General features: G+C 40.5%; 2 protein-coding genes across 3 annotated transcripts; one reads left to right on the top strand and one right to left on the bottom strand.

The window, feature by feature from the left end:
• Window positions 1–35,038: 35,038 nt before the first annotated feature.
• Window positions 35,039–42,555, bottom strand: LOC103974412 (cullin-1). Of its 2 annotated transcripts, none has more exons than XM_009389234.3 (20): window positions 42,302–42,555; window positions 41,969–42,212; window positions 41,771–41,870; window positions 40,781–40,966; window positions 40,590–40,637; window positions 40,307–40,510; window positions 40,148–40,225; window positions 39,832–39,921; window positions 39,662–39,742; window positions 39,512–39,574; window positions 38,745–38,780; window positions 38,547–38,633; window positions 38,324–38,473; window positions 38,113–38,168; window positions 37,877–37,997; window positions 37,648–37,809; window positions 36,561–36,704; window positions 36,262–36,480; window positions 35,979–36,146; window positions 35,039–35,585 (listed from the first exon to the last, which is right to left on the bottom strand). In XM_009389234.3, the coding sequence occupies exons 2-20, from the start codon at window positions 42,106–42,108 to the stop codon at window positions 35,484–35,486; spliced, it is 2,235 nt and encodes a 744-aa protein (XP_009387509.1). In that variant the 5' UTR covers window positions 42,109–42,212; window positions 42,302–42,555; the 3' UTR covers window positions 35,039–35,483. The 2 variants fall into 2 exon arrangements, with proteins under 2 accessions (XP_009387509.1, XP_009387510.1); XM_009389235.3 differs by having other exon boundaries at window positions 41,969–42,178.
• Window positions 42,556–43,239: 684 nt separating this feature from the next.
• LOC103974411 (uncharacterized) lies at window positions 43,240–61,634 on the top strand. The gene is made up of 3 exons (XM_009389233.3): window positions 43,240–43,524; window positions 59,625–59,752; window positions 60,889–61,634. Exons 1-3 carry the CDS (start codon window positions 43,362–43,364, stop codon window positions 61,165–61,167), a joined length of 570 nt encoding a protein of 189 aa, XP_009387508.1. The 5' UTR covers window positions 43,240–43,361; the 3' UTR covers window positions 61,168–61,634.
• The last annotated feature ends 10,455 nt before the right edge of the window (window positions 61,635–72,089 follow it).

The raw sequence follows: 72,089 nt of genomic DNA, 5'->3' as shown, positions 1-72,089 counted from the left end.
CTAATTCACCCCTCTTAGTGCTCTTGATCCTAACACGTCGGAGGTTTGTGGAGATCACCGAGAAGGCTCGGCTACTCGCTGAACTCGCCACAAGATCGGGAGCCTGCTGGGAGTCCGCCGAAAGAAATCCGAGGGTGTATCGGAAGTCCGCTGGAAGATCACCGGAAAGCTCGCCGGAAGGAGACTCGACATTTGCCGGTTGAAAACTTGCTTAGGACTATGTTTTCAGTTACGTAGTTTGTATGTAATTAGGGTTAGGATTAAGGAATAATCCTATATCCTAGTTAGTGGTCAACTGGGCCCGATATTACCTAGTTTGGGCCAGATTTGAAGCCCATCTAGTGACCCGTAGGACCAGGCGGTGGAACTACCGGACTGGGCTGTGGCACCGCCTAGAACCCGAGGATCAGGCAGTGGTACCGCCAGACTGGGCGGTGGCACTGCCCTGCACCCAAGAGGTTCGACGGTGGCACCGCCAGTACACTGTCAGTGTCAGACACTAACAGGTGGTGGCACCGCCACTGACAAGCGGTGGCACCGCCAACATCGGGAATCCAAGAGAATTCAAAATTTGGAGCCCAAATTTGAATCCTCTTGGGGTCTATAAATGCCCCTCAATTCTCAGTAGAGAACACAACCTTTGAGAAGTTAGAGATTGAGAAAAAGCCTTAGCAAAGTATTTAGCAAGTCTTGTTTTCAATAGCTTAAGTGTTCACCTCCCTCTTTTTCTTTGAAAAATCTATAAGAGTGTGAACCACTTGCAAAAGGTTGTAATAGGGGTATTTGTCCTTCCCCTTCAAAGTGATTTGCTAGTGGAAGTTGGGAGCCTCATCGAAGAAGGCTTCGCAAGTGGATGTAGGTCATTTGACTGAACCACTTTAAATTGGTGTGTTCCTTGAATGTGTGAGTGTTTACCTTTCTGAAACCTTTATTTACATAGCAGCAACCTTTTGGTTTTCATCTCCTTACTTTACTTGAGCTACTTTTACTAAGTCATTCTTTATCGAATCAAAATCTCTATGCATTTACAAAATCGTTTTCAAACTTACGAGTTTTAATCCGCTGTACTAATTCACCCCCCCCTCTTAGTGCCGCTCTGATCCTAACAATTGGTATCAGAGCCACAGTTTTCTACTTTGGTTTAACACTCAAATAGAAATGACTCTTTTTGGCCTTCAAAAGGGTTACTCTCTCATTCGTCCTCTCTTTTTCAATGGGATAGACTACACTTATTGGAAAGCTTGAATGAGAGTTTTCTTACTTTCTTTGGATTTGAATTTATGGCACATAGTCAAAAATGGATTTGAAATGTCTTCTCTTCCGATGAACCATTGGAATGATTTGGAGAAGAATTTGTTTTCTCTAAATGCAAAGGCTATGAATGCCTTATATTGTGCACTTGACAAAAATGAATTTAATCGCATTTCGAATTGTGATATTCGGCTTTTGATATTTGGAGAACTCTTGAGGTCACTCATGAAGGTACTAGCCGAGTGAAAGAGTCCAAAATCAATATTCTTGTGCATTCTTACGAACTTTTTCGGATGAAACCAAGTGAGTCCATCGGAGGCATGTACACCCGTTTCAAGAATGTCATCAATGGACTTAAAGCTCTTGGTAAAGATTTTTCTAACTTTGAACTAGTAACTAAAATTTTATGATCCCTTTCAAAGAGTTGGGATCCAAAAGTTATGACCATTCAAGAGGCCAAGGACCTTAAATTATTTCCACTCAAAGAACTAATTGGATCTTTAATGACCTACGAAATGAACAATGTGACAAAAAGGAAACTCGAGAACAACCTTCCTAAGGACAGGAAGGATTTGGGACATAGAACACATGAAGATCACTTGAGCATAAGCTCAAGTGATGGTGAAATTGAACTCCTCACTAATAAATTTAAAAAGTTAATGAAACAAAATTTTAAGAACAAAAAGAACAGAACTACTTGCTTTGAATGCAAGAAAAGGAACAAGAATTGGGATGAATCGAACTCCTCCGAAGACGAGAAGAAAATCAAGAAAGGCGAGGTGGCAAATTATGCCTTAACCACTTTCAATGATGAAGTAATCAAAATCCCCCTAATTTACTTCGAAATTACATAAAGCTTTTCATAATGCACCTTTTTTTGTAATTTAGTTTTGAATCATTTTTTTAAATTAAATGTTTAAAAAATAAAAATGCAAAAATATGTTCATGCTCATAATTTTGAAAATGACAATGAAAATTACATGTTTTATGTTAATGTAATAAAATATTAGATATAAATCTAATGATTGTACACCTAGTAAGATTAATCTTATGTATGTGCTTGAGAAGCAATAATGTGTATTTTGATGATTTCCATATTGATTTTCAATGATGATGCATGGCTTTTGAATGGAAGGCTTGATGATTTTTTTATGAACCTTGTCTTTGGTTTTCAAACATGATGTATGGTTTTGACATATGAACAAAATTTGAGAATGCTAAGATAAAGTCAATTATATAAATTAAAACTAAGAAGTTTTAGTTATCTATAAGAATTATTCAAAATTATGTTCAATGAAACCAATGCAAAATGATGGAATGAAAATATTAAATGTTTTGATACCATTTTATGCATGAGATTTTAAAAGTTATACATGATGATCTTGATGGTTTTTATGAAGAAATTTATTTTTCGATCCTAAATGATTGATGATATATATATATATTTTGGCACAAAAAGGACAAAGGCATGCTTATATGAAACAACTAAATAGATAAAAGTATTTTTCTTGAAAATTCTTGGTTTGATGAATCTATTTTATCATCTTTTTATGAATCTCTTGAAAATGATTTTGATTTGATGATTTGAATTTGAATGAGCTTTATTTTGATTTTTTGAGATTTATAACTTGAGATTTACTCTATAAAAATTAAAATATTTTATCCTCAATATTCCTTTTTAGCATCTACTATCCAAATGAATTATGATTGGTATCATTGCTATATTTCTTCTTGTCGTGCACTAAAGAGAAAATTTTCCTAAATGAATCATGATTTTTCGGAACCACAATTCTTTTTATGATTCATAATGAATTGAGAAATTTTATATGCTTGAATTAATATCTTGTTCTCCTACAAGATTGAATGAATTTTATCTATATCATGATCTCCTAAGATTTTCCTTTGATTATTTAAGAGGAGATTTTTCAAAAGAAAACGTGTCTTTTGGTATTATCTTTTCATGATATGATTTTTATGTAATTCCTTGTACTCATGAAATATTTATCTTATCACCCAATAACTCTTCTTGATATTCCTTATGTGATGAAATGAAATAATGCATGAAATACAAATACGAAGTTAATGATCATGCATGATAGGATGTAATGAATTTTGACATTTAGATACCATCATTTGAATAGCTATGATCATGTTGCCAAAATGATATATCATAAATGCTTGAATATCATATATAATATGCCCATAGTGATGATTGAGTTATTTGTATCATGCATGAAAAATGAAAGGTATAGTTTTGTTCGAATTTAAAAATATGATTATGCATAATGATGAAATCGTGTAATGAAAATAATAAACATTTTGAAACCATATTTTAGTGTCATGCATAATGATCATACTTAATAAATTTCGAAATTATGCATGATGAATTTTATGATTTACGGATTATTGATTTTTATTATAATGGAAGTGCCTTGTTGATCTTTGTTGTAATAAATCTTACACTTTCGGTTTTAAATATGATACATGTTTTTATTTGGCATAAATGAAATAAAATCATATGAATTGAAACAACTAAAAAGAGGAAAATATTTTTTCCTTGAAAAATTATTTTTCTCTATCTTATTAATCTTGATGATTATTATGATAAATCTATGTATACCATTTTGAATCTCTTGAAAGTAATGTTGAGATTTTGATGAATTTGATGATTTGAATTTGAATGAGTTTGTATTCAAATTATGATCTTGATTTCTTGGATTTACTACTTGAGATTCTTTTTTAATCATAATCTCTTCTTTGTACACCTACAATTTTTGTTATTTATAAAAAAAAGAGATTTGATAAAATGAATCATGTCTTTTGGTATTCAAATGGTCTTATCTTTGATGATATGATTTCTTTGTATCTATGATATAAATGCCTTAAAATGATTGAAATATTTTACACTTTTATGCTCTTCCCTACTTCTTTCTTATTTTCAATGATAAAATGGGGAGAAGTTTTGATCATGCATGGTAGGATATAATTTGACAAAATTGATATCATCATGATATGAAACATTTATGATTTGCAACGATGCATACAATACTTGTGCTTTTTAATTATGATGTGAATCATGATTTAAAATGCTATGAGTTGTTGCTAAAATGATGCATTATAAATTTTGATTTAATGTTTTGTATCATGAATGCTCTAAATGATAAATGTTTGGTATCATGATCAAAATATTAATAAATAGTTAAAAATTTTAGTATTATGCTCATAATGTTGATTGATTTATTCAATATTGTGCATGAATGAAATATGAGATTTTTGAAAAGGTGCATGTTTTAATTTGAAAATATAATAATGCATGAATAAGATTGATACTTACCTTTGTCATAATTGATGTAAAGGGTCTTCCCTTCTTTTTGACAATGACAAAGGGGGAGATAGCTAGCTTGCACAAGACAAGAGAAGCAAAAAACTGCAAATGTACATATCACAAAAAGGGGCAAAACTTATTAGTTTGCTCAACTCAAAAGCAAAAAATGCTATCTTATAATCTCTACCAAATGTGCAATCTTGCCTATCTCAAGAAGCAAAACATGCTAACTTGCACATCTAGCAAACTTGTGTATTTCAAGAAGCAAGGGATGCTTTCTTGAACATCTCAAAACTGCTAGCTTGCATGTTCTAAAAGTGTTGTAAAATTTGCTAGCTTGTATGTTGTAGTAATTGCTATCATACTACCTTGCATATCGATGATAATAGCAAAATTGCATGATGATAAATCTAGGAGATTATATTTTTTCATGCAATGTATTGAACTTTATATCTCAAACACATAGAAAGTGACACTTCTCCTTTTTATTGATGACAAAGGGGGAGAAGTATGATCATGTTATGCATGATGACGTGTTGTAAATATTAATGATGAATTTTTGCAATGACTTGAATTTGGCTTGAATTCAAGATTCTATCAATATGACATATTGATAGGGGGAGCTTGTTTAAACTCCGGGAGTTAAGGTTAACTCCGTCATCAAATGGTTATCATCATAAAAAAGGGGGAGATTGTTGAATCTCGTATTTTGATGATGAAACCACTTGATATGTGTTTATGATTTAATCTACATTTTGAGTGACACAGGATGCTTCGATCAGGATGAGACAATTAAAGTAGGAAAATCATGTTGTCAGAAGATTGGACATCAGGCCGGTGGATCGATCGACGTATCGACAGAAGGCTTCGGGCCATGGATTCGTGTATCGGACCAAGAAAAGCAGGTATTGTGCAAGGATATCAGAGTTGCAGAGTCAACTGGCTGATTGGGCAATAGGCTGCAAGAGAAGACGATGTGCCGAACAATCAGATGAAGCGTCGAGGGACCAATGACATGTCGGATAACTTGATTAATTGCTTAGGAGTAATTGTCTAGATCGAACTTTTGTTTTACATATGTAGGATTAACTATGATAGCTTGAAGATATAAAGCAAGTCTACCGGATTCAAGTTTGATGGGTGTTCGAGAGTCTGAAGATTCGTTCGAGATACTGCCATAACCAACCGAGAAGAAATCGAGGACTTGTCGGAGTTTTCGGAAGTCCGCCGAAGAGATCGTCGGAGGTTCGCAGAGATCATCGAGAAGGCTCGGCTACTCGTTGAACTTGCCACAAGATCGGGAGCCTGCTGGGAGTCCACCGAAAGAAATTCGAGGGTGTATCAGAAGTCCGCCGGAAGATCGCCGAAAAGCTCGTTGGAAGGAGACTCGACGTTTGCCAATTGAAAACTTGCTTAGGACTATGTTTCCAGTTGCATAGTTTACATGTAAATAGGGTTAGGATTAAGGGATAATCCTATATCCTGGTTAGGGGCCAACTAGGCCCGATATTACCTAGTTTGAGCCAGATTTGAAGCCCATCTAGTGACCCGTAGGACCGGGCGGTGGCACCGCCCAGAACCTGAGGATCGGGCGGTGGTACCATCGGACTGGGCGGTGGCACCGCCCAGCACCCGAGAGGTTCGACGGTGGCACCGCCGGACTGGGTGGTGGCACCGCCGATACACAGTTTGTCAGACACTAACAAGCGGTGGAACCATCGCTAACAAGCGATGGCACCGCCAGCATCGAGAATCCAAGAGAATTCAAAATTTGGAGCCCAAATTTGAATCCTCTTAGGGTCTATAAATACCCCTCAATTCTTAGTAGAGAACACAACCTTTGAGAAGTTAGAGATTGAGAAAAAGCCTTTGCAAAGTATTTAGCAAGTCTTGTTTTCAATAGCTTCAGTGTTCACCCCCCTCTTTCTCTTTGAAAAATCTGTAAGAGTGTGAACCACTTGTAAAAGATTGTAAGAGGGGTATTTGTCATTCCCCTTCAAAGTGATTTGCTAGTGGAAGTTGGGGGCCTCATCAAAGAAGGCTTTGCAAGTAGATGTAGGTCATTTGACCAAACCACTTTAAATTAGTGTGTTCCTTAAATGTGTGAGTGTTTACCTTTCTGAAACCTTTATTTACATAGTAGCAAGCTTTTGGTTTTCATCTCCTTACTTTACTCAAGCTACTTTTACCAAGTCATTCTTTGTCGAATCGAAATCTCTATGCATTTACAAAATTGTTTTTAAACTTACGAGTTTCAATCCGTTGCACTAATTCATCCCCCCCTCTTAGTGCCACTCCGATCCTAACAATATCAACTAACATAGCATCTTTAAACAAAAGTTTCGATTTGTTAATAAGAATTTTAATTCCAATGATCTTCCTTTTATTATTGTTTATTATAGTATTTTCCTTCTTTAGTGAATCTAACTCATTGTATTTAGTGCAAGGAGTCAACATACAATTGTCATGTTCATTTTTTATTTTTTAAAATTACTAGAAAGAAAAGCATGATTTTTTTTATATTCCTTACTAACTAATTTAAAAGCAACTTATGAAATGTATCAAGGAATTTCATAGTAAGGTAAAGGAGTTTTGGTTGAGTCACTTACCTCATTGTCGAAAGCCACCAAGGCATAATTCGTCACTTTGTCTTTGTTGGTTTGCTCCTCGACTTTGAATATACTCGATTCGTCCCAAGTTATTTTGAGTGTTTTTTTCATCTTAGGCAACTTCTTCTTCAATTTTGTACCCTCATCTTTGAAGTGCCTCCGCTTTTTACATTCATAGCAAGTAGTTGTATCATCTTTTAGTTTATTTTTATTTTTTGATTCTTATTTTATGAACCTTTTAAATTTTATTATCAAAAGTTCTATGTCATCATCACTTAAGCTTTCACTCATGTGGTCTTCTTTTGTTCTAAGTCAAATCCTTCCTGTTCTTCGGAAGGTTGTTCTCATGTTCATCTTGTGTAATACAACTTATTTCATAGGTCATTAAAGACCCAATAAGTTCTTCAAGCAGAAAATTATTTAGGTCCTTTGCTTCTTGAATGGTAGTTACTTTTGGATCCCAATTTTTAGGAAGAGAACGTAAATTTTATTAACAAGTTCAAGATTCGAAAAACTTTTACCAATTGCTTTTATACCATTGATGACATCCATAAAACCGGTGTACATGTCTCCAATGATTTTCCTTGGTTTCATACGAAATAATTCAAAATCATGCATCAAGAGAATAACTTTAGAATCTTTAACTCTACTTGTGCCTTCATATGTGACTTTAAAAGTATATCAAATGTCATGTGCAGTTTACAAGTCGAAATACGATTAAACTCGTTTTTATTCAAAGTGCAAAATAAAGCATTCATAACTTTTACATTTAATGAAAATAATTTTTTCTTAAAGTCATTTCATTCATTCATAGGCTTAGAAGGGGTTTGAAAACCAAGTACAACAATATTCCATAAATCAAAGTTCAAAGAAAGCAAGAAAACTCTCATCCGAGTTTTCTAATAAGTGTAGTCTATCCCATTAAACATAGGAGGATGAGTGATAGAAAGTACCTCTTGATTGCCAACAAAAGCCATCTCTCTTGAGTTTAAACCAAATAGAGAGTAACCTTGCTCTGATACCAACTATTAGGACCAAGTCAGCACTAAGAGGAGGAGGGTGAATTAGTGTTTTCTATAAAATCACGTCGGTTTGAAAATTCTCGTTCGATGAAAATTGATTGGAAAGATGTTAACTTCAAAACACATTCGTAAGCATAGTAAAAGTAATAAGCAAGTAAATCAGTTTGTAATATAAATGAAAAGCATGAAAGAAATGCAAATTGAGTTTTATAGTGGTTCGGTCATCGTGACTTACATCCACTCTCAATTCCCCTTCACTCGAGACTACCGGTTTCTACTACCGATCTTCTTTGAACGAGCAAGAATCAACCACCCTAACAACTCTTTCTTCTTTTCACATGTTCAGGAGAGAACCTTTATACTTCTCTCTTTTACACTTAGACCTCACTTTTCCCTTTATAAGAACTTCTAAATATTACAAAGATGTGACTCTATACTAAGAGAGATTTACAACTTTTTTTATAAGGATTCTTCGCCCCTTTTTCAACTCAATTTCCTGTTTTTCCATTAAGGAATAGCTAGGGTATTTATAGACCTCAAATGACTTCAAAAATAGAGTCAAAAAAGGTCTCATCCCGGGTTTCCTAGATCCTGGTGGTACCATCGTCGGCAGCACTGATATTGGACGGTACCACCGCTTGCAACACTAACACTAAACGGTACCACTACCTAGTCTGATGGTACTACCACCTGATAGAGCCTCGGAGACTAGGCTCTAGTGGTACCATCGCCTAGCAGCATTAACTACCGGTGGTACCACCACCTAGTCTAGGCGGTAACACCGCCCAGACCTCCTGAGAGGCTAAGCCTCAAGCGATTCCACTGCCCACCCTAGGCGGTGCCTGTTGGGAAATCATTGGGGGCGACATCACATGCGCAGCGGAAGAACAAGAAAACAAAATCACCGATTCCCAAAAAGATGTTCGTCGTCATGCGAAGATTGGTGCGTAAAAATCCACAAAACACAAAACTGCGTATAGAGATTGTGTTACCTAGGGAGATCGTATATCCCTGTTTCCTTGCAGATCCTTAGGAGAGGGTGAAGGAGGTCAAGCGTCCTCCTCTCTAGCGGTGATCCACACAGCAGGGTTGCGACGACGCTCCTCAAAACTCCAGGCCTACTCTGAGGTGGAGAGGGAGAGGAGAATAGAAAAGGCAAGCAAAGACTCTAGCCTATGAGGCTGTGAATCCCTCCTATTTATAGAGATCCCGTGTCAAACCCTAATGGGTCCTTCCCTAGTGGGTATTGGATCTGCATCCAATAAGACAAGGGCTCCGTCGGATATCTCATATCCGAACCTCTACTCATCGTAATGCCTACCATATGTGTGTGACCCTCTAGGCCCAATATCGAGCTGGCCGTGAGTCATACCTGTCAGAACTCCTTCTAACTCAGTGAATTATTATCTCTGTAATAATTCACTCGACTCATCGACTACGGACGTACTAGGCCACTATGCCGTAGTCCCCAAACGATACAGGGGAATCCAATCCATTGGACCTGTCTGTCCTTAGTTACCATGTACCTATAGTCCCTCATCCATCTAATATCCCAGAGACCGTATATCGAGCATGGTGCTGTCAGACCCATACGGTTTCTACTCGAGTCTCGCTCTAATCGGATTCTCCCGGAGAACTCTTTCTCTCTCAACCCGAACGACCCTGGCCAGGGATTTGTCTGAGCAAGAACACATAGGATATTTCTCTCATGACGCCGAGAGTGGATGATCCTCTATTGACACTCAATAGCCCTCGTAAGGTCGACTAACACTCCCAATGACCAGTTGTACTAGATCTGGGGACAGCCAAACCTATAAGTCTGGTATCAAAGAGTGGAGCACTCATACAGGACATCCTTGGTGTCTCAAGTCTAAGGACCAGATACACCACTAGGACTACGGAATCGCTGTCCGACAATAAGGCATCATCAACCATCCAGCATTTCGTAAGCGGATCAATCAGTGAACTCATTCTCCAATGAGCACCTGTACTGTATCCCTAGTGTCCCTACACGAGCAGCTATCAGACCAGCTGCATCCATCATATGGACGGGTATACAGCACACCAGTCTATCCGGTTATCACGATGTCCCTCTCGAGTAACCTATGACCGGGATTATTTAGGATATGTGTTTAAAGGTGAATCGATCTCATTATCGTGATCTCATCACGATCCGATTCCCATTGCACAAATCCAAGGACATCACAATATATATATGCATTTATGCAATAGTTATAAAGTGATATACGCCAAAATATAATAAGCAAAAAGATTCTGTATCAAGTCACACGTGCGTGATTGACTTGCTGGGCACATATGACTAGCAATCTCCCACTTGACCTAAAGCCAATCACCTATGTGTCTGATCCACATCAGACTCCTGTGACGCTCAAAGACAATCTGAGACAACGGCTTTGTCAGTGGATCTGCAATGTTATCTTCGGATGGAACTCTTTCCACTACTACATCTCCTCGGGTTACGATCTCTCTTATAAGCTGGAACCTCCTCAGAACACTTCTGATGAGACCCATGTTCCCTTATTTGAGTAATCACCCCATAGTTGTCGCAAAATAAGGAAGTCGACTTGTCGCTATCTGTATCGACTCCCAAATCTGTGATGAACTTCTTCACCCAGACTCCCTCCTTTGCTGCATCCGATGCAGCAATGTACTCCGCCTCTATGGTCGAGTCAGCAGTTGTATCTTGCTTGGAACTCTTCCAGCACACTGCTCCTCCATTCAAGGTGTACACATACCCTGAATTCGACTTGCTATCATCGACATCAGACTGAAAACTTGAGTCAGTGAAGCCTTCAACCTTAAGGCTATTACCTCCATATACTAGTAAAAGATCCTTAGTCCTTCTCAAGTACTTAAGGATACACTTTACTGCTTTCCAGTGCTCCAAGCCTGGATCTGCCTGATACCCGCTCGTGACACTCAGAGCATGCGCTATATCAGGCCTAGTACATAGCATGGCATACATGATAGACCCTATTGCTGAGGCATAAGGTATCATATTCATGTTTGCCCTTTCTTCTGGTAGTTTTCCATGTCAAACCTTTTGACAATGGTTTCTATGTACCTGGACTGGGACAAGCCAAGCATCCTCTTAGATCTATCTCTATAGATTCTAATCCCCAAGATATAGGATGCTTCCCCTAAGTCCTTTATGGAGAAGTGTCTAGATAACCAAGTCTTTACAGTGGATAGCATTCCTACGTCATTTCCAATGATGAGGATATCATCCACATATAACACCAAAAAGGTGATAACGCTCCCACTTACCTTCATGTACACACAAGGCTCATCTTCGTTCTTAACGAAGTCATAAGAACTGTTTGCCTCATCAAATCTTATGTTCCAACTTTGGGAAGCTTGCTTTAGTCCATAAATGGATCTAAGCAACCTACACACCTTATCTGGGCAGTTCTTGGACACGAATCCCTCAGGTTGCATCATATACACCTCCTCATCGAGGTTCCCGTTGAGGAATGCGGTTTTCACATCCATCTGCCAGATCTCATAATCATAGTGTGATGCAATAGCCAATAGAATTCTGATGGATTTTAGCATTGCTACGGGTGAGAAAGTTTCGTCGTAGTCAACACCTTGCCTTTGACGATACCCCTTAGCCACTTGCCTTGCTTTATAGGTCTCTACCTTTCCATCTACTCCGATCTTTTTCTTAAAGATCCACTTGCAACCGATGGGTACAATACCTTCGGGCGCATCAACTAGGTTCCAAACCTTATTGGAGTACATAGAATCCATCTCAGAATTCATGGCTTCTTGCCACTTCCCAGAGTCTATACTCATAATAGCCTCCTCGTAGGTCTGAGGATCAATATCCTCTACATCCTCTGCTCTAATATGTCCCACATATCTCTCAGGAGGATGGGATACTCTATCAGACCTGCGTAAAGTCGATACTTGTGTATTAGGTACCTGAACAGACTCGGGCTGTAGAGTGGTGCTTGAGCTTGGTTCTCCAACCTCGCTCAATTTTATCATTCTCCCACTGTCTCCGCCAAGAATGTGTTCCTTCTTAAGGAACACTGCTCTCTTAGCTACAAAGACCTTTTGGTCCTCGAGATGATAGAAGTAATACCCACAAGTTTCCTTGGGGTATCCCACAAATATGCATCGCTCTGTCCTTGATTCTAACTTATCGGGGTTGTGTCTTTTAACGTGGGCTGGGCAGCCCCAAATCTTAACAACCTTAAGATCAGGCTTCTTCCCTTTCCATATCTCATATGGTGTAGACACTACCGACTTAGTTGGAACTCTGTTCAGAAGGTAAGCTGCGGTTTCTAAGGCATATCCCCAGAATGAGATGGGTAGGTCAGCGAAACTTATCATGGACCGTACCATATCTAATAAAGTACGATTTCTCCTTTCAGAGACACCATTGAGCTGAGGTGTATAAGGAGGTGTCCATTGGGATAATATCGCATGGTCCTTGAGGAACTGAGTAAACTCTGTACTTAAGTACTCACCTCCTCGATCTGATCGAAGAGTTTTGATACTCTTTCCAGTCTGGTTCTCCACCTCATTCTTATACTCTCCGAATTTCTCAAAGGCCTTGGACTTGTACTTCATTAAGTACACATATCCATACCTTGATAAATCATCAGTAAATGTAATGAAGTAGGAGTAACCTCCAATGGCATGAGTTGACATGGGTCCACATACATCACTATGTATGAGTTCCAACAACTCAGTGGTTCTCTCTCCAGTTCTACTAAATGGAGAGTTCAGTTTTCCACGAAGGCAAGGTTCGCAAGTTACATATGACATATAGTCGAATGGATCTAGATATCCATTATTTAACAACTTTTGAATCATTCTTTCATGGATGTTACCTAGCCTACAATGCCATAGGTATGCACTATTCACCTCATCTCGTTTCTTCTTAGACACTTACATTCATGATATGTGGAGTAGTGTCTTGCATAAACAAACTTTTATGCAATAGTCCTCTCGTCAATCTCCCCTCGGCTTTGCTAGAATTTACAATAAATTGTAGATGTGATAAGCAATATTGGTATCCAATACCAATGCATTATCATAAAAATCTGCCAATTGGAGATTGATCATGAATATACCTGAAGCTTCTCCAAGCTTCTATTTCGCCCTTTCTACAAGGTACTCTTTGTAGTTCCTCTTCCAGTGCCCATCTTCACCATAGTGGAAGCATTGGCCTTTGTCCTTTACTGGGTCTTTCTTAGCAACCTTTGCTTTACCTGGTTTGCCCTTGCCCTTTCCCTTCTTAAGGGACCTTTCTGCTTTCCTTTTCTTTTTGGTCTCACCAGTGTAGAGAACTGGCTTCTCTTTCTTAATAGTACTCTCTGCCTCCCTCAACATATTGAGGAGCTCTAGGAGAGTCACCTCAAGCTTGTTCATATTAAAATTCATTATGAACTGTGAAAAGGAATCTGGTAGGGATTGAAGCACAATGTCCACACACAAGTTATCCTCTAGGACCATTCCTAAACCTGTGAGTTTCTCTATCCACTCAATCATCTTTAGGACATGGTTCTGAACCGGTGTCCCCTCAGTCATCCTAGCGCGGAAAAGGCTCTTGGATATCTCATATCGTTGAGTCCTTCCCTGTTCCTCAAACAATTTGCAGACATGTAGGAGAATGGATCTGACATCCATCTTTTCATGTTCTCTGTAACTCTGGAGTCATAGAGCCCAACATATAGCACCGAGCAAGAGTGGAGTCATCAATGTACTTCACATAGCGAGCGATCTCATCCTCGCTTGCCCCTTCTTCGGGCGTAGGCATCACTATATCAAGGACGTACACGATTTTCTCCGCTGTGAGAACAATTCTCAAGTTACGGAGCCAATCCGTATAATTTGGACCAGTGAGGCGGTTGACATCAAGTATACCACGTAAGGGATTTGAAAACGACATTTTCTGAAAATAAAGATTTAGCAAAAATGTATAACATGCAGATTTTGCAAGAAATAAACTATCAAGATATGGACTTCTATCTTAATATGCTCCCACTATTTTACTAATGAGTCACGCGACACCCTCAGCACATGAAACGGAAGTCTCCGGCAGACTTCTAGTGGGGATCAGGATCCAATTAGCGTCTTAGTGTAACCTCGAGGGACTCGACCAATCACACTAAGCCTAAAAGGTAGGCAACTCTTGCCGATCATAACTCCTTGTGATTCCCGTCCTGTTCGGCCTCCGAATCACCATGGCCTCGAGGGACTCGACCAACCATGATGCTCGGTTAAGTCAACACCTTCGTTACAAGATGAGTCTGATTTGATGATATACCCTCGAGGGACTCGACCAAGTATACCATGCCCTCAGGTCACCGGTGACATCTCTATGTCGTAAGCAAGATAGCGAATCGTGATATAGGTGAGTCTCGAGGGACTCGACCAACTCAACCTACACCGGGAATCGGTTCCTACTCATAACGATGGAAGGCCACGTGGGTCAATCTAATTGCCTCACGTTTACCGACTTAATATTATCGAGAGATGTTTCTATGATTTGGTCTCCTAATATGACATGTCACACATATACTTATTTAATATATATTTACATCGCATGCAAATATATATACATATCTAGTATGTGTATAAGCAATCACACCAGATGATCATGGACCACAACCTAATATGATTAGGCCCGAGCCAGTAGGCCTAATCACTCACATCAAGATCTATGTGCAACGGTGCATCTCCATGCCCTGTGATCGTCCATCTCGTCCTCGTCGGTTCCGTCGACATCTTGATGCATCTCCATGCATCACGATCGTCCATCTCGTGGGTCCCGCTATCGCATCCACGCTCCCGCTGCGTCTCCTCGTGTGATTACAACTTAATCATAGGCATGCAGGCCCGACAATAAACGAGAAATATAATGGAGGTTCGCAGACCTCAATAATAATAATCACAAGTACACACATCACACGGTCCATGATCATCCGTCCACACATCATACATCACATGTATAAATAATCATCATCATGTAGGACTACTAGATAATAATAAAAATAATAATCAACTAAACCTTTTAATTAATTAATATTTTTCTGAAATCAGGGACATGTAGGGAATTTCTCAATTCCTAAGGGTATTTTCGTAATTTGGACAAAAGACAGAAACTGGAATTTCTCCAAATCAGAGGGGCAAAACTGTCTTTTTTCCAGAAAACCCTAATGCCCTTTCCCCCTTTAGCTGCTGCCGCCGCCGCCACCCTGCCGGCGGCAGCCTGTGCGGCGGGGCGAGGGCACTGCCCTCGCCTGCAGGCGGCACGCCCGCTGGCGGCGATGCCGCTGCTGGTGGGCGCCCCCTTCGGGCGCCGCTGCCTCCGCAGGCGGTGCTGTCCCGCCGGGCGGCCGCCCCTGTGGGGGGGTTTCGCCCGCGGGGCGCCTCACCCCGCGGGAGAAGCGGCCGCAGGCGCCTCTGCCCGCGGGCTGCCTGCCCCGCCGGACGCAAGCTCGCTGCAAGCAGGCCGCCGGCCGGCTGCTGCAGGCACAGCGCTTGCGCATGCGCCGGCGCTGTGCTGCCTGTCTTCGGCTGTGCTGCACGCACGCAGATCGAGGGCAGTAACTGTTGCTGCCCTTCCTTGTTTTTGCGTCAACGATTTTGACGTCAAAATTCTTCCTAAACACAACACACGCAGTTCAAAACCAATCATTCGCACGAACAACCTGGCTCTGATACCACTGTTGGGAAATCATTGGGGGCGACATCACATGCGCAGCGGAAGAACAAGAAAACAAAATCCCCGATTCCCAAAAAGATGTTCGTCGTCGTGCGAAGATTGGTGCGCAAAAATCCGCAAAACACAAAACTGCGTATAGAGATTGTGTTACCTAGGGAGATCGTATATCCCTGTTTCCTTGCAGATCCTTAGGAGAGGGTGAAGGAGGTCAAGCGTCCTCTTCTCTAGCAGTGATCCACACAGCAGGGTTGCGACGACGCTCCTCAAAACTCCAGGCCTACTCTGAGGTGGAGAGGGAGAGGAGAATAGGAAAGGCAAGCAAAGACTCTGGCCTATGAGGCTGTGAATCCCTCCTATTTATAGAGATCCCGTGTCAAACCCTAATGGGTCCTTCCCTAGTGGGTATTGGATCTGCATCCAATAAGACAAGGGCTCCGTCGGATATCTCATATCCGAACCTCTACTCATCGTAATGCCTACCATATGTGTGTGACCCTCTAGGCCCAATATCGAGCTGGCCGTGAGTCATACCTGTCAGAACTCCTTCTAACTCAGTGAATTATTATCTCTGTAATAATTCACTCGACTCATCGACTACGGACGTACTAGGCCACTATGCCGTAGTCCCTAGACGATACAGGGGAATCCAATCCATTGGACCTGTCTGTCCTCAGTTACCATGTACCTATAGTCCCTCATCCATCTAATATCCCAGAGACCGTATATCGAGCATTGTACTGTCAGACCCATACGGTTTCTACTCGAGTCTCGCTCTAATCGGATTCTCCCGAAGAACTCTTTCTCTCTCAACCCGAATGACCCTGGCTAGGGATTTGTCTGAGCAAGAACATATAGGATATTCCTCTCATGACGCCGAGAGTGGATGATCCTCTATTGACACTCAATAGCCCTCGTAAGGTCGACTACCACTCCCAATGACCAGCTGTACTAGATCTGGGGACAGCCAAACCTATAAGTCTGGTATCAAAGAGTGGAGCACTCATACAGGACATCCTTGGTGTCTCAAGTCTAAGGACCAGATACACCACTAGGACTACGGAATCGCTGTCTGACAATAAGGCATCATCAACCATCCAGCATTTCGTAAGCGGATCAATCAGTGAACTCATTCTCCAATGAGCACCTGTACTGTATACCTAGTGTCCCTACACGAGCAGCTATGAGACCAGCTGCATCAATCATATGGACGGGTATACAGCACACCAGTCTATCCGGTTATCACGATGTCCCTCTCGAGTAACCTATGACCGGGATTATTTAGAATATGTGTTTAAAGGTGAATCGATCTCATTATCGTGATCTCATCACGATCCGATTCCCATTGCACAAATCCAAGGACATCACAATATATATATGCATTTATGCAATAGTTATAAAGTGATATACGCCAAAATATAATAAGCAAAAAGATTTTGTATCAAGTCACACGTGCCATCACTCACGTGATTAGCTTGCTGGGCACATATGACTAGCAGTGCCACCACTTGGCATGGCTCCAAGTGGTCGAGTGGGCCATCCATTTGGCCCAACTCAGCCCTAACTTAGGTCTAATGGCCCCCTAATTGAGTTGGCCTGATTTCAACCTAATTAAACTTAAAACTACTTAGATTTAGACAATTATTATAAAGCATTAATCATATGTTGTCCAGTATGTCATTACTTCATCGACGCTTCGTCTAATCCTTCAGCGCATCATCCTCTTTTGTGGTCTTTTACCCAATCGGTATGTTGACCTCCGTAACTCTGATCTCCTTGGCGCAATGTCCACTCTTCTATGCCTGATGCTCGAATTCATGACACGTAGCCTTCTGCCGACACGTCGACCGATCCTCTGGCTAGATATCCAATCTTCTAACATGTTCCACTCCGACTCAACATTGATTCTTTCTGCTTTAATTATCTCTTCATGATCGAAGCTAGTCCTGTGTCACTCAAAACTTAGATTAGGTCATAAACTCTATCAATTGATTTCATCATCAAAATTCGAGATTCAATACAAATTTAAATCCTTGAGATTTTAGGGTACTAACGGTACCATCACTAGTAATAGGCAGTACCACTACTAGTACTCTTTGACACTAGGTGGTACCATCGCCCAGTCTAGCAATACCACCACTTACCATAGTCTCAAAGATGGTGTCTTGGAGATTGAGCCACTGGTGGTTCCACCGCTTGGACCGGCGGTGCCACTACCTGACCTAACTTTTGGGTCACTGAATGGGCCTTCCACTTGGCCTAAAACAGCTCCAATTCGGACCCAGTTGGCCCCTAATTGAGTTAGTCTAATTATATTCTAAACTAACATAATTAGAACTAAAACTACTTCGATCTAGACAATTATTACAAAGCATTAATCACATGTCCGACATGTCATTGGTTCATCCGGCGTTTCGTCCGACCCTTCGACGCATTGTCCTCTCCTTTGGCATCTCACCCAATCAGCATATTGTCTTTTTGAAACATCTGATCTCCTTAGCGCAATGTCCGATCTTCTTGGCCCGATGCCCGAACTCATGACATGAAGCATTTTGTTGACACGTCAACCGATCCTTCGGCTCGACATCCAATCTTCTAACATGTTCCACTTCGGCCCAACATTGATTCTTCCTGCTTTGATCAAATTGTCTCTCCATGATCGAAGCTAGTCCTGCGTCACTCAAAACGCATTACAAACTTATCAATTGATTTCATCATCAAAATCCGAGATTCAACAAAAGAATCTCATAGTCCTTAAGGAACCGGGTGAACTCTGTACTCAAGTACTCACCTCCTCGATCTGATCGAAGAGTCTTGATACTCTTTCTAGTTTGGTTCTCCAATTCATTCTTATATTTTCTGAGTTTTTCAAAGGCCTCGAATTTGTACTTCATCAAGTACACATGTCCAAACTTTGAGAAATCATTAGTAAAAGTAATAAAGTAGGAGTAACTACCTATGGCATGAGTTGACATGAGTTGACATGGGTCCACCTATAGTGGTTGACATCAAGTATGCTACGTAAGGGATTTGAAAGTAATATTTTTTGAAAATAAAGATGCAATAAAAATAAATAACATGCATATTTTATAAAAAAATAAACAATCAAGATATGGACTTCTATCTTATTCTTTTCCAACTATTTTTCTAGCGAGTCATGCGACACCCTCAGCACGTAAAATAAAAGTCTCCAACAGACTTCTAGTGGGGATCGAGATCCAATCAGCGTCTTAACGTAACCTTGAGGGACTCGATCAATCACACTAAGCCTAAAAGGTAGGCAACTCTTTCTAATCATAACTCCTTATGACTCCCATCCTATTCGGTCTCCAAACCACTATGGTCTCGAGGGACTCGACCAACCATGATGTTCGGTTAAGTCAATACCATCATTACAAGATGAGTCTAATTCAATGATATACCCTCAAGGGACTTGACCAAGCATACTTTGTCCTCAAGTCACCGGTGATAACTCTATGTCATAGGCAAGATAGTAAATCGTAATATAGGTGAGCCTCGAGGGACTAGACAAACTCAACTTAGGTTGAGAATCAGTCCCTACCGATAATGATGGAAGGCTACATGGGTCAATCTAATTGCCTCACGTTTACTGACTTAATATTATCGAGAGAGGGAATTTTGATTTGATCTCCTAATATGATATGTCATACATATACATATTTAACATATATCTATATCGCATGCAAATATATTTATATATCTAGTAGGTGTATAAATAATCACATATCACATTAGATAAACATGGACCCTAGCCTAATGTGATCAAGCCCGAGCCAGTGGGCCTAATCACTCACATCAAGATATATGTGTGTAGCGGTGCATCTTCATGCCATGTGATCATCTATCTCGTCCTCGTTAGTTCCATTGATTCCGTCAGTATCTCGATATATCTCTATGCATCACGATCATCCATCTCGGCCTTGTGGGTCCTGCTATAGCTTCCACACTCTCGATGCGCCTCCTTGTGTGATTATAACTTAATTATAGGCATATAGGCCCGACAATGAATGAAAAAAATAGAGGCTCACAAGCCCCAATAATAATAATGATCATCCGTCCAAATTATACATCACATGTACATATCACTATATAGGACTATTAGATAAATAATAATAATAATTAATTAAATCTTTTAATTAACTAAATTTTTTTTGAAATTGAGGACATGCAAGGAATTTTTTGAATTTTGTGGGGTATTTAGGTAATTTAGACAGAAAGGACAAACTATAAAATTTCTAAAATTCATAGGGGCAAAACAAAATTTTTCCTAAAAAACCCCTAATCCCCTTTCCCTGCCTTTCTTATGTTACAGCCGTCGCCACTCCACGGGCGACAGTCACTATGCTAGGTGGTGTCACCTCTACTAGTGGGCGGTTTTGCCTTCGGGTTGCACTACCCCCGCGAGCAAAACTGCTACCCCCCGGGCGGTTTTGCTCGTAGGTAGTGCTACCCCCGCGGGTGGGCGCCCTTGGGGCAATTTTGCCCATGGGCGCACCACTCATAAGCGGCACTACAATCGCCCTTAGGCGGTGCTGCCCACGCGAGCGTGCGCCCCTACGGGCACTGCTGTGGGTGCCGCCCGCAAGTACCACTCGTGTGGCTGCAAGCGCAGTGCCTGCACGTAGACAGCTCTGCCTACAGTTGCAACTGGGTGTAGGAACAATTGTAGGCATGGGCACCATGCTAACTACTTGCGGGCGCCACGGCTGTAGGCAGCTGCATGCACGCAGATGGTAGCAAGGCTGCCATTTGCAAGGATAACAATAGTTGCTGCCCTTTCTCGCTTTTGTGTCAATGATTTTGACATCAAAGTCTTTCTAAAATACAACACACATAGTTTAAAATCAATCTTTCACATGAACAACCTGAATCTGATACCACTGTAGGGAAATCTAGGGGCGACATCACATGTGCAACAGAAGAACAGAAAATAAAAATCCTCAAATTTTCTAAAAAAATGTGTTCGTCATCGTGTAAAGATTAGTGCACAAAATCCCATGAAACTTAAAACCACGTGTGAAATAGTTATGTTAGCTAGGGAGATGATATATGCTTGAATCCTATAGATCTGTAGCAGAGGATGAAGGATGTCAAGCGTCCTCCTCTCTAGCGGTGATCCACACAGCAGAGCTACGATTACGCTCCTCAAATCATTGCCTAAATCTCCACGCCTACTATTTGAGGAGGAGAATGGGAGAGGAGAATATGCGGTGGCAACCAAAAGGCCTCTGGCCTATAGGTCTTTGGTTCCCTCTTATTTATAGAGGCCCCTTATCAACTTTACTAGTCATAGGTGCCCAGCAAGCCAATCACGTGAGTGATGGCACGTGTGACTTGATACATAATCTTTTTGCTTATTATATTTTGGCGTATATCACTTTATAACTATTGCATAAATGCATACATATATTGTGATGTCCTTGGATTTGTGCAATGGGAATCGGATAATGATGAGATCACGATAATGAGATCGATTCACCTTTAAACACATATCCTAAATAATCCCGGTCATAGGTTACTCGAGAGGGACATCGTGATAACCGGATAGACTAGTGTGCTGTATACCCGTCCATATGATGGATGCAGCTGGTCTCATAGCTGCTCGTGTAGGGACACTAGGGATACAGTACAAGTGCTCATTGGAGAATGAGTTCACTGATTGATCCGCTTACGGAATGCTGGATGGTTGATGATGCCTTATTGTCAGACAGCGATTCCGTAGTCCTAGTGGTGTATCTGGTCCTTAGACTTGAGACACCAAGGATGTCCTGTATGAGTGCTCCACTCTTTGATACCAGACTTATAGGTTTGGCTGTCCCCAGATCTAGTACAGCTGGTCATTGGGAGTGGTAGTCGACCTTACGAGGGCTATTGAGTGTCAATAGAGGATCATCCACTCTCGGCGTCATGAGAGGAATATCCTATGTGTTCTTGCTCAGACAAATCCCTGGCCAGGGTCATTCGGGTTGAGAGAGAAAGAGTTCTCCGGGAGAATCCGATTAGAGCGAGACTCGAGTAGAAACCGTATGGGTCTGACAGCACCATGCTCGATATACGGTCTCTGGGATATTAGATGGATGAGGGACTATAGGTACATGGTAACTGAGGACAGACAGATCCAATGGATTGGATTCCCCTGTATCGTTTGGGGACTACAGCGTAGTGGCCTAGTACGTCCGTAGTCGATGAGTCAAGTGAATTATTACAGAGATAATAATTCACTGAGTTAGAAGGAGTTCTGACAGGTATGACTCACGGCCAGCTCGATATTGGGCCTAGAGGGTCACACACATATGGTAGGCATTGCGATGAGTAGAGGTTCGGATATGAGATATCCGATGGACCCCTTGTCTTATTGGATGCAGATCCAATACCCACTAGGGAAGGACCCATTAGGGTTTGACACGGGATCTCTATAAATAGGAGGGATTCACAGCCTCATAGGCTAGAGTCTTTGCTTGTCTTTCCTATTCTCCTCTCCCTCTCCACCTCAGAGTAGGCCTGGAGTTTTGAGGAGCGTCGTCGCAACCCTGCTGTGTGGATCACCGCTAGAGAGGAGGACGCTTGACCTCCTTCACCCTCTCCTAAGGATCTGCAAGGAAACAGGGATATACGATCTCCCTAGGTAACACAATCTCTATACGCAGTTTTGTGTTTTGCGGATTTTTGCGCACCAATCTTCGCACGACGACGAACATCTTTTTGGGAATCGGGGATTTTTGTTTTATTGTTCTTCCGCTGCGCATATGATGTCGCCCCCCAATGATTTCCCAACAGTGGTATCAGAGCCAGGTTGTTCGTGCGAATGATTGGTTTTGAACTGCGTGTGTTGTGTTTAGGAAGAATATTGACGTCAAAATCGTTGACGCAAAAGCGAGGAAGGGCAGCAACAGTTGCTGCCCTCGATCTGCATGCCTGCAACCACCTGCAGCGGCAGCCGTAGCCAGGCAGCACAGCGCCGGCGCATGCGCAAGCGCTGTGCTTGCAGCAGCCGGCCGGCGGTCTGCTTGCAGCAGGCTTGCTGCTGGCGGGGCTGGCAGCCCACGGGCAGAGGCGCCGCAGGGCAGCGGCGCCTGCCGCCGCTGCTCCCGCGGGCGAAAACCCCCCCACAGGGGTGGCCGCCCGGCGGGACAACACCGCCTGCGAAGGCAGCGACGCCCGAAAGGGGAGCCCACCTGCAGCGGCAGCGCCGCCAGCGAGCGTGCCGCTTGTAGGCGAGGGCAGTGCCCTCGCCCCGCCACACAGGCTGCCGCCGGCAGGGTGGCGGCGGCGGCAGTAGCGAAAAGGGGAAAGGGTATTATGGTTTTCTGGGCAAAAGACAGTTTTGCCCCTCGGAATTTGAGAAATTCCAGTTTCTGTCTTTTGTCCAAATTATGAAAATACCCTTAGGAATTGAGAAAATCCCTACATGTCCCTGATTTCAGAAAAATATTAATTAATTAAAAGGTTTAGTTGATTATTATTTTTATTATTATCTAGTAGTCGTACATGATGATGATTATTTATACATGTGATGTATGATGTGTGGACGGATGATCATGGACCGTGTGATGTGTGTACTTGTGATTATTATTATTGAGGTCTGCGAACCTCCATCATATTTCTCGTTTATTGTCGGCCTGCGTGCCTATGATTAAGTTGTAATCACATGAGGAGGCGCAGTGGGAGCGTGTATGCGATAGCGGGACCCACGAGACGGACGATCGTGATGCATGGAGATGCATCAAGATGTCGACGAAACCGACGAGGACGAGATGGACGATCACAGGGCATAGAGATGCACCGTTGCACACATAGATCTTGATGTGAGTGATTAGGCCTACTGACTCGGGCCTAATCATATTAGGTTGTGGTCCATGATCATCTGGTGTGATTGCTTATACACATACTAGATATGTATATATATTTGCATGCGATGTAGATATATATTAAATATGTATATGTGTGACAGGTCATATTAGGAGACCAAATTATAGAAACATCTCTCGATAATATTAAGTCGGTAAACGTGAGGCAATTAGATTGACCCACGTGGCCTTCCATCGTTATGAGTAGGAACCGATTCCCGGTGTAGGTTGAGTTGGTCGAGTCCCTCGAGACTCACTTATATCGCGATTCGTTATCTTGCTTACGACATAGAGATGTCACCGGTGACCTGAGGACATGGTATGCTTGGTCGAGTCCCTCGAGGGTATATCATCAAATCAGACTCATCTTGTAACGAAGGTGTTGACTTAACCGAGCATCATGGAGGCCGAACAGGACGGGAATCACAAGGAGTTGTGATCGGCAAGAGTTGCCTACCTTTTAGGCTTAGTGTGATTGGTCGAGTCCCTCGAGGTTACACTAAGACGCTGATTGGATCCTGATCCCCACTAGAAGTCTGCCGGAGACTTCCGTTTCACGTGCTGAGGGTGTCGCGTGACTCGTTAGTAAAATAGTGGGAGCATATTAAGATAGAAGTCTATATCTTGATAGTTTATTTCTTGCAAAATCTGCATGTTATTCATTTCTGCTATATCTTTATTTTCAGAAAATGTCGTTTTCAAATCCCTTACGTGGCATACTTGATGTCAACCGCCTCACTGGTCCAAATTATACGGATTGGCTCCGTAACTTGAGAATTGTTCTCACAGTGGAGAAAATCGTGTACGTCCTTGATATAGTGATGCCTACGCCCGAAGAAGGGGCAAGCGAGGATGAGATCGCTCGCTACGTGAAGTACATTGATGACTCCACTCTTGCTCAGTGCTATATGTTGGGCTCTATGACTCCAGAGTTACAGAGACAACATGAAAAGATGGATGTCAGATCCATTCTCCTACATGTCTGCAAATTGTTTGAGGAACAGGGAAGGACTCAACGATATGAGATATCCAAGAGCCTTTTCCGCGCTAGGATGACTGAGGGGACACCGGTTCAGAACCATGTCCTAAAGATGATTGAGTGGATAGAGAAACTCACAGGTTTAGGAATGGTCCTAGAGGATAACTTGTGTGTGGACATTGTGCTTCAATCCCTACCAGATTCATTTTCACAGTTCATAATGAATTTTAATATGAACAAGCTTGAGGTGACTCTCCCAGAGCTCCTCAATATGTTGAGGGAGGCAGAGAGTACTATTAAGAAAAAGAAGCCAGTTCTCTACACTGGTGAGACCAGAAAGAAAAGGAAAGCAGAAAGGTCCCTTAAGAAGGGAAAGGGCAAGGGCAAATAAGGTAAAGCAAAGGTTGCTAAGAAAGACCCAACAAAGGACAAAGGCCAATGCTTCCATTGTGGTAAAGATGGGCACTGGAAGAGAAACTGCAAAGAGTACCTTGCAGAAAGGGCGAAACAAAAGCTTGATGAAGCTTCAGGTACATTCATGATCAGTCTCTATTTGTCAGACTCTTATGATAACACATGGGTATTGGATACCGGTAGTGCTTATCATATATGCAATTCGTTGCAGGTTCTGGCAAGGCCTAGGAGACTAGAGAGAGGCGAGATGGACATCAAGATGGGTAATGGAGCAAAAGTTACTGTATTAGCTGTTGGCGAGGTCGCCTTACATCTGCCTAGTGGAGCTTTTATTGCATTAAATGCATGTTATTTTGTTCCTTCTATTATCAAAAACATTATCTCCATTTCATGTTTAACAGTTAGTGGATATAAATTTGTTTTTGAGAACAATGGTTGTTCGATATTATTAGATGATAAGATCATCACGAAAGGAACATTGCATAATGGTTTATTTATGTTAGACACCACTCCACATATCATGAATGTAAATGTGTCCAAAAGGAAACGAGATGAGTTGAACAGTGCATACCTGTGGCATTGTAGGCTAGGTCACATCCATGAAAGAAGGATTCAAAAGTTGCTAAATGATGGATATCTAGATCCATTCGACTATATGTCTTATGCAACTTGTGAGCCTTGCATTCATGGAAAATTGACCAACTCTCCATTTAGTGGAATTAGAGAGAGAGCCACTGAGTTGTTGGAACTCATACATAGTGATGTATGTGGACCCATGTCAACTCATGCCATTGGAGGTTACTCCTACTTCATTACATTTACTAATGATTTCTCAAGGTATGGATATGTGTACTTAATGAAGTACAAGTCCGAGGCCTTTGAGAAATTCAGAGAGTATAAGAATGAGGTGGAGAACCAGACTGGAAAGAGTATCAAAACTCTTCGATCAGATCGAGGAGGTGAGTACTTAAGTACAGAGTTTACTCAGTTCCTCAAGGACCATGGGATATTATCCCAATGGACACCTCCTTACACACCTCAGCTCAATGGTGTCTCTGAAAGGAGAAATCGTACGTTATTAGATATGGTACGGTCCATGATGAGTTTCGCTGACCTACCCATCTCATTCTAGGGATATGCCCTAGAGACCACAGCTTACCTTTTGAACAGAGTTCCAACTAAGTCGGTAGTGTCTACACCATATGAGATATGAAAAGGGAAGAAGCCTGATCTTAAGGTTGTTAAGATTTGGGGCTGCCCAGCCCACGTTAAAAAATACAACCCCGATAAGTTAGAATCAAGGACAGAGCGATGTATATTTGTGGGATACCCCAAGGAAACTTGTGGGTATTACTTCTATCATCTCGAGGACCAAAAGGTCTTTGTAGCTAAGAGAGCAGTGTTCCTTGAGAAGGAACACATTCTTGGCGAAGATAGTGGGAGAATGATAGAGTTGAGCGAAGTTAGAGAACCAAGCTCAAGCACCACTCTACAGCCCGAGCCTGTTCAGGTACCTAATACACAAGTTTCAACTTTACGCAGGTCTGATAGAGTATCTCATCCTCCTGAGAGATATGTTGAACATATTAGAGGAGAGGATGTAGAGGATATTGATCCTCAGACCTACGAGGAGGCTATTATGAGTATAGACTCCGGGAAGTGGCAAGAAGCCATGAATTCTGAGATGGATTCTATATACTCCAATAAGGTTTGGAACCTAGTTGATGCGCCCGAAGGTATTGTACCCATCGGTTGCAAGTGGATCTTTAAGAAAAAGATCGGAGTAGATGGAAAGGTAGAGACCTATAAAGCAAGGCTAGTGGCTAAAGGGTATCGTCAAAGGCAAGGTGTTGACTACGACGAAACCTTCTCACCCGTAGCAATGCTAAAATCCATCAGAATTCTATTGGCTATTGCAGCACACTATGATTATGAGATCTGGCAGATGGATGTGAAAACCGCATTCCTCAATGGGAACCTTGAGGAGGAGGTGTATATGATGCAACCTGAGGGATTCGTGTCCAAGAACTGCCCAGATAAGGTGTGTAGGTTGCTTAAATCCATTTATGGACTAAAGCAAGCTTCCCGAAGTTGGAACATAAGATTTGATGAGTCAATCAGATCTTATGACTTCGTTAAGAACGAAGACGAGCCTTGTGTGTACAGGAAGGTAAGTGGGAGTGCTATCATCTTTTTGGTGTTATATATGGATGACATCCTCATCATTGGGAATGATGTAGGAATGCTATCCACAGTAAAGACTTGGTTATCTAGACACTTCTCCATAAAGGACTTAGGGGAAGCATCCTATATCTTGGGGATTAGAATCTATAGAGATAGATCCAAGAGGATGCTTGGCTTGTCCCAGTCCAAGTACATAGAAACCATTGTCAAAATGTTTGGCATTGAAAATTCTAAGAAAGGGCGAACATTGATATGATACCTTATGCCTCAGCAATATGGTATATCATGTATGCCATGCTATGTACTAGGCCTGATATAGCGCATGCTCTGAGTGTCACGAGCAGGTATCAGGCGAATCTAGGCTTGGAGCACTAGAAAGCAGTAAAGTGTATCCTTAAGTACTTGAGAAGGACTAAGGATCTTTTACTAGTATATGGAGGTAATAGCCTTAAGTTTGAAGGCTTCATTGACTCAAGTTTTCAGTCTGATGTCGATGATAACAAGTCGAATTTAGGGTATGTGTACACCTTGAATGGAGGAGCAGTGTGCTGGAAGAGTTCCAAGCAAGATACCACTGCTGACTCGACCACAGAGGCGGAGTACATTGCTGCATTAGATGCAGCAAAGGAGAGAGTCTGGGTGAAGAAGTTCATCACAGATTTGGGAGTCGATACAGATAGCGACAAGTCGACTTCCCTTATTGCGACAACTATGGGGTGATTACTCAAATAAGGGAACCCGGGTCTCATCAGAAGTGTTCTGAGGAGGTTCCAACTTATCAGAGAGATTGTAACCCGAGGAGATGTAGCAGTGGAAAGAGTTCCATCCGAAGATAACATTGCAGATCCACTGACAAAGCCGTTGTCTCAGATTGTCTTTGAGCGTCACAGGAGTCTGATGGGGATCAGACACATAGGTGATTGGCTTTAGGTCAAGTGAGAGATTGCTAGTCATAAGTGCCCAGCAAGCCAATCACGTGAGTGATGGCACGTGTGACTTAATACATAATCTTTTTGCTTATTATATTTTGGCGTATATCACTTTATAACTATTGCATAAATGCATACATATATTGTGATGTCCTTGGATTTGTGCAATGGGAATCGGATCGTGATGAGATCACGATAATGAGATCGATTCACCTTTAAACACATATCCTAAATAATCCCGATCATAGGTTACTCGAGAGGGATATCGTGATAACCGGATAGACTGGTGTGCTGTATACCCGTCCATATGATGGATGCAACTGGTCTCATAGCTGCTCGTGTAGGGACACTAGGGATACAGTACAGGTGCTCATTGGAGAATGAGTTCACTGATTGATCCGCTTACGGAATGCTGGATGGTTGATGATGCCTTATTGTCAGACAGCGATTCCGTAGTCCTAGTGGTGTATCTGGTCCTTAGACTTGAGACACCAAGGATGTCCTGTATGAGTGCTCTACTATTTGATACCAGACTTATAGGTTTGGCTGTCCCCAGATCTAGTACAGCTAGTCATTGGGAGTGGTAGTCGACCTTACGAGGGCTATTGAGTGTCAATAGAGGATCATCCACTCTCGGCGTCATGAGAGGAATATCCTATGTGTTCTTGCTAAGACAAATCCCTGGCCAGGGTCATTCGGGTTGAGAGAGAAAGAGTTCTCCGGGAGAATCCGATTAGAGCGAGACTCGAGTAGAAACCGTATGGGTCTGACAGCACCATGCTCGATATACGGTCTCTAGGATATTAGATGGATGAGGGACTATAGGTACATGGTAACTAAGGACAGACAAGTCCAATGGATTGGATTCCCCTGTATCGTCTAGGGACTACGGCGTAGTGGCCTAGTACGTCCGTAGTCGATGAGTCGAGTGAATTATTACAAAGATAATAATTCACTGAGTTAGAAGGAGTTCTGATAGGTATGACTCACGGCCAGCTCGACATTGGGCCTAGAGGGTCATAAACATATGGTAGGCATTGCGATGAGTAGAGGTTCGGATATGAGATATCCGACGGACCCCTTGTCTTATTGGATGCAGATCCAATACCCACTAGGGAAGGACCCATTAGGGTTTGACACGGGATCTCTATAAATAGGAGGGATTCACAACCTCATAGGCTAGAGTCTTTGCTTGCCTTTCCTATTCTCCTCTCCCTCTCCACCTCAGAGTAGGCCTAGAGTTTTGAGGAGCGTCGTCGCAACCCTGCTGTGTGGATCACCGCTAGAGAGGAGGACGCTTGACCTCCTTCACCCTCTCCTAAGGATCTGCAAGGAAACAGGGATATACGATCTCCCTAGGTAACACAATCTCTATACGCAGTTTTGTGTTTTGCGGATTTTTGCGCACCAATCTTCGCACGACGACGAACATCTTTTTGGGAATCGGGGATTTTTGTTTTATTGTTCTTCCGCTACGCATATGATGTCGCCCCCCAATGATTTCCCAACAAACTTAACCCTAATGGATCCTGTCATATTGGGTATTGGATCTCCATCCAACTACCCAAGTCTCCTAGATTAGTGAATCTCTATCCAATAATCTCTCATTGTCTCTTATTGGATCTCATTCATAAGATCCAATAATTCAGGGGCTTATTGAATATCTAATAAGATATGGGCTATGATGGATATCTTATATCAGAACCTCTACTTGTCGCAACGCCTACCATATCTGTGTAACCCTCTAGGCCTAATATCAAGCTAGCCATGAGTCATACTTGTCAGAACTCCTTTTGGCTCAATGAATTATTATATTCATAATAATTCACTCGACTCATCAATTGCGAACGTACTAGGCCACTACGTTATAGCCCCTAGACGATATTGAGGAATCCAATCCTTTAGACCTATTTATCCTCAATTACCATGTATCTATAGTTCCTCGTCCATTTAATACCCTAGAGATCGTATATCAGGCATGGTACTATCAGACCCATATGGTTTCTACTCGAGTCTCGCTCTAATTAGATTTTCCTAGAGAACTCTTTCTCTCTCAATCTGAATGACCCTAGCTAGGGATTTGTTTGAGCAAGAACATCTGTGATATTCCTCCTATTAGTTCTTACTCTATCGACACTCAATAGCCCTCGTAAGGTTGATTGCTACTCACGATGACCGATTATACTAGATTTGAAACTTCCAAACCTATAAGTCTGGTATCAAAGAGTGGAGTACTTATACAGGACATTCTTGGTATCTCAAGCCTATTGACCAAGTATACCATTGGGACAACGGAATCATTGTCTGATAATGAGGTATCATTAACCATCCAACATTTTGTAAGTGGATCAATTAGTAAACTCATTCTCCAATGAGCACCTGCATTGTAGCCCTAGTGTCCCCACACGAGCAACTATGAGATCAGCTACCTCCATCATATAAACGGGCATACAGTATATCAATTTGTCCGATTATCTCGATGTCCCTCTCGAGTAACCTTTGACCAAAATTATTTAGAGATTATGTTTAAAGGTGAATCGGTCTCATTATCATGATCTCATCATCACAATCTGATTCCCATTGTACAGATCCATGGACATAACAATATATATATGCAACAAGCAATATAAAGTGATAAAATCTCAAATAATATAATAAGAAAAAAGAATGTGTATCATGTCACATGTGTCATCAGTAGGATTATTTGGGGTCTATGTTTAAAAGTGAATCGATCTCATTATCATGATCTTATCATGATCTGATTCCCATTACATAGATCCATGCACATCACTATATATATATATATATATATATATATATATATATATATATATATATATATATATATATATATATATATATATATATATATATATATATAAATATATAAAGTGATAAAATATTAAATAATATAATAAGTAAAAAAAATGCGTATCATGTCATATGTGCCATCACTCACGTGATTGGTTTGTAAGACACCTATGACTAGCACCAATAAGAGCCAATGAAAGATTATTGGATAGAGATCCACTAATCTAAAATGTTTGGGTAGTTGGATAGAGATCCAATACCCAATAGGGTAGGATCCATTAGGGTTAAGTTGATAGGGGTCTTCTATTAATAGAAGAGAACCAAAAAGTGGCTTGGCTTCTTGGTTGCCACCTCCTATTCTCCTCTTCCCTACTCCTAGGTGTGGAGATTTAGATGTCACATGTGCCATCACTCACGTGATTGGCTTGTAGGACACCAATGACTAGCACCAATAAGAGCCAATGAGAGATTATTGGATAGAGATCCACTAATCTAAAAGGTTTGGATAGTTGGATAGAGATTCAATACCCAATAGGGTAGGATCCATTAGGGTTAAGTTGATAGGGGGCTTCTATTAATAGAAGAGAACCAAAAGGTCATAGACTTGGCTTCTTGGTTGCCACCTTCTATTCTCCTCTCTCCTTCTCCTCCTTAGATAGTAGGTGTGGAGATTTGGATAGCAATTTGAGGAGCGTTTTCATAGCCCCTACCATGTGGACTATCGCTAGAGAGGAGGACACTTGACCTCCTTCATCCTCTCCTACAGATATGTAGGAATTCAAGGATATATGATCTCCCTAGATAACACAACTATCTCACGCGTGGTTTTCAGTTTGTAGATTTTTGTGCACCAATCTTCGCACGACGATGAAACCTTTTTATGAAAATCTCATATTTTATTTTATGTTCTTTCACTGCGTATATGATATTGCACTGAGATTTTCCTATAACAACTAGTAATATAAGTATAAATAGAGGGGGCTAAAGATGTTCAATGGAGGTGAGAAGTGGGGGCAACAAAACTTGCATCGCAATCAAGAACGATGAGAGCGAGGTGAGAAGAGGTAAGTTCAATGGAGGCTAATAGGGATATGTAGAGGTAAAAAGGAGCTTAACAAAAGTCGACAGGGTCTGACAAGAACTACAGTACTAAGGCGATAGACATTAAGGGTAATGACATCATTTTAAAAAAAAAACACTCCACAAGAATTTTTGAAAGTTACTAACTGAGAATTTTTCAAAAATAGAGATTTTTTTTTTTGCATGAACTTACCCATTAGTTTTTTTCCTTCGTATTTAGATTATTTGATGATATATCGAAATCTAATTAAATGATAACAAGAATATTTTGTTAAACAGAAATATGGATTTGCAAGCAAAAAAAAAAAAAGAACAAATTCTGTAATAAAATCTAAATAATCAATTAATATGATCCAAATTTTGGTTAAAAAATAAGGTAAAATATATTAGAGTTTAAAGAAGAAAAGAAACGTTTGCAAATAGCGCTGTAGAATAAAGCTACATTGGATTTGTCGCTTTAATGAATTTATGTTAAAAAATACAAAATAAATAAATATTCGATTGTCATAAATAATTATTTACATAAATATAAAAAAAGGAGATCATTGAGAATATAATATAAAACTGCATAATTTTTCTCCTAGTGTGAGTTCTCAATGAGGTTTTTTTTCCATGATATGATCCTGATGATCTCTTCTTATGCATCCATATATGAAGAATCTTGATGAAGTATCTTTCAGCAAATCAGCAATAAAATCAAAATAAGAATACTTTTTTAGTTTTCATATGTGTTTATTAAAAAATATATCTAATAAAAGGCGAATTCATGAAAAAAATCTATATTTTCAATAAATTCAAAGTTAGGGTCCCAATTTTTTTAAAAAAATTTCATAAAATATTTTTTTAAATGATAATATTATCCTTGTCGAACACCACCTCCGTCCAATTCCGTCACTTTCGTCGGACCCTACCGGCTCTCATTAGACACACCCTATCTCTATAAACCTCATTAGCTCCCATCGAATTTGCCCTTGCTATTTTTGCCCTTGGCATAAGTGGTCGTTGGCCCTCGCTATCCTAACTCCCTTCTATCCCGTTGGACTTATCTATGCCTCCATAATAGTAGCCCCCTCCTTCCTCGCACGCAACCCTCTTTGTTTATGCTACAGGAAAGAAGCATAAGGATGAGTTCAACTAGATAGAGAAGAAGTTAGGGTAAGGAGGGCCAACAATTGCTTATGCTACGAATGAGAACGATGGCTAGGTGCACAAGTGTGGGTCTCATGGGAGCCAACAAGGTCCATATGTCTAACAAGGATAACAAGATCCGTGGAGATAGGGGTAAAATGATATTTTCAAACAAAAATGATCAAAGATATGTGTTTTGTTTTTTTGTTTTTGGGAATTCAGGCTCTAACCAATATATGAAATTATTAATTAGATAAACAAAAAAATCGAGAAAATGATACAACTGACTGATTAACCATCATGATATTTAACAAAAAAGTATTAGGAAACAACTGGAACAGCGACAAATGACTGAAACAGAACATTTCATTAAATCGACATGATATTGTATCTCCTCTTCTGTTTCTTCCTCTCACTTGCTGTCCTCTTTTTTTCTTATTTTTGTTTTTCCTTTTATTTTACTCGCACAACCTGCCACCTCTAAACCTCAATTGTGTGCTTATGGTGACTATTTTTGGGCACACGATCGATGGTGAAGATCGAGATGGATCAGGTACGATAATCACGTTCTTTGTCATGCATTGCTATTAGTTTGATACATGAAATTAATCCTTATAATTACTTTAAATACCAAGAACATTTGAAATATTTTGTTCATGAATAGAAAAACTAGAAAAACCGATTTCAAAGTAGTGTTCGATTGAATACATATTAATGTAACATTCAATTAAGAACCTCGCATGTACATAAGATAAAGGAGAAACATGGCAGCTGGAATGCATAGTGGACGTGAAGATGTACAGCTTCCGAATCGAAGCAGATAACCTACTTCGAAACAACACTCGGGGATACTAATTTCTTATTGCTTCCACACATGGGTGTAAATATTTAAATGTACTCACAAGAAGGAAATATATCTGGTTGATGCACATATAACAAAAGTGTAGTCATATATTATTCACAATTGTGGGTGTATAAATTTATAGTTTGGATACTAAATCATGATGAGTTTTTGGGTCAGTCATTATTTGTGCTTCAGGGATACGAGGGTTGATGGTTGATAAGTAACATAAATAAAAAAATATATGCCACTAAGACAAATTTATTCCATATTGTAACACAATGAGACAATAAGTCTAATTACCTGCAAGAAAAAAGTGGTGAAGATTTATGACTAGAAAGAAAGTACAAATATACTTTTTTTATCATATTATTTTATTAATAACATTAATTTATATTAAGTTCATTGGAGAACAACAAAATCAACAATATGCAACTTTATACTTCATATAAAGTAGCATATCTATAAGATTCAAAAAATTCATCAACAACATTTTTTTCAACCATCCAATCGAACACCCACAAAATGATAAGCGATGCAGAATAACAAACATTCTACACTCACCTTGTGAAAAAGGACGTAGAAATCTACTGTTAATCTTCCACTAAATTCATGAACTGGATATTAGATCATGTGGCAAATATATTGCTCCTTTTTTTCGAACTATGTTCGATATAAATAGCATGAAAACCAGGAAATTCATATCCAGTAGCAGTTAACTCTTAAAACTTGATGCCAAACTAATGCCATCTACTAAACCATCAGCAACCTTGAGGGTGTCATTTATCATCTCAATATTGTGCACATGTCATTTATCAACCCAAAAAAGTTAGAAAACCCAATTCCAAGTAATAGCCTAATGCAAGTTGAAGTCAATCAAATGTACAAATGCACATTAGGCAACTAAAGAGGGAGTCTTAGACATCATTATTAATTTTGAAGACATGGTCTTGTTTACTTGGCAGTTGCTCGCAGCATTTAGGATAAAGAAAATACACCACACAATACCAGATGAAATCAAGTAATGCTACAATAAAAAAGAAAAAAATATTTAAAGGTAAGATCGGGGATGATGTGACTTCAATATCAAATCCCGTTACCCACACAACTCCAGCAGAAAATTTCTTACCAAGTGTTCTCCTTTGGTGTGGAAATTGATGAAGCACTTCAGCTCTGGTTTCAAGAACATACAAAAAAGATGCTCCCATAGTCTCAAAAATTTGTCATCAATCTCCAGCCTATGTGGCAACAGATTTCAACAGGCTCACTACCTCAGCAGTTGATGCAGATGGGAGCCTGAATGATGAACAGCATGTACGATTCTCCAGAGATCTAATCAATCAGGCCAAGTATCTGAAAAGATTTGGGTTGTCCTTATCACGCTCTAAATAATCTCTGGTGATCAGATCTTCCATTCGTTTCTTAATGGCTTTGAAATCAGGCTGCAAAATTAACAAATCAAGACAGCATAGATAAGTGATCAAATATATTTCAGAGATTTATACAAATGATCAACAAAATTCCTTTTAAGGTCTGGCACCAATCAGTTACAATTAGTAAAACTATGCCATTGCAATTATTAGTTCACCATAATGTCAACAGCAGATAACCACACAAACAGAACAGCTTTCACTGCTATGTCAACAACAGACCACTCAGAAACAAGAAGCTATAGCTACTGATTGTTTAGGGTCAACCCAATATATCAGCTCGGACGAAAATAGAGAGTTAACATAGATATTACAAGCATGAAAAGCCTTGTAAAATTGAAAGCGTATTGACCATAAAATATTCATATGTTTCACTAGCTGTAACAAAATGAAGAAGCCGAGTACCTTGAACATGCGACCAAGTTGTTCAACACATTCCATCACCAGTTGTTGATAGCCCAAAACTTTACGACTTTTCATAATACGCACAATGGAGGCATCAATAGCATATCTTCGATCCTGGTCAACATCTTCTATTACCTTCTTCTTCTCATCCACTGGGGGGAGAGGTATCTGCAGTTAAGAACAGCTGATGAATCCAAAGAATATGAAAAACAGATGCAACAGCCGAAGTTGCTAAGCAAAGGACAGTTGTCTGCCGCTTTTGAATGGGAAGTTATGTTGAGACCTTGATCCTTCTCATTTTGTCACTGAATTTGGAATTGAACTCAAAGACGTCATTTGGAGAAATGGATTTTGTATTTGGCTCTTTATTAAGAATCTTATATTTGGCACAAGAAAGGGAATGGAGCAATCTGACTACATCATCGTCAGTCAAATTAAGCTGAGTGACAATCTCTGAATAACTCAATCTATCTGATGCATTGAATAGAAGCAGAGTCGCAGCCTGTACACATAAAACACAAGAATAAATCTTGTCAGCATCCATGTTAATCCAACATCAATAAAATATTATCCAATAGATACCTGATAAGTCGTCACAATAAGCTCCATTGTCTTGGGTTCAAACTTTCCATTGATGTTACATGTCCCCAAAGAATAAATCCATGTAAGCTTTCTATGTTTGGTTTTTGTCTGATAAAACTCTCTGAACACTTCTACACATTTAACCTGTAAGCAGAAATCATAATCAGCATTTGCTTAACAATTAAACAATAAATAATTGCCTAATATATATATAGATCCCTAAACGCTTCTTATTTACATGATAGTCCCCCAATCTTGTGTTGTTGTGCATACCAGCGCCATTTTCTTTAGCAAAACCTTATCAAGCTGATAGGACATCGGAAAGACTGATCTAACTCTAAAAACTATTGGGTTTGATCGAAAATAAACAATTAAGAGAACAAAGACCTGGAGATTCTTCCTTTCATATTCTCCATCTTGCTTTAAAACTGAAGCTTCTTGATTGTTGATAAGTAATATCAAATATATTATGCTCCTCCAAAAGACAATGAATGAAAGTTGTTGGAAAAGAATAATTCTACAAATTTGTTACAACCAATGAATGAGTAAAGGGGAACAATTAGGATGGAAGGGCATACTTGCAACAGTATTTCCTACTAATCAATATGAATTTACATTAGGGTCAGGCCCATCAGTATCTTGATGACGAACTCTTTTTTTCCAAAAAATTACAAGATCTACAGAGGATCATTAATGATTATATTTGGTTAATATAATTAGTTTTGGGATAAAAGATGTGCTTCTAAGTTATAATATTATGTTAACAAAAAGATGGTGCTACTCAAAAGATATTTCTACTACATTGCTTAAATTTGTAAATGAAGAAACTGGAGGACCAAAATGCACAGTGAAGGAGGACTTCAGGGACCACCATGCAAATAAAAATATTAAGGCACCTGTCCAGAGTAAGAAAGAATTAAGGCACTATCATGAAAAAAAAAGACCTTTAGTTAAAGTAGATCGATTTTAATTAATGAGTTTGCTCAGCCTAGTGAATCCCCAAAGATACGACATAATATGACTATTCTTCAAAATGATTTCTATATTTTCATAGGATAAGAAAAAAAAATAGAACAGTTTGCCAAACCATTTCAGCAGGAAGGTTGAGATCAAATGATTTGTAACTTGGCCAGAAACCAGTTGTCAGAACAGTTACAGTTAGATCCATCCCCGGATTTGCATGAGGGTTACTGTTCAGATAGTCCTCAAAATTAGATTGGTTCTCTCTGGCAAGAGTTAGATCAGTCACCTGAAAAACCAAATCCAAGACATTAAACCACTAATTAGTATCCAACTAACAACATAATGCTACAGACCATGCCCTCCATCTTTGAGGTAAACTGTCCTCCGCATTGCTGCTTTAGCTTTGTCAAAATACTCCTCTCATGGTCATCATTAGCACTTTTGTCAAACAGCAACCTCCGAGCAAGCTTCTTCCTGCTCATTGATTTCACAATCGGAACAATGATGAAAAAGACAGCACATATTGCAGTCATGTAAACATTAACTAAAATTGAAGATTGTCTAACTCAGCATAGGTTGGGCTATATACCTATAAAACTCGGCAAACAGATCTTTGTCACTGATATAAGCAAGCAACTTTACAACCTGCAAATATAAGTATTTGTTCAATGGCTGCATCCCAAAGTAGACAACACAGTAGAGATGAGAAAGGAGGGCTTTATGAATGAGAGGAAGAATAGGAGAGGTAAACATGAGGTAGGAAAGATGCAAAGACACAAATAATTAAACAAGTTATTTACTTTCTCAAGTGTCTCCTCAATTGCTTCGTCACTGAGTTTTTCACTTCCGCCCTTCTTAAGAATATTATCACAAAAGGTAGCCAGCAACTCAGCACTTGAACTGCCTGCAACACCCTTGTTGCAGAAAACCTCAAATGCCTCTTTCAGTGCCTAAAAAGGGACAAATAAAACTTACACAAAGCAAAGGAACATAACTTGACCAGTGGTGCATCATAAACCAAACCTTATGGAAAAGGGAGTGATTCTGAAAGCAGTCATTCACATATGCCAAGTACTTGTCATGCAGCTCAATAACTTTTCTAACAAAAACCTGAAAACCCAAAGGTATTACTTTCTGATCATCAGAAAATAACCAAAACATCTGCCCACACTCTAACCAATCAGCTTGTGATAAAGTAAACGTCAAAACATCCCAATATACCTGTTCTTGCAGACCAACCACATCCCTTTTTTCTGCCTGCATAATTTATAGTGTCAAAATCTTAATACAATATGCATCCAAATAAGATGCTAAAACAAGGACCACAAAATATGCAAAAAACAGAAATAACTAAACGAAAAAGCAAACATAGCAAATCAGCTCAAGATATGCTAAAGATGAAGGCCATAAACCAATATAACTAACATCGGGTGAGAATAATGAATTCTGCAACACAAACTGCAGCAGATGTTCATTTGCTCCTAAGACAACAAAATGAATGTAATATGAAATAGTACATTATGATGCTAGAGTACAGACAACTAAAAATTGTAGGTTCAACTCTCATTACCATAGTTTTTGGTGCTCTTGCTCAGAGCAAGTTGCTCAGTTACTACAAAGCTAAGTATTTAAGCAAAGATTTAAATCTTGAACCGGTGCCTATTCAATAATCTATCAAACTGGTCTAGCATTGATATATTAGGTGGTATATCAACCTGTTAACTCAGTATCACGCAAAAAAATAACAAAAAATTAATACCAACTGATACTGGACCTTATGGTCCAATATCAGTTCTTCATCATGGTACCGACACACTGTTTGAATCCATGCTGTTAAGAACTATGAAACATGATCAGAATTCATGAACTTGAATAACAAGGACTGAATAGCTAATTTATTATTTTGTTTTTGCCATGAGAAAGAAATAAAAATGATTACAACATACAGAGATAAGCAATGAAAAAAAAAAAAGACGATGGAAGACTACCTTCTTGTTACTTGCAGCATCCTCTGCTTGTTTAACCAAGGCTGTACCCTCAGAAGTCACATGCTGCACCAGAGTAATAATTCAGAAAACAGACCCGTCAATATTTTACTGGAGCTCCATAAAGTCACAAATTAAAAATCAGAGGTAAACCTGCTTAAATATTTGAGAAACAGGATCTAGGCCACGAGGTATTCTGCAAAAGAGCCTATACATACGCGAGAGGTCATCCACCTAAAATGCAAAACAGATGCACAGCTGTTAAATCTTATTTAATTCCACAGGAAGAATCTTATTTTTATGCAACAAATAGGTACAGGCACCTTGTCATCTCGAAGTAAGGCATGGCACCCAGAATGTTCCTTTTCCAGAAGTTGGCTTGCATATGCAAATAGCAACTCATGTTGCACTTTCTACAAATAAAAAAAAATTGACGATGATATTTCAATTACTCAAGTAATAGTATCCAGCTGCAAATACTCAAGATTGGTGCACGTAGCTCCTAAGTCCTAACTGGTAACAATAAGTCCACGAAGTATCAAGACTTTTAAGATATCCTTTCTTTTTTAACACTTAAAAACATATTTAAATAACTGATCACTTCAGCTAGAGATGAAACTTATGACAAGAATGATATACCTCCAACAACTTCTGTTCACTGCTTGAATGCAAGTAATGAGCAACCCTATCCTTTTCCCGCTTTAAGCACTCCTCAGCCTAAAAAATGCCAGATAAGACATCAAAATGTCTCACTGTGGGATAATTAAACATAATTATGCATATTTAAGTGGGAATTACCTTTAACATGTAATCTGGACATGAATCTTCTAAAATCCAATTTGAAGCTTTCCTAGAATAATATGCTGCAGTATCTTTAAGCAGATCTGCTTCGAAGTCATTTTCGTAACACTCCATGTTACCTAGCCCAATCTCAACAAAAATGTCCAAGACATTCTTCAATAAAGCTCTATCAATTTGTTCCCCCTCTCGCTCTTGGTCAATCTGTTTGAAAGACCAACTGCAGTCAAAACTAGGTAGCCAGGTGAAAATGATTAATCATCAGAAAAAAGGCCAAACTTACCAAAGAAATGACAGCATCTTTAACTTTTCCTTTAATCTCCTGATAAACCTATAAAAAAGAGAATACATGTCAAAATAAACTGCCATAAGGGCTCCAATATATTTCACTACATGTGAAATGCTTGTATCATAGAGAAAATGCAATCTTATGTTACATATTGCAGCAATTCAGCAAAAAAGGTGTTAATGTACCAGATCACGGAAGCAGGTAAGCCCAACTTCATTCAGTGGTGGAAGTGACCTCCGTGCGACAAAATATCGGTCAAGATAATGAAAAAACCGGGAAAGCCATCTGACCATAACTTTATGATTTAACCATCTTTTGACTAGCTCTCTCAACATATATTCATCATGCTTCTCTCTCAAAGATGGCAATACCTGAGCCAATAAAGAAGGAAGCTTTAATGAAATTATAAAAACATTGATACCATCACAGAGTTCTATAACATTTAGACAGTAGAACTTTTGATTAAACTACAATTTGTACTCCAATGAAATTTCAGATTTTACATGATAGAAATTTAATGATTATCGAAGATGCAAGTTAATTCGGTCTCCTGTCATTAATAAAAAATCTGAACCTTTATTCCTGCATACCAGCTTTCCAAATGATAATCAAACTTGTATTGCATATAAACAATAGAATGCTACTTATTTCTCTCTTTTCTTTTATACAAATCATTTTTTTCTATTATTGCATCTTAGAGAAAGTGGAAACATGTAAATGATAAACATAATTACTGATCAAATGAGCTGCTGAACAGCAGTGAAGAATGAAGATGCTCCTTCACAAAACAACCAACAGTTTAAAGATCAAGACTTGGATCAGATTGTTTGGGCTCCCAAAACCTATATAAATTTCAGCACACCCTATGAAGCCCCAAAGCTTGACTCGATTTTGAGACACATCAAGTTATGTCATCAAAAGTCAAGCTTGTCCTTCTGAGGCCGAAAACCATAACTTTATACAACAGATGCAACAAGAAACAGATCAATGACATGCAACTAACTACTTAACCAATCAGCCTACTTAGATACTACTTCAGTCTCTACTTGATCGTGCAGAAAGATTAGTAACATAACAAAACAGGTTGCTATTGACACAAATATTTTCTTTTTTTGTTGACAAAGCATGCAACCTGAGGTAAACGAATCGTGCTCAGGTAAACGAATCGTTCTCACCATGGACGTGATGTATTCCTCAAACGACTCCCTGTACTTGTCATATAGCTGCTGCGAGTAATCGTGAGGGGGTTTCTGGGTGCACATGTTGTAGATAGTCCTGATCCAACGGCGAGGGCAACAAATCCGTAACCAACAAAAACACCCTTTTTCGAAGACTAGAAGATCAAGAAGCAGAGATGATAATATGTGACGTACGTGTAGAGCATCATGTAATCCTCCGAGCTGAACTGCGACTCCGGAAGCCCCTCCAAGATGTTCTTCAGTTTAGTGATGCCCTTCTGCATGAACTCCCATCCCTGCTCCAAATCGATCGTCTTCCTCTCGTGCATCGCCATCCTCCTCGGCGATCAAGATCCCCCGCCCCTTTCCCCGCAACGAATCGGGAGCCTGTGCCCAAATCACCCTCTAGGGAAGGAACCGAAGGCGATCGAATCAAACCCTAACCAGGGATCCGAACCCCGAAACCATCGATCAAGATGCGGGAGGAGTCGGGGAGAGGAGAAAGGAGGAGGAAGAGAAAAATCGCACCTGAGACCGATCGATTACCCTAACCCTAACAGAAGAGGTAGGAGGAGGGCCGCGGGAGTCGGAAAGCAACGAAGCAGGCGGTTGTGGTCACGATGGCAATGAAGAAGGTGTATGGCGATGAATTGGCGATCCCCAAAAAGGCTCCCCAATCTCGTACGAGATCGTAAGATCGGACCCTCATGCAATCGCATGTGTCAAAGCACAATCCATCGGCGAGCTCGTCGACGCCGGCGACGAGCCGTTCGATCGAAATGTGGCCTTTGATCCGATCCCGACCCTGTGGACGCGTTCGCATGAGTCTCCGACCAAAACAGTGCTGCGGAGAGGATAGGAGGAAGAGTCGTCATAACGGAACATAAAGTGAAGGTATTTAAATTCACCCGCCGGGTTAGTGGCTCAGCAGTGAACCGTGCCGTGGATCCCACGTCGAATGCCATTCACGTCAATGGTAATCTCGGTCGGGTATTCAAAGGTGTTCTGAAAAAAGGTGCGGGTTTGGTTGCGGAGGAGGACCTCTTACAATACAGTCATTTAATGTAATAGATTTTTTAATTAAAAATAGTATTTAAAAAATAAAAAACTTTTAAAAATATTAATTATTATTTTATATGTAAAAAATTATTTGATTAGCATGAGTTAATTGGATGGAGTAACGAATATGTAGAATTTAAATATTTGAAGGTAATATATAAATCCATGACAACTTATTTATATATATAAATGATATTTATGATATATATATATATATATTATATTTTAAAATTTGACAGGGCAAATATGTTATTTCAAGAGTTTTGGAATCATAGATACTTAAAGATCTACATGTATGTTCTACATGCCGGGTTCGGTGGGATAGGTCAGGTTTCCGGGTCGGGTCGGATAGGTCGAGCAGGCTCGGGTCGGATCGTGTCGTGTCGGATTACTGAACCTGCCACCAAAATGCTCTATTGAGGAGACGCCCGTCTGCCGACTCAAAGCTACCGAGGCGGAGGCGGAGGCGGCGGCAGTGGTTGGAACTGGTCGTCCCAAGAGAGAAGACATAAGGAGAGGGAGAAGGGGAATGGGGCAGGCGTTGCGGCGAGCTACAGGAAGCGTGCGAGGCGGCCGGCCCGACCCTCCGCCTCCTCCGGTCCAGAGATCCCCACGGCCGGCCAACGTGGACCCGCCCCACCCCCCTGCTGCCTCCATTGACGGCCAAGATCCTCTTGGCATCGCCGGTGCAGGTTCGCGATGCCCTTCCTTCTCCGCTTCATTACTCTCTTCTGCTTCACTTTGATTGACGCCGAAGCAAAAAACAATCCTTTTTCTTTCTCTATTATTTAGCTTTTGGATTTTGATCTTGTTAAAAAAGATAGCCCGTCGACCTCCAAAAAATATCTCCTTGGAAGAATTTGCGCAAATTTGGGATTCACTTAATTGGCATAAGGAGTGCTTGGTATATGCTTACCTCATGTTGCGATGCTGCAAAGGACAGCGCGCCCGACTTCTTGTTGTTCTTTCTTGAAAGTTTCATGATCCAATTAGGGCATGTGATGGTAATCATCAACTTAGCAACCATACACCCGATAGCTAAAGAGCTACGATATATATGGAATGCAAATTGATCCACTCCAACGAATTTAAGCAAGAAGGATCTTTCAAGATTAAAGTTAAGGAAACTATTCTAATCACTTTATCAATTGAAATTTGATGAAGTAATTAGAACAGTCTTTTGATTCCCTTAAAACGTCACAAACTAAGAAGCTTGATAAGTTGAAAAGAAAAATAAAGATTTCTTAGTTTTGAACACCACAAGTAGAAAAGCTTGATAAGTTTCAAAGTTCGTGCAAGAAATTAAAAACAAAATATTCACCGGTGTTGAAAGTTGAATACACTTTTGAATTATATTCTTTACAAAGAGAATCAACCTTGTTTATATAGTACAAAGGTTAAGTACAAAGAGAATGAATCCATTAAATACATTAAATGACATTCATATTCCTAATGTATGAATATAGATTACTCATAAATCTACCTTGAATTTATTTGAGTGATTATTCATGAATAAACCCACAATTCCTAATATGATCCAATATGGCTGAATGACCTTTATTCTTCAAAATGGGCTAAAAATTAATCATTCTCTCAGGGTTGGATTTTCTCTTTACGATGTGGACTTATTTGAATCAGGTTGACTATTTTAGGCTCTTTTTGTATCTATAGAACCTTGATCAAGTTTTGATCAGCTTGCTCCTTCCAAATGCCTTCCAATAAACAAGTTAAGGCTTCTCTCATCCTTTTAGCTTTGGCTCTTGTAATTGGTCCTCCATGAATAGTTAAAGGGTCTTTGGCAAAATTATAATGAACTTGCTCATTCATATCATTCCACCTTTCCTTGAAAGGATTCGTTCTCGAATTAGCGCCTTCATCACCTGCATCAAATAAAGATAAATCAGAATCATTGAAGGTTGCACTAACATTGCCATACTCACCTAGTAGTTCCAACTTGTATACATTGATTGTCATTGATTTTTTGAAAGACTCGAAATGGACCATCTCCTCTTGGCATTAGTTTATACTTTGGTTAGGAAATCTTTCCTTCTTCAAGTGTACCCAAACCCAATCACCAGGTTTAAATACTACTTGCTTTCGGCCTTTATTGTGTTGTTTCTCATATTGTAGAGTTTTCTTTTCAATTTGTGTCCAGACTCTTTCATGCAATGCTTTGACAAAATCACCTTTTTGCTTACCATCCAAATTGGCATTTTCCAAAGGTAAAGGTAGCAAATCCATAGGAGTTAATGGATTGAACCCGTACACAACTTTAAATGGGGAATGGTTTGTTGTAGCATGCACACTTCTGTTATAAGCAAACTCCACATGTGGCAAACATTCCTCCCAATTTTTTAAATTCTTTTGAATTATGGCCCTCAAAAGTGTTGATAAAGTTCGATTTACCACCTCCGTTTATCCATCTGTTTGTGGATGACAAGTGGTAGAATACAACAACCTTGTACCCAACTTGCTAAAAAGTGTTTTCCAAAAGTGGCTGAGGAACTTCACATCTCTATCACTCATAATTGTCTTTGGAATGCCATGTAATCTTATAATTTCTTTGAAGAACAGCCTCGCAACATGAGTTGCATCATATGTTTTGTGGCAAGGAATGAAATGTGCCATCTTACTAAACTTGTCAACAACAACAAAAATAGAATCTCTCCCTCCATTTGACCTAGGTAAACTCAAGACAAAATCCGTGGATATATCAACCCAAGGCTCACTAATTATAAGAAGAGAAGTATACAATTCATGAGGCATTACTTTAGATTTAACTTGTTTGCAAGTAATGCATTTCTCACACAATCTCTCAACATCTCTTTTCATGTACGGCCAAAAGAAATGATCGCTTAACACATCTAAAGTTTTTCTAATCCCAAAATGCCCCATTAAACCTTCACTATGTGCCTCTCTCACAAGTAATTCTCTTATTGAACATTGAGGAACACACAACTTATTTTCTTTGAAAAGAAAACCATCATGCCTGAAGAACTTGTTAAAACCTCCTTTCTCACATACCTCATAAACATTAGCAAAATCATGATCAGAATTGTTTAAATTTTTAATGTACTCAAAATCCAATAATTTTGCATCAAGTTGAGAAATTAGAGCATACCTTCTAGAAAGAGCATCGACAACCACATTTTCCTTATCTTGTTTATACTTGATGATGTATGGAAAGGATTCAATAAACTCCACCCATTTTGCATGCCTACGGTTTAGCTTTCCTTGGCCTTTGAGATATTTCAAGGGCTCATGATTGATGTATATAATGAATTCCTTGTACCAAAGATAGTGCTGTCATGTCTCTAACACTCTTCCCAAAGCGTAAAACTCTTTGTTATATGTCGGGTAGTTAAGACTTGCTCCACTTAGCTTCTCACTAAAGAACGCAATGGGTCTGCCTTCTTGCATTAAGACTCCTCCAATTTCTATTCCACTCGCATCATACTCAATCTCAAAAGTTTTAGCAAAGTTCGATAAAGCAAGCAAAAGTGCTGAACTGAGTTTGTCTTTAAGCAAGTTAAAAGCATCATCTTGTTTTTCACCCCATCTAAATCCCATATTCTTTTTGATGCATTCAGTTAATGGTGCAGCAATTGTAGAAAAATCCTTAATAAATCTTCTATAAAAGCTAGCAAGACCATGAAAGCTTCTAACATCACTAACACTTGTAGGTTTTGGCCACTCCCTACTTACTTTCACTTTTTCTTGATCAACATGTATTCTTTTATCATTAACAACATATCCAAGAAAAGTAATTTCATTAGTGCAAAAAGTGCATTTCTTTATATTAGCATGCAACTTTTCTTTTCTAAGCACGTCAAAAACAGTTTTTAAATGTGTTATATGCTCATCTAAAGTTTTGCTATACACAAGTATATCATCAAAATAAACCACTATAAACTTTCTAATGTAAGCACGTAAAATATGATTCATCAATCTCATGAAAGTACTAGGTGCGTTAGTTATACCAAAAGTCAAAACCTATCATTCATATAAACCATGTTTAGTTTTGAAAACAGTTTTCCATTCATCACCCTCATGCATTCTTATTTGATGATATCCAAATATTAAATCAATTTTTAAAAACACACAAGAACCATGCAATTCATCCATCATATCATCTAGCCTAGGAACAGGATGTCTATACTTTACCGTGATTTTGTTGATGGCTCGACAATCAATACACATTCTCCAAGATCCATCCTTTTTAGGTACCAACAGAACAGAAACTACACATGGACTCATGCTTTCTCACACATACCCCTTTTTCATAAGCTCACTTACTTGCTTTTAGATTTCCTTGGTCTCTTCGGGGTTGTATCTATATGTTGGCTTATTTGGTATGCTTGCACCTGGAATGAAATCAATTTGATGCTCAATTCCTCTAATTGGTGGCAAACCAGTAGGAACTTCTTCGGGAAAGAGATCCTTATTTTCCTGCAAAAGATCAACAATAACACTAGGCAAACTCTTATCAATTTTGTTAGAAGCAATCAAAACATCCTTGTACATAAGTATAAGTAAGGGCTGCCTCTCATGGTTAAGGCTTTCTTCACATCACTCATTTTGGCATAAACACTCATTTTTCTTCCACTCAAGCTTTCCTTGTTTTCTCTCCCCTTGTGTTTCCCAATACTCTCATTTTTACCACTCAACTCACCATTTTCTTTTTTCTCTCTTTCTTGTTCCCTCCCCAAAGTTTTGGTTAATGAAGACTCAAGCTCCTTATATTGTTGTTTTATACGTATTTGGTCTTCAAAAATTATCTTTGGAGGCAAAGGTCCAACTGATATTTCTGTCCATCCATGATCAAAGAATAACGATTCTTGAACCCATCATGTATTACCCTTCGATCATATTGCCAAGGTCTCCCCAACAACATATGACCAACATACATGGGTACCATATCACATCAAATTTTATCCTTATATCTACTAATTGAAAAAGAAACTGATACTTGCCGATTTACCTTTACTACACCACTATCATTCAACCATTGTAACTTGTAAGGTTTTGGATGCTTGATAATAGATAATTTCAGTTTCTCCTCGAGCAAGGTGCTTGCCACGTTTGTACAACTTCCACTATCAACAATCACATTACACAACTTGTTAGCAATCAAACAATGAGTATGAAATAGATTTTCACGTTGTTCACCATGTTCATCATTTTTATTTTGCAAACTAAGTGTTCATTGAACAACTAGATTTTCACCTTTAACATATTCTACATCACTCGCATCCTCTAGAATGTCATCATCATCCTCTCTCTCACTTTCAGATTCCACAATTCCATCCCTCATGATTATAAATCTCTTATTAGGACATTCATGTGCCACATGTCCATGCCCAAGGCACTTAAAACACTTAATACCTCTAGTTTGATTAGATAGATTCTCACCTTTACCCTTGTTGTCTAATTCATTTCTGCCTTTAGTTTCATCGATTTTAGGCTTAATAATGGGTTTATCATCCTTTTTACTCCAATTCGGTTTCCAAGAAGAAGAAGAACCCAAATAAGGTTTTGAATCATACCTTGTGCCTTTTCTTTTGAGTTGCCTTTCAATCTTCATGGCCACATTCACCATGTTGTCCCGAACGGTCGTCGCGCACTCGCAACAACTTCGTTCAACGAACCGTTCGCCGCTCACACCTACATGTATAGCTGCTTGACAGCATGTTTTCTCTTGGTTTTGGGTCATTTTGCTTGTAAAAATGTAAGTTCGAACAAGCTGCAGCGTTACAAAGCGACCGCTCACCGAACCGAGCAAAACAGCCCCAAAACAGCCCAAAACAGCTCCGTTTTCGTGTGCCGCGGGCTGATTTCTGGAATCTGCCTCCGCTCACCAAAACGTCAGCCATCTCAGCCCCTTTGAACCCCCCGGGTGGCACAGGGCTGGATGGGGCTTCGGATATATACCGGACGTTGAACACTCTTTCGCAAGTTCGCACGTTGCCTTGACGGGAACTTGTTGTCGCGCCCGGGACCAGGTGAGCGGCTGTTTGTGGGCTTGCAGCTGTTCGTTCAACCTTCTAAAGCCCTTGTTTTCCCCCTCTCCCTCTTTTCTCTTGTGCCCGCAAGGTGCTCGCTGAATTGCTTGTAAAGCTTCCCCTTTTCGCGAGACGTCGAGACTTGTCCGCCGCTCGTTCTTTCGAACTAATCAACTTTCTCTTTTTATAGGTCCTTCGGGACCTGCGAGAGGTTACAAGTGGGCTGATCCTTGCGGAGCAATATCGCAAGGGCGAAGCGCGACTTAGGCAACGCAAGCTAAGTTCGCGTCTTTGGCCGCAAGGGTGCCTCACGCCTTAGGCAATTCCAGCTAAGGCCGTGACATTGTGGTATCAGAGCGGGCAAGCACTTCGAGCGAGCAGCGAACGAACTTCGCAACTTCGCCATGGCAAAGCATCGTGGCGAATCAAGCAAGACGGGGCAAGCCGGACCCTTGCCCCAAGCAGCCACAGGTGGGCTGCATGTGCACACTCGCTCTCATGCTGTTGGAGCCACTCAAGAGGAGCACGGCAGCGAACATGATGAGCGAGAAGTTGGCTACTCTCCGCGAGCGGAGGAAGCGCAATCTGGAGCGCTAACTGGGAAAAAGAGTCACAAGGAGAGACTCACAATGGCGGAAACCCGCCTGGATGTTCTTGAAGCGAGCATGGAGGAACTCTACCATGGCCAACAAAGGCTTGTTGGGGTAGAGAGCTCGCAAGAGGAAGCGGAGTCCAGGATCGACAAGGTCAAGGCCCTAGTCGACCGACTGTCTGATGACACCAAAGACTCCGTGCAACACTTACAGGATGTTGTGGCAGAACTCACTTCAAAGGTGGCCATGCTCACAAGAACACTAAATGCGGGAGGAAGCAACACCCGCGTTGCACCGCCACAAAATTTGAGGGCACCCGAGCCTCATGGATATGGAGGGGCTAGAGATGCTAAAGAGCTCGAGAACTTTCTGTTCGACATGGAACAATACTTCCGAGCTACGAGGCCCGATTCTGAAGATACCAAAGTTTCTATAGCAACAATGTATCTGAACGGAGATGCGAAACTTTGGTGGTGAACCCGTTGGGAAGAGATCCAACAAGGTCGGTGTCGAGTCGACACATGGGAGGACTTGAAGCTGGAGTTGAGAACTCAGTTCCTACCGGAGAACACAGAGTTCGTCGCAAGAAGGAAGTTGAGACAACTCCGCCAGAGTACCACCATCCGAGACTACGTGAAACAATTTTCTGCACTAATGCTGGACATACAGGACATGTCCGAGAAGGACAAGTTGTTCAGCTTCCTCGATGGTTTGAAGCCATGGGCTCAACAGGAGCTAAATCGAAGGAATGTTACTGATGTGGTCGGGGCAATTGCTGCTGCAGAAAGACTCACCGACTTTGTTTCCTCCGAAGACCCAGGGAGAAGGAAACAATCTTCAGGCAATCGCCCTCCAAAACATTCTCGAGGGAAGGAGCTCGGGGGCGAACAAAAGAAGAAGAGTTCCCACAAAGGGCCAAACCCGAAAGGCAAGACCTCAAAACCTGGAGGATGTTTCTTGTGCGGAGGACCGCACATGGTGAGGGAGTGCCCAAAAAAACAGGCACTCAATGCTTTGACGGCTTCCATCCACCCCCGATCGGACAAGGGCAAAGCTGTTGCTCTTAGTTCGAGCAGTTCTGAATCCAACAGCGACGACGAGGAGTCGCAAGGACCCCGAATGGGAGCAATGCGTTTGTTGAATGTTATGCGGGGTCAAGTGGGGGAGAACATGAAGACAAAGTTACAAAAAGCAGGAAGTAGTGAGCTGATGTATGTGGACATCAAGCTAAATGGCCAAACGACACGTGCAATGGTGGACACGGGCGCTACCCACAACTTCATAGCCGATCGAGAAGCACAGCGACTTGGGTTGATCTTGGAGAAGAGCCCAAGCCGAATGAAGGCGGTGAACTCGGAGGCCAGGCGAATCTCCGGGTTGGCGAAGGGAGTTCCCATCAAAATCGGGACGTGGAGCGGGAACACCAACATGATGGCCGTGCCATTGGATGACTTCCAAGTGATTCTTGGAATGAAGTTTATGCACGCGGCGAAGTTGGTGCCAATGCTGTTCTTGAACTCCCTATATATGATGGGAGGCTATGACCCCTGCGTGGTTCCCGTCTCTCGGAGAGGAACCAAGGAGCCCCAACACATATCGGCATTACAACTGAAGAAAGGGGTGCGAAAAGGCGAATTGACATTCGTGGCTGCTATGAAGCTAGAGCCACTCAACGAGAAGGCCATTCAAGAACCTACTGCGGTGGCGAACGTCCTGAAAGAATTCAAGGACGTTATGCCACCCGAGTTACCGAAGACTCTTCCACCACGCAGAGGCGTGGATCACAGCATCGAGCTGGAGCCAGGAGTGAAGCCTCCAGCGAGACCACCTTACCGCATGCCCCCGCTAGAGTTGGTAGAACTCAGGAAGCAGTTAGGTGAACTGTTAAGCGGTGGTCTCATCTGTAGCTCTAAAGCACCTTTCGGAGCTCCAGTTCTCTTCCAGAAGAAACAAGATGGGAGCCTCCGATTATGCGTCGACTACCGAGCCCTCAACAAAGTGACAGTGAACCAGGTATGGAGCATTTGAGTTCTTGGTGATGCCTTTCGGCTTAACCAACGCTCCGACCACATTCTGCACTCTCATGAACCATCTATTTAAGGAGTATTTGGATAAGTTCGTGGTCCTTTACTTGGACGATATCGTCGTCTACAGTCAAACGCTCGAGGAGCACATCAAGCACCTTCGGATGATTTTCAAGGTTCTCAGAGAGAACACTTTGTTCATGAAAAGGGAGAAATGCTACTTTGCTCAAACTGAGATATTATTCTTGGGACATCGAATCGGTGATGGCTCCATTCGGATGGATAAGTCGAAGGTGCAAGCGGTTGCGGAATGGCGAACTCCAAAGAAGGTGCTAGAGTTGAGATCCTTCCTTGGTTTTGTCAATTATTATTGACGCTTCATAGCAGGATATTCGAAGCGTGCAACCCCACTGACGGAGTTGCTGAAGAAGGAGCAGCCTTGGAAGTGGTCTGACAAATGTGAAATAGCATTCCAAGATCTGAAGGTTGCTGTTATGGAAGAACCAGTGCTCAAATTGCCAGACTATGGGGAGCCTTTTGAAGTCCATACAGATGCTTCAGACTTCGCTATTGGGGGAGTACTCATGCAGGAGGGTCATCCGGTGGCCTACGAGAGCCGCAAACTCAACGAGACCGAGCGGCGGTATCCAGTGCATGAGAAGGAGATGACAGTAGTGATCCACTGTCTACGAGGTTGGCGACACGATCTCCTCGGATCGCGATTTGTGCTGAGGACGGACAACATCGCTCTGAGCTATTTCCAAACTCAGAAGAAGCTCTCCCCAAAGCAGGCGCGTTGGCTGGACTTCCTGGCTGAATTTGATATGGCAATGGAGTATAAGCCTGGGAAGGCAAATGTCGTGGCCGATGCATTGAGTCGAAAGGTGGAACGTGTGAATGCCGCACAATTGGAGGGCGGAAACCAAGCAAGTCAGTTGCACTCCAACTTCCTTTCCAGAATTAGGGATGGACTGTATAGTGACCCCCAGGCAGTTATCCTGATGCAGCTCATCAAAGAAGACAAGGCACGACGATTTTGGGTCCAGGAGGGACTCGTTTACACAAAAGGAAATAGGGTTTATGTTCCCCGAATGGACAATTTGAGACGTGAACTCTTAAAAGAGTGTCACGATTCCCTTTGGGCTGGACACCTAGGCATTCACAGAACGTTGGCTCTCGTGGAGAGGGCCTTCTACTGGCCGAAGATGGGGATTGATGTGGAGGAATATGTTCGAACATGCCTTACTTGCCAACAAGACAAGGTGGAGCAGCGGAAGCCGGTGGGACTTTTGGAGCCGTTGCCCGTACCAGAAAGGTCGTGGGAGAGCATTTCCTTGGATTTCATATCAAGCTTGCCACTTGTAGGGAGACTCGGATCGATATTCGTGGTGGTCGATCGATTTTCAAAGTATGTAACTTTCATTGCTGCTCCCCTACACTGTTCAGCAGAGGAGGCGGCCAAGCTGATGATGAAGGATGTGGTGAAGTATTGGGGAGTCCCACACAATATCATTAGTGATCGAGATGCTCGGTTCCTGGGACGATTCTGGACCGAGCTATTCAAATTGGTGGGGTCGAAGTTATACTTCTCTACAAGCCTCCACCCCCAGACGGATGGCCAGACTGAAAGGATAAACTCGGTCCTGGAGCAATATCTCCGGCACTACGTGAGTGCCAACCAACAAGATTGGGTGAAGCTGTTGGACATTGCCCAATTCTCCTACAACTTGCAGCGGAGCTCTGCATCCAACAAGAGCCCCTTCGAGATCATCACAGGACAACAACCGTCGACTCCGCACACCATGGCAATTGGGTATACTGGGAGTAGTCCATCAGCCTATCATTTCGCAAAGGAGTGACATCAAAATGCAGATATTGCGCGGGCTTACTTGGAGAAGGCGGCAAAAAGGATGAAGAAGTGGGCAGACTTGGGAAGGCGACCGCAAGAGTTCAAAGTTGGCGATTTGGTGTTGGTAAAGCTCCAACCGGCATCACTCCAATTCTTTAGGAACAAAGTCCACAAAGGATTGGTGCGCAAGTATGAAGGGTCCTTCCCAATTATCAGCAGGGTAAGCAACGTCTCTTACAAGTTGCAGCTGCCGACGTGGTTCAAAATTCACAACGTTCTTCACGCCAACAACCTAAAAGCCTACCACTCGGATTCGCAAGATGCTTCCCGAAGTGTTCCAACTCGGCTACCTCCCATCACAGCCTCCTACGAGAAGCGAGTTGAAACCATTTTGGCGGACCGCAAGATAAAGCTACCCAACGGAGCTGAGCAGACAGAGTACTTGATGAAGTGGCGAAAGCTTCCCCGAATTGAAGCCAGTTGGGAGCCTGAAGACGCCCTGCGACATGAAGAAGAAATCATCAACAACTACCAACAAGCGTTGACGAGGGCGTCGACAGTTTAAGTGGGGGAGAATGTCACGAACGGTCGTCGCGCACTCGCAACAACTCCGTTCAACGAACCGTTCGTCGCTCACACCTACATGTACAGCTGCTTGACAGCATGTTTTCTCTTGGTTTTGGGTCATTTTGCTTGTAAAAATGTAAGTTCGAACAAGTTGCAGCATTACAAAGCGACCGCTCACCGAACCGAGCAAAACAGCCCCAAAACAGCCCAAAACAGCTCCGTTTTCGCGTGCCGCGGGCTGATTTCTGGAATCTGCCTCCGCTCACCAAAACGTCAGCCATCTCAGCCCCTTTGAACCCCCCAGGTGGCACAGGGCGGGATGGGGCTTTGGATATATATCGGGCGTTGAACACTCTTTCGCAAGTTCGCACGTTGCCTTGACGGGAACTTGTTGTCGTGCCCGGGACCAAGTGAGCGGCTGTTTGTGGGCTTACAGCTGTTCGTTCAACCTTCTAAAGCCCTTGTTTTCCCCCTCTCCCTCTTTTCTCTTGTGCACGCAAGGTGCTCGCTGAATTGCTTGTAAAGCTTCCCCTTTTCGCGAGACGTCGGGACTTGTCCGCCGCTCGTTTTTTCGAACTAATCAACTTTCTCTTTTTACGGGTCCTTTGGGACCTACGAGAGGTTACAAGTGAGCTGATCCTTGCGGAGCAATATCGCAAGGGCGAAGCGCGACTTAGGCAACGCAAGCTAAGTTCGCGTCTTTGGCCGCAAGGGTGCCTCACGCCTTAGGCAATTCCAGCTAAGGCCATGACATTGTGGTATCAGAGCGGGCAAGCACTTCGAGCGCATGGGTGCCTCACGCCTTAGGCAACGCAAAGGTGACCCGCGACTTAGGCAACGCAAGCTAAGTTCGCGTCTTTGGCCGCATGGGTGCCTCACGCCTTAGGCAATTCCAGCTAAGGTCGTGACAATGTCCTCAATCTCCACATAATGTTGCAACTCTACAAGATCAGCAATGTTCTTGTTTAATCCACTCAGGAATCGAGCCATGGTGGCCTCACGGTCTTCCTTCACATTAGCCCTTCTCATGGCTATCTCCATCTCCTTGTGATACTCATCAACACTCATGGAACCTTGTGTCAAGGTTTGTAGCCATTGATGCAAATCCCTATAGTAATAGCTAGGGACAAATCTCCTCATGATTTGTTTCATCTCCAACCAAGTCTCCACGAGCCTTTCACCATTTCTACGCCTATCTTTACATAATTGATCCCACCAAACAATAGCATAATCAAAAAATTCAACAGCGGCTAATTTTACCTTTTTCTCTTCAGAGTAGTTGTGACATTCAAAGATCATCTCCACTTTTCGTTCCCACTCCAAATAGGCATCTTGATTATTCTTCCCTTGAAAAGAAGGAATTTTCATTTTGATGCTGCCTATGTTTCTGTCCACACCATCAAAACGTCCTCTCCTAGTTTGTCTCCTAGGATTAACATCTTGACTAATTAGAGTAACTTGGTCATCATCCACGTCATCGCCACCATCATATTTATCATTGACAAAGGTTGGTTGTCTCCCACGTCGTGGTTCACCTTGCAATCTATTAATTGCATCATCATGCCTTTCTAGATGATCTCTTACATCTCCTATCACTTTGAACATACGTTTAAATTGTTGCTACATTGCTTGAACTAAAAGATCATTTAATAAAGAACTCGCATCTTTATCTTTAAACATGTATACAACCTGAAAAAAAACATTAGAACAACCTCACCAACACTCCCTCACGTGTTTCACTCTAGATTTAATTCACTCCACTCATGTTTCACACAATTTTTAGCTTTTCTAGATACTGATCTCACCACTCTTGTCTTTTACCTCTCTTGTTTTGTTATTTGAGTTCTTAGATTGACTAAGGTACCTAAACAAACAATCCAAATTATGGTAATTCAAAAATAGTGAAATTGGACAGGGTTAAAAGCAAACAAAAGGGAGGCCAATTTAAAGGTGTGTGTAATACACTTTAATCATAAGCAAAGACTAGAATTCAAATATCAATTTAACAAAGAAAATTTTTTTGGAATGAAGAAAGATTTCCAAACCGAAATAGGAATTCAAATGAACAAAGATAGAATCTTGTAATTTGCAAGAATTCCTTGAATCCGAAATTTTTTTTTTAAAATTCTGATATCTTTTTTTTTTATCTTTGATTTTCTCTCTCTTTTTTGACCTTTGATTTTCACTCCTTTTTTTTTGACTTTTTGATCCCTTTTTTTTATACTATAAAGTGCGGAATTACAAAGAAGAATAGCAATAACACAAGAAGCACAATAATGAAGATGAAGAAAGAACAATAATTATAGATAGTCCAAAAAGAAGAAGAAGATGGAGAGAAAAGGAAAATATAAAAGATAACAAATAAATGGATACGCAAACCTCAAACTTGACTCGAGCTCTTATACCAAATGATAGAAATCATTAACTGAACAACCATACACCTCGATAGCTAAAGAGCTATAATACATATGGAATGCAAATTGACCTTCTCCAACGAATTGAAACAAGAAGGATCGTTCAAGATTTAAGTTAGGGAAACTATTCTAATCACTTTATCAGTGAAAATTTGATGAAGTAATTAGAACAGCACTTTGATTCCCTTAAAATGTCACAAACTAAGAAGCTTGATAAGTTGAAAGGAAAAACAAAGAATTTTGGGTTTTGAATGCCACAAGCAGAAAAGCTTGATAAGGTCCAAAGTTCATGCAATAACTTAAAAACAAAACACTCACCGGTGTTGAAAGTTGAATACACTTCTAAATTGTATTCCTTACAAAGGGAGTCAACCTTGTTTATATAGTACAAAAGCCAAGTACGAAGGGAATGAATCAATTAAATATATTAAATGACATTCATATTCCTAATGCATGAATGTAGATTACTCATGAATCTACCTTGAATTTATTTAAATGATTATTCATGAATAAACCCACAATTCTTAATATGGTCCAATATGGCTGAATGACCTTTAGTCTTCAAAATGGGCTAAAAATTCATCATTCTTTCAAGGCTGGACTTTCTCTTCACGATGTGGACTTATTTGAATCAGGTTGACTATTTTAGGCTCTTCTTGTATCCATAGAACATTGACCAAGTTTTGACCAGCTTGCTTCTTCCAAATGCCTTCCAATAAACAAGTTAAGGCTTCTTTCATGCTTTTAGCTTTAGCTCTTGTCATTGGTCCTCCATGAATAGTTAAAGGGTCTTTGGCAGAATTATAATCAACTTACTCATTCATATCAGCATGTATGGTTGGATAAAAGTACTTTAGTTAAAAAAAGGACCATTTTGTTTTCTTTTCCATTTTTTTTGTTGTTGCCTTAGGAACCTTAGTTGACCAGTTCATCAATAACTAGCTATTAAGCTTCTACTGCAACCACATTTTGAACTCTTATGGTCCCGTCTTTAGGCCCTATTTTGTCAGTTCAAGGTATAGTAAGTTTACCTTATATTTCTGTGAAGCAAATAAATGTTGTTCTTAGTTCCTGATTGTAGCTATTGTGTGATCTTAGAAGGCATAATGACCAGCATTTTACATAATAGATCATCATGTTGGTCAATTAGATTTCCTTTTTGCAATTCTCAGGACTTTTGTTTGGAGACTTTCATTGGAACTTTTATTCTAGGGACAGTTTTCATGCAAATTTGATGCATTACTGGTCCAAAATCAAGTATCTGTCTACTAGTTTTCTATTTTGTTTCTTTACAATCCACGAACAGAATCGAGAATTGTGGAAATAAATTTTCTGTATAGTTTGTTGCTCTCCAAACAAGGAAGAGAAAATGGAGGTCACAAGTGATGTTGGTTTGTGTTTGCTGAACGAGAAAATGTTGATGCCTCTTTTCACCTGATTTGTGCATGCCACTCCGAGCCTCTCCTCCATGAGGTTCATTCTGATTACAATTTTTTTTTAATTTATACATCCGTATTGGTGCTTCAGAATGGTATTCCAATCAGTTCTGCATCATATGCCACCGAAAGGAACAACATGAGCTGAAACCTTTTCCCTTAGGACTCTAGGATGACTGAAACTTAGTTTTACAAGATTTCACTATCGACAGATTATGATCCTCAAGCCACTAACTGCACTTTGAGCAATGGCACGTATGATTGGTGCATTGTTGGGTAGTATAGGTCAGTTTGTCTTTTCCACGTTACTTTCTCTTGGAATCAGTTGTATGTATATCATTTGTCTAGCTGAAGGTTGCCCTTAACATAGGGTTATGATAATTAATTCCTGATTGTCTGTCCAAGGATTAATTAGCTTAGTTCTGTTTATACATACATATATATATGTGTGTGTGTGCGCATATATATATGTATGCATAGATATGTATGTATATATATACATATATATATATATATATGCACATATATATACACATGCATATACAAATATATATATATATATATATATATATACACAAATATATAAATATATATATATACACAAATATACAAATATATATACAAATATATAAATAAATATACAAATATATATACAAATATATATGCAAGGTCTTTAATTTTGAATAATACGGTCGGTACTCGAATAATACCGTCCGTTACCATCCGCCAGTAGATCGGTACACAAACCGCCCACAACCGGACAGTATCATCGATTGGGGTTATTTCCACCCTGCACAGTGACCGAGGGAGAAGAAAGAAAGGGAGAAGGGTGGTATTAAGCGAGGGAAGAAAGAAAAGGGAGAGAGGAAAACCTGGAGATCGACGCCGCTCTCCCTCCTCGTCTGTTGGCGACTTCTCTCGGTGCGGGGAGAAGAATCCGCGATCGCGGGGAGAGGAGAGGCGACGTCGCAGGCAGAAAGAGGAGACGTAGCGGGCAAATTTTTTTTTTACTTATATATATATATATATATATATATAAAGACGATGTCGTAGAAAAAAATTTCTTTTTACTTATATATATTTATATTTATATATAAATATATATAAGTAAACGAGACGACGTTGCCTCGTTTTTTTTACGACGTTACTTTGGTGACATCGCCTCGTGTGAGGAGAGGAGAGGCAACGTCGCCTCGGCTTTCTGCCCACGTGGGGAGAAGAAGGTTTCTTCTCCCCACGCACCAAAAAGGGCGACGGGGTCGTCGGTTTTTTTTTTTTTATTTTTATATATACCGAGCTGTATACCGAATTGTATCACTCGGTATATAGTATCGTACCATATCGAGTGAGTCTCAAATCTCCGGTACGGTACGAAATTTCAATATTTGTATATATATATATATATATATATATATATATATATATATACATGTGTGTGTGTGTGTGTGTGTGTGAACTGCAAAGGTCAAAATACTTTTAAATGGTGCCATGATTTTGTTTGATCGAGACTACCATGGTAGCAAACCTGACACAGTAGAAAGTTTGTAGTAATAGTTAAATTGGGATTTCTATTGAAACTACGGCTTAATGACTAGAGGCCATCAGTTGTTTTTATTGAAATTATAGTAAGGCAGGTCTTGGCTGGGCTAAACTTGTAACAAAGTTCTTATGTTTATTTGATATATTTAATTTCTGACCTTGTAATGGAAACATGTTTCCAATGATTCCCTTGTATCAGTGAGGCCTTATATTATCTAGTTTTGACTTGGGCCTTATACCATCTATCTTGACTTGCCAACTAAAACTATTTGATCCTTTGTTGTTGTTTGATATAACTTTAATATAATTATTTCATGTCTGAACTGGCACTTTCAGTAATGATATCCTCATGTGCATTTTTATTATAGAGGTCACTGAAAGGATTAAAGATGAGAGTGGTGTCCTTGAAGAACGGGATCCAAGATATGATGAAATGCTTAGACATATGCTTGGAAAGATAACATCAAGGTCCGGAGGAAAACTAGAGATGGGTGAGGTGAGAATAATTAGGTCCATTCTTTTCTCTTTCGAAGTTTATTGTTACAACTACATATTTAGCTGGAGTTTCTACCGGTTCCTGTAGCTTTGTTAAAATGCTATTAGTTTATGCTCTCATTCACAGAGAACTTTCACAGACAAACAAACGTTCTCTTAGCCTCGTGCATCATTTGAAGTACATGGAATTATTTGCACATTCATCTTGTTCAAATGTTGAAATCATAGAAACCGTTGCCTAAATTCGAGTTTACTCCAGAAATAAATGATCTTATTCTCTTGGCCAATGCTTGTCTGCATAAAATGGTAACGTGGACACAGATATTTTTGTTATGGTAGACATCAGAAAATAGCAGAACATCTAGGATCAGGAGCTCCTCAAAAGCATGTAAAAATTGCACTTTTTCTGTTCTATTCATCCTAGTCACTCAAATATTGTCTGGCTGCTGCTGTGTTCAATTTTTATAAGTGAATCATCGCTCAGAGTTAATATCCACTTGTAAATTGTTTGAGCATTTTTTTCATTTGTTTTCATAGTTTCTGAGAGAACTTCAGGGCTTCTCCAAGAGAAACGCTGGACTTGTTCCACCATAGGCAAGCCTGTTAACATGCTCCATAGACTGACCAACCCATGTGATTTTTGGCCTGCCTCCTCGTGTTGGATGTGTGTTGGTTGTATTTAATGTGTGCTTGTTGTTGAGGGGTTCATGATTATTTTGGTGGGTTTCTCCGACACTTGTGGATGTCACATCCTAGTAGCAATGACATTCATTTTAACTCATCCTATTACTGTTTGCAAATTAAGGTGGCCATGTTTGTAGGATCTATTTGTTAGTAAACAATCAAGGTCCTTTTGGACTTTGTTTGGCATGAACTGTAACCAAAAAAAGTTTCAGAAACTAAGCCTGGTTGCTTTTGGCATTTGCAATAGCAAATAGTTGGTCAGAAAGTATATTTGTCTGAATTCTACCTAATTTTAGTCAAACATCTATTCTTCAAGGAAAACTAATAAACCATCATACACAGAGACATGTCTAACATTCTTTTAGGTCTCATCCAATGACATCCTGCAATGACCATTGAGAGAAAAAAAAAAATTGTCACTGTATAAAGTTTGAGTCTTCTGCTTGATTGCAGGCTGGCATAGTTGAAAGATATAACAGACCAATGCCAAAACTTCGTAGTTCCAGAGAAGAAGCTGGAGCAAGTGGGCAAAAACCATTACCCCCAGGAACACTCTCTGTCGAGCAAGTATGTCAAATTATCCTCCTGCATCAGGGCAAAGCTGTAGATCACCCAGGAGTCATGGATATCCAGGACATTGCTAATAAGTTTGGAGTTGATCCTGGTCAGGTTCAACAAATCACACAATTTATGTCACTGCCTCCACAAGATGGAAAGAGGGAAACACAGTAATGAGTTGCAGGTAGTGACCAATTTGTTAAGATGCTTGACATTTATTGTTTCGGAAAGTTGCATGGGGGTCTTCGCTTTTAAAGAAGGATTTGCCCTTGGGCTGCAAGGAACTTGAAGAACAAGGTTATCACCATCCCATTTTTTCCATGTGGCATACACACTGAGTAATAGTGAGAACTAATAGTGATGAGATATTTCACTTAAATAGATGAGCCTTTTGCTATTACTTTTCAGTGATTGAATGTGAATGACACTTTTGGGTGTCATGCTGTTATCTTGATTTCTGCTAATAAGTAAGCCATGGATAATGAATTGAATAAGATGATGTATTCCATATCTAATTTGAGTCTGTTGTCTTGTTCCAAGTCCTTTGTCTCGGATTATGTGTTTCGACAGTAAAAGTTGTTGTACGAGCGGATGTTCTCGTTGAAAGGTTGTGTTAAATTATCCAATACTCTTTTTTTTTATTTTTGGTTCTCACCACTGATGCTATAACATGAGGGCTTAGAGGAAGTTCTTGCTCACCTTGTCCTAATTTTGCCTAAGCTTATTTTGTATGTCATATTTTCATAGATAAAGTTATAAACATGGTGTTTGATGTACTGTTATCGTGTAAAGGTAAAATTATTTAGAAATAAAGTATTTTGAAGGTTTTCTAGCTGGTCTCGAGTGTCGATTAATATAGCACCTAAGAGCTATTCAAGTGACACATTGTTGGTTGGACATTTTGGGTAGTGTCTAAGGCTAATTCGTTGTTTTGTTTCACAACAATGACATATGGGCACTTTTGTGGATTTTTGGTCATGGCGAACCACCTTGGACCCTTTATCACGTGATCGTTTAGAGTTTACATTTGTAATTTGAATTGTCTATCAAGTATTTATTAAAATGATTGTTTGTGGATCTCGAATTAAATTTATTAACATGTCTTCTCTTTTATAGGTCTTTAAGAGACCATAAGAGGTTTTGGCCCTTTGCGAACGGACACGCAAGGCTGTCACACAATTTTGGTAAAATCAATTAAGCTTGTGATAAATGATATCAAAGTCGGACAAGCACACTTAGAAACACTTAGCATGCAAACGTGAGGGACCCAATGAGGCTGCGTTGAGAGTAGCTAGCATACGTAACCATTTTGGGGAAACAAGTATTGAGATATAGGGAAAGGAGTTGTTCAGAGGAGCGATCATCTGAGATTGACATTTAGAATAATGGTCAACTCTTCACGGGATTGAATTCCCGGTAATTGAAAACAGATATGTCCAAGGGATTGAATTCCCCTATATCGTTTGGGGACTGCGACATAGTGGGCTAGTACGTCTACAATCGATGAGTCGAGTGAATTATTATGGAGATAATAATTCACTGAGCTAGGAATTCTGATAGGTATGAATCACAACCAGCTTGATATTGGGCTTGGAGGGTCATACACATATGGTAAGTGTTGCGACGAGTAGAGGTTTGTATATGAAATATCCGTCGGAGCCCCTATCTTATTAGATATCCATTAAGCCCTTGAATTATTAGATTTCATAGATGAGATCCAATAAGAGCTAATAAGAGATTCTTGGGTAGAGACCCATTAATCTGAGAGGCTTGGGTAATTGGATGAAGATCCAATACCCAATAGAGCAGAATTCAATAGAGTTAAGTTGAAAGGGGACCACTATAAATATCAGGGAACCAAAGGGCCATATGCTAGGATTTTTTATTGCATAGTGCATATAGCGAGAAAATTTGAGCAGCGATTTGAGGAGCGTCTTTGCAACCCCTTGTTAGGACTCTAGCTAGGAGAGTCCTAATTGAGAGGGACATTCATGTAGGAGGTTTTTTCTTAGAGAAGAATTAGGAGTTATAAGGGAATAGGAGTTTTGAGTAGGAGTCCTATTAGGAGTTGGTTAGAAGTAAGAGTCTTAAGTATGAGTCCTATTAGGAGTTGATTAGAAGTATGAGTCATATTAGGAGTTGGTTAGAAGTAAGAGTCTTAAGTAGGAGTCCTATTAGGAGTTAGGGTTTAGAAGCCCTATAAATAGCCATGTATTCCTTCTCTTTTCTTAAGCAATAGATGAATCTTTTCTGCAGCCTTTGAGTAGCAACTTGGAGGGAGGAACCCCTATAGAGTTCCAAGGAGGCCGATCCCCTAAAGAGATCAACCCCAAGTTTAGAATCTGCAAGGGTTCTAACACCTGGTATCAGAGTAGCGTTCTTGGCATCTCGCTGCCCTTCCACTGCCATCCATCAACCCTCCACAACTGTCCAAAGCAATTCCCATAATTGCTTAAAAGATCATCGCCAAATTCCGCCATCATCTCCACCACAGCGGATCATCCCGTGAATTGCAACAGGTTCTGGTTTCCTACCTTACTGCTGCTGCAATTTAGTTATCCCTATCCGAAAATCCAAAAAAAAAAAATTTTGTTCCTATATTGCTGCATAAACTTTTTGTCACAAAGTTTTCATCTCTACAACGAAAGATACATTGCAGAATTTCAATCGCATAACACTATTTGTTTGATCTTGATACTATATTTTCTCTGTCATATAAACTAAGATATTACTGTCAATTCCCTCCTCAAATCTCTCAAATTTTTGGTGGAGATTTCGTCGAGAAACCACTGTTTCTTCGACGATAATTCTGCTCTTACAAGACAACACAATTCTGCAGCAAACTTTCACTGATTTCTATCAAACCTATACATGCCTTTAACCCGTCAACAAAAGAGAGATCTTAACATCATGAGTCATATACTATGGCATCTGAGGAGGCAATCAATGCTAAATTTGAAGCCTTTGAGGCACGAATGGAGGAGAAGATTCGAACTCTCCTTACCGAATTCAGTTTGGGCCGACCACCAAGCCCGAAGAAATCACATCAAAGAGAGAGCTCTAACCAATCACATCATGCCCAAAGAGATGACTTCCAAGAGAGGAGAGGCTCTATGACCGACCCCAACTATTCGTGCTATGAGAGTGGACTTCCCTAGATGGGAAGAAGGAGACCCAATTGGTTGGATCTCGCGTGCGGAGCGATATTTTCGGTACCATAAAACTGCGGATGCATCCATGGTGGAAATTACAGCTATACATCTTGAAGGGGATGCTATACAATGGTTTGACTGGTTTGAACACACTTATGGAGTCCTTTCATGGCGACAATTCAAAGAAGGACTACTGATCCGCTTCGGACCAACTTATTACGAGAACATTGACGGACAACTAGCAAAGATCCGACAAACCTCCACCATTCAGGAGTACCAAACCAGGTTTGAAAGGTTATCTAATCAAACTCGTGATTGGTCTAAAAAATAGTTATTGAGGACCTTTATTGAGGGCTTAAAGCCAGAGATCCGGGGAGAAGTTAAGGCACGACAACCATACACGCTTATGGCAGCCATATCTTTCGCACGACTTCAAGAGGAGCGATTGAACCATGAAGCCCGGAGGACTAGGATCACTCCACGACCTACAATACTAAAGCCCTCAGCCCCCACTACTATCAACCGAGTCCCTGCACCGAAAAGGTTAACAAGAGAAGAACTTCGGGAGCGATCTGCGAAGGGGTTATGTTGGCATTGCGACGAGCCATGGAGCCGCGAGCATCGCTGTAAAAAAGGTAGACTTCTTATGATTGAACTAGTAGAAGAAGAGGTCATTGAACATCTAGAAGAGAGCCTTGAACATGAAGAAGAAGATATGGAAGAAGAGCCACAACCGACCGACATTACGGTACATGCACTAGCCGGCTACTCAAACCCGCAAACGATGAAAGTTGGAGGCCTTCTCAAACAATAGCCGATCACTGTTCTCATCGACACAGGTAGCACTAATAACTTCCTGAATAGCAAGGTTGCTGCTCGGATGGCACTGCATATTGAAGGTTGCAGCAAGTTCGATGTAAAGGTTGCCGATGGCAGAATCCTAAAGTGCGACCAAAGATGCCCGCAGGTGAAACTATTACTACAAGACCAAGAAATTATCACCTATTTCTTCCTCCTACCAATCGATGACTATGAGGCAGTGCTTAGTATAGAATGACTGACTACACTAGGTGATGTCTCTTGGAACTTTTCTAAATTAATTATGAAATTCTATTGTAAGGGCAAATAGATCATCCTACGCGGGAAGCGCGGAAGCAACGTTACCACTGTTTCGACCCAACGAATGGAGAAAGTTTTGCATAAGGTAAATGGTGGCTTTTTGATGCATCCCCAGCCACAACCAGAAGAGAAGAAAATAGAAATTGAAGATCCTAATCTTGCCCAATTGCTTACTGAATTTGCCGACATATTTGCTGAACCGCGCGGTCTTCCTCCTTCTCGGCAACATGACCATCGAATTCCAATCCTTCCGGGCAAGCCACTAGCGAACACTCGACCGTACCGATATCCTCACCTCCAAAAAGATGAAATTGAAAAGATCGTAAAGGAGATGCTTGAAACAGGGGTGATTCGGCCAAGTTGCCGCCCCTATTCCTCACCGGTGCTACTTGTACACAAGAAGGACGAAACTTGGCGGATGTGCATCGACTACCGAGCTTTAAATGGCATCACCATCAAGGACAAGTACCCAATACCAGTGGTGGATGAACTTCTTGATGAATTGAAAGGAGCTCGAGTCTTCACGAAGTTGTGTTAGGATCGGAGCGGCACTAAGAGGGGGGGGGGGGTGAATTAGTGCAGCGGATTAAAACTTCGGTTTTAAAAAATTCTTTAGTACGATAAGAACGGAACTTGAAAAGCTTAACTTGAAAGCGTATTCTTAAAGTTGCGCAGCAAAGGTAATAAGGAACTAAAGCATGTAAGAAGATTTGCAGTAATGTAAATGACAATAATGAAATACAAACCAGAGATCACGTCGATTTTAGAGTGGTTCGGTCAAATGACCTACATCCACTTGTGAGGCCCCTCTTCGATGAGGCTCCCACCTTCCACTAGCAAATCTCTTGAAATGGAAGGGTGAATACCCCTCTTACAACCTTTTACAAGCAGTTCAACCTCTTACAAATTTTCAATAAGAAAGAAGGAGGAGAACTCTCTAGCAAATTGAAAACAAGACTTGCTAAGACTTTCTAAGACTTTTCTCTCAATCAAAATGCTTCTCAAAAAGTTATAACCTCAGCTGAGATTTGAGGGGTATTTATAAGCCTCAAGAGGATTCAAATTTTGGGCACCAAAATTTGAATTCTCTTTGGGTTCCCGAATGCTAGAGGTGCCACCGCCCAGCCAAGCGGTGCCACCGCCCAGCGCTCGGGTGCTGGACGGTGCAACCGCCCAGCCAAGGAGGTGTCACCGCCCAGCTCTCGGGTGCTGGGCGGTGTCACCGCCCAGCCAGGCGGTGCCACCGCCTAGCTCTCCGGTTCGCTGATTTGGCTTGATTTTAGCCCAAACCAAATCGGACTTTGGGCCCAGTTGGCCCCTAACCAGGACATAGGATTATCTCTTAATCCTAATCCTAATTACAAGTGAACTACATAACAAAACACATCCTAAGCAAGTTTTCTACCGCGAACGTCGAGTCTTGTTCCGGCGAGCTTTCCAACGAACTTCTTCCGACGGACTCCCATCAAGCTCCCGAACTTGTGATGACTTTAACGAGTAGCCGAGCCTTCTCGGTGATCTCCGTGAACCTCCGATAACCTCTTCGGCGAACTTCCGAAAATTCCGACAGGTTCTCGATTTCTTCTCGGTTGGTTCCGGCAGCATCTCCGACGATTCTTCGGACTCTTAAACGTCCATCAAACTTGACTCCGGTATCCTTGCTTTATGTTTTCTGGTTATCGTAGTTAATCCTGCTCACTTAACTCAATAATATGGATTAGATCAATTAACCCACCAATTGATTATATCATCAAAATCCGAGATTCAACAATCTCCCCCTTTTTGATGATGACAATCAATTGATGACGGAGTTAAACATAACTCCCCCTATCTATAGGCCATATTATGAGAAGGTAAAAAACACTTGAATTCCATCCCATTGGATTCAAGCATAACCTGATAAATTCTAACCGTAGAGCTTATTGTAATCCTTATTAAACAATAGTAAGTACGAAACTTTAATGAAAATCATAAGTTAAATGATAAGGGACAAATTTTACTGCGACAGAAGATAAAGATTTTCAATATAAATTTCATGATATAGATGTAAGGCATGCTTTCAATATTATCAATCAATCTTGTGGTATTTTCAAGGATTTTGCAAGGCATATATCACACAAGTTTTTGTAATTCATATAAGTCATGCTATCGATATGGTGTAAGTCATCACTTAGTCATCACTTCTCCCCCTTTGTCATCAACAAAAAGAGACAAGCCAGCTAATTGATGATCATAGAATTTGCTGAAAATGATCATTGAATCATTAAAAAAGGTTTAGCATTTAAAACAAAATTCATCATTCAAATTTGCTAGAAATAGTTTGTCATCATTAATGCAGATCAAAACATTTGTTATCTAAAAGGAAGGATCAGTTATCGTTCAAACAATGACAGACTTTGAACTTGCTGTTAAAAGTAAACAGAACAGAATAAAAAGATACATCAATTTAATCCTTAGGAGGTAATCCACAGTGCTGATACATGAATCTCGTATTTTGATGATGAAACTACTTGATATATGTTTATGATTTAATCTGCGTTTTGAGTGACGCAGGATGCTTTGATCAGGATGAGACAATTAAAGCAGGAACATCATGTTGTGCCGGAGGAACATGTCAGAAGATTGGACGTCGGGCCGGTGGATCGGTCGACGTATCGATAGAAGGCTTCGAGCCGTGGACTCGGGCATCGGGCCAAGAAGAGCGGGTATTGTGCCAAGGATATCGGAGTTGCGAAGTCAACAGGCCGATTGGGCAATAGGCTGCAGGAAAGGACGATGCGCCGAAGAATCGGACGAAGCGAAGAGGGACCAATGACATGCCGGACAACTTGGTTAATTGCTTAGGATTAATTGTCTCGATCAAAGTTTTGCTTTAATTGTGCAGGATTAACTATGATAACGATGAAGACATAAAGCGAAACAAAGTGTCGGAGTCAAGCGCGAAGGATTTGTTGCGAGTTCGAGAGTTCGACGGAAGTCCGAAGGTTCGTCGGGAAAGCTACCGGAACTAGCCGAGAAAGATCGGAGCTTGCCGAAGAAGCTTGTTGGAATTCGCTAAGAACAAATCGTGAAGTCTAGGAGCTTGCCGGGAGTCCGCAGAATGGTTTCCGAGAGTTCATCGGAAGACCGCCGGAAGTTTGTCGGAAGCTCGCTAGAAGAAGTCTTGACTTGCGGACTTTGTAATAGCTTAGAAAATGTCTTTAAAATCATAGTTAGCACGTTAATTAGGGTTAGGATTAGGTGTTAATCCTATAACCCAAGTAGGGGCCAATTAGGCCCAAGTTCGGACTAGTTTGGGCCAAGTTTGGAGCCAAACCAAGTGAGCTGAAATAGTGAAAGAGGTGGCACCGCCCCAACCAAGAGGTAGCACCGCCCAGGCTATGTCTCCCAGCGAGACTGGGAGGTGCAACCGCCCCAGCCAGGAGGTGGCACCGCCTGGGGCTCAGTCTTCGAGCAAGACTGGGCGGTGCAACCTCCCTGACAAAGAGGTGGCACCGCCTGAGTTCGGTCTTCGAGCTCTGCCAGGCGGTGCAACCTCTCCAATCAGGAGGTGCAACCGCCTGATCCCGGAATTCCGGGATTTGATTCTTTTGAGCTCCAAATTTGAATTGGGTTGGGGCCTATAAATACCCCACCCATTCAGCACTGAGAAAGCAAGAACACACACTCGAAATCTTGCTATCTTTCTGTGTTTCTTAGAGCTCAAAACTGCTAGTTCTCCTCTTTCTATTCTTCAAGTTTGAGTTGTAAAGAGAGGAGAGAAAACTTCTGTAAGGGTTGTCTCCTAAGCCCGTCAAAAGGAGTGAATCTATAAGAGGGTAGTTGGCCTTCGCCTATTGAAGGAAGGCCTCTAGTTGACGTCGGTGACCTCGTCGGTGGAGGAAGCCAAAAGTGGAGTAGGTCAAGACTGACCGAACCACTCTAAATCTCTGGTTTGCGTTTATTTTGAGCACTTTATCATTACTGCAAACCTCCTTCATAACTACTGCATTCTGCGCTTTTACGAACAAGTTCTAAGTGCTGTTCTTTCCGAATCTGCATTCAGACGTAAATCAGTGTTTTCGTACATTACAGTTTACGTTTACGTTTTAATTCTGCAAAACTGTCTTCTACGCCTTCACGAACAAGTTTTTAAGTGTTGATCTGTCCGAATCTGCTTTCAGACGTAAACCAGCGTTTTCGTATGATATTTACATCGCAGTTTACGTTTACGCCTTGATTCTGCAAAACTGTCTTCTGCGCTTTTACGAACGAGTTTCTAAAGTTCAGATCCCTTCGAAATTGCGTCTAGACGTAAAATTGCGTTTAGACGTAAAACTGCTCAAACTGTGTAAAGACGTTTTAGACGTAAACTGAGTTTAGACGTAAATCTGCGTTTAGACGTAAAAACTGCGTTTAGACGTAAATCTGCGTTTAGACGTAAAACTGCGTTTAGACGTAAATCTGAGTTTAGACGTAAATCTGCGTTTAGACGTAAAACTGCGTTTAGACGTAAATCTGCGTTTAGACGTAAAACTGTGTTTAGACGTAAAACTGCGTTTAGACGTAAATCTGCGTTTAGACGTAAAACTGCGTTTAGACGTAAATCTGAGTTTAGACGTAAATCTGCGTTTAGACGTAAAACTGCGTTTAGACGTAAATCTGCGTTTAGACGTAAAACTGCGCTTAGACGTAAAACTGCGCTAACTCAGACGTAAAACTGCGTTTAGACGTAAAACTGCGCTTAGACGTAAAACTGCGCTTAGACGCAAATTGCGCTTAGACGCAAACTGCGCTTAGACGCAAACTGTGTTTAGACGCAAACTGCGCTTAGACGCAATCTACGCTTAGACGCAAACTACACTTAGATACAAACTGAGAAATAGCTTTTGCATTATAATAGTTTTTATTGAACGAACGCAGCTTTTGATTTTAATCGCTGTAAGATTTCCGCTGCACTAATTCACCCCCCCCTCTTAGTGCTCTCGATCCTAACAATTGGTATCAGAGCGGGGTATTTCTCATTTCGGATTTACACCCGAGAGAAATGGCTCTTCAAGAGGGCTTATCGGTTGTTCGTCCACCGTTCTTTAACGGATTGGACTACACTTATTGGAAAACTCGAATGAGAGTTTTCTTGATTTCTCTGAATCTGGATTTTTGGAATATTGTTGAAAACGGTTTTCAACTTCCCTCCAAACCGATGAACGAATGGTCGGATTTGGAGAAGAAGTATTTTTCTTTAAACGCAAAGGCTATGAATGCCTTATTTTGCGCTTTGGACAAAAATGAGTTCAATCGGGTTTCTTTGTGCGAAACGGCTTTTGATATTTGGCGCACTCTTGAAATCACGCACGAAGGAACTAGTAGAGTCAAAGACTCGAAAGTTAATATTTTACTGCATGATTTCGAGCTTTTTCAAATGAAGCCAAGCGAAACCATTGTTGACATGTACACCCGTTTTACGGATGTCGTCAATGGTTTAAGAGCTCTTGGCAAATGTTTTTTTAATTCTGAACTTGTGAACAAGATTTTGCGTTCTCTTTCTAAGAAGTGGGATTCAAAAGTAACTGCAATACAAGAAGCTAAAAACCTAAACAACTTACCACTTGAAGAACTAATTGGTTCGTTAATGACATATGAAATGGTGCACAATGCACATGATGAACATGTTGAATACAATCACCTTCCAAAGAACAGGAAGGATTTGGAACTCTGGACAAATGAATGCCACTTGAGCGATGACTCAAGTGATGAGGACAATGATGAACAAAACAATCTTCCAAAGAACAGGAAGGATTTGGGACATAGAACATTTGAAGACCACTCGAGCATAAGCTCAAGTGATGGTGAACTTAAACTACAAATGAAACGAAAATTAAAAAGCAAAAAGAATGGAACTACTTGCTTTAAACACAAGAAGAAGAACAAAAATTGGGATGAATCGAGCTCCTCCGAAGACGAAGAAAAAATCAACAAAAGCGAGGCGGCAAACTACGCCTTAACAGCCTACAATGTTGAGGTAATGCCTTTGGTTTATTTTGAAATTACTTGATGCTTTCATGATGTTGTTTTCTTTTTTAGTTTAGAATTAATTTTCTTGAAAATTACATGTTAAAAAAAAAAAAAATTATTACAAAATTATGATCATGCTAGTAATTTCGAAAATGATAATATTGCATATTTTATGATAAACAAACAAAATTTGATTGAAAATATGAAATCATGGTTAAGAAGTAATAATGTGTATCATGTTTGATTAACATTATTGAATGAAATCACGTTTGATTTAAAGTAATGCATAATAATATTAAATGGTTATGATACAATGATTAACAATTTTATGCATGAGATTTTAAGTTATTCATGATCATGAGCTTGTTTGATCTTCATGATTTAAATTCAAAATCTATAGCAAAATTCATGTCTGAATATATGAAAGTGTTAATTTCATTTTCGGATTCACTTAACAAGTGGTATCCTAACTATCGGATTTACTCATACACTTATGAAAAATAATTTTCTAAAATAGATTTGATGAAATGATTCCTGCTTATAAATTCCATCTTGAAATATGAATGATAGTATTTTTGCTTGCAAAGATTTGTTTCACATACATATCACCTATGATTCATGTGCAGAAAAAGAATTTATAAATCATAATACAATGAGATTTCTTATGCAAAAATAAAGTGCTTTTGTGATTCATTGCTAAAGAGAATAATTATTAAAATCATGATCTTGATAATTATAACATGAAGCTCTTTATAAATCAAGATCGTTCATTATGCTCCCTACATTTATCAAAAAGGAGTTCTTCAAATGAAATGCAATTTGTCTTTTGAT

The sequence above is a fragment of the Musa acuminata genome, chromosome BXJ1-4, assembly GCF_036884655.1.
Source record: "Musa acuminata AAA Group cultivar baxijiao chromosome BXJ1-4, Cavendish_Baxijiao_AAA, whole genome shotgun sequence".
NCBI lineage: Eukaryota > Viridiplantae > Streptophyta > Magnoliopsida > Zingiberales > Musaceae > Musa > Musa acuminata.
This window is presented reverse-complemented; position numbering and strand designations above follow the sequence as displayed.

What these genes read in the sequence shown, in the direction of transcription:
- LOC103974412 (XM_009389234.3), bottom strand. Translation starts at nt 42,108, where the DNA reads ATGGCGATGCACGAGAGGAAGACGATCGATTTGGAGCAGGGATGGGAG. An exon ending in CCTCAAAGATGGAGGGCATG is followed by an intron (nt 37,810 to 37,876) that starts GTCTGTAGCATT and finishes TTGGTTTTTCAG; the next exon opens with GTGACTGATCTAACTCTTGC. An exon ending in AACTTGGTCGCATGTTCAAG is followed by an intron (nt 35,586 to 35,978) that starts GTACTCGGCTTC and finishes TTAATTTTGCAG; the next exon opens with CCTGATTTCAAAGCCATTAA.
- LOC103974411 (XM_009389233.3), top strand. Translation starts at nt 43,362, where the DNA reads ATGGGGCAGGCGTTGCGGCGAGCTACAGGAAGCGTGCGAGGCGGCCGG. An exon ending in TCTTGGCATCGCCGGTGCAG is followed by an intron (nt 43,525 to 59,624) that starts GTTCGCGATGCC and finishes TTTTTATTATAG; the next exon opens with AGGTCACTGAAAGGATTAAA. An exon ending in GAAAACTAGAGATGGGTGAG is followed by an intron (nt 59,753 to 60,888) that starts GTGAGAATAATT and finishes GCTTGATTGCAG; the next exon opens with GCTGGCATAGTTGAAAGATA.